Source organism: Oratosquilla oratoria, chromosome 24 (assembly GCF_046742065.1).
Source record: "Oratosquilla oratoria isolate Oo_2021 chromosome 24, ASM4674206v1, whole genome shotgun sequence".
NCBI classification, from domain to species: Eukaryota; Metazoa; Arthropoda; class Malacostraca; order Stomatopoda; family Squillidae; genus Oratosquilla; species Oratosquilla oratoria.
This window is the reverse complement of record NC_134800.1, coordinates 17,552,105-17,622,109: the sequence shown is the minus strand read 5'-3', so window position 1 is coordinate 17,622,109 and position 70,005 is coordinate 17,552,105. Positions and strand designations below refer to the sequence as shown.

General features: G+C 39.0%; 7 protein-coding genes across 7 annotated transcripts; all 7 read left to right on the top strand.

Annotated features, from left to right (window-relative positions):
- Positions 1-18,163: 18,163 nt before the first annotated feature.
- Positions 18,164-19,352, top strand: LOC143038230 (uncharacterized). The gene has a single exon (XM_076207239.1). It carries the CDS (start codon positions 18,226-18,228, stop codon positions 19,117-19,119), a length of 894 nt encoding a protein of 297 aa, XP_076063354.1. The 5' UTR covers positions 18,164-18,225; the 3' UTR covers positions 19,120-19,352.
- A 15,285-nt stretch (positions 19,353-34,637) lies between these two features.
- Positions 34,638-35,780, top strand: LOC143038499 (uncharacterized). The gene has a single exon (XM_076207744.1). The coding sequence runs from the start codon at positions 34,790-34,792 to the stop codon at positions 35,585-35,587; it is 798 nt and encodes a 265-aa protein (XP_076063859.1). The 5' UTR covers positions 34,638-34,789; the 3' UTR covers positions 35,588-35,780.
- An 8,698-nt stretch (positions 35,781-44,478) lies between these two features.
- LOC143038497 (C-type lectin domain family 4 member C-like) lies at positions 44,479-45,377 on the top strand. Its single transcript, XM_076207742.1, has one exon. It carries the CDS (start codon positions 44,930-44,932, stop codon positions 45,221-45,223), a length of 294 nt encoding a protein of 97 aa, XP_076063857.1. The 5' UTR covers positions 44,479-44,929; the 3' UTR covers positions 45,224-45,377.
- Positions 45,378-47,725: 2,348 nt separating this feature from the next.
- LOC143038496 (uncharacterized) lies at positions 47,726-48,800 on the top strand. Its single transcript, XM_076207740.1, has one exon. It carries the CDS (start codon positions 47,838-47,840, stop codon positions 48,594-48,596), a length of 759 nt encoding a protein of 252 aa, XP_076063855.1. The 5' UTR covers positions 47,726-47,837; the 3' UTR covers positions 48,597-48,800.
- Positions 48,801-50,617: 1,817 nt separating this feature from the next.
- Positions 50,618-52,250, top strand: LOC143038228 (uncharacterized). Its single transcript, XM_076207238.1, has one exon. The coding sequence runs from the start codon at positions 51,079-51,081 to the stop codon at positions 51,874-51,876; it is 798 nt and encodes a 265-aa protein (XP_076063353.1). The 5' UTR covers positions 50,618-51,078; the 3' UTR covers positions 51,877-52,250.
- A 7,819-nt stretch (positions 52,251-60,069) lies between these two features.
- Positions 60,070-61,254, top strand: LOC143038498 (uncharacterized). The gene has a single exon (XM_076207743.1). The coding sequence runs from the start codon at positions 60,085-60,087 to the stop codon at positions 61,030-61,032; it is 948 nt and encodes a 315-aa protein (XP_076063858.1). The 5' UTR covers positions 60,070-60,084; the 3' UTR covers positions 61,033-61,254.
- Positions 61,255-67,532: 6,278 nt separating this feature from the next.
- Positions 67,533-68,478, top strand: LOC143038227 (uncharacterized). Its single transcript, XM_076207237.1, has one exon. It carries the CDS (start codon positions 67,578-67,580, stop codon positions 68,331-68,333), a length of 756 nt encoding a protein of 251 aa, XP_076063352.1. The 5' UTR covers positions 67,533-67,577; the 3' UTR covers positions 68,334-68,478.
- The last annotated feature ends 1,527 nt before the right edge of the window (positions 68,479-70,005 follow it).

The following is a 70,005-nucleotide window of genomic DNA, read 5'->3' as shown; positions in this document are numbered from 1 at the left end:
TGCGTGCGTGCGTGTGTGTGAATGTGTGTGTGTGCGTGCGTGCGTGCGTGCGTGCGTGCGTGTGTGTGTGTGTGTGTGTGTGTGTGTGTGTGTGTGTGTGTGTGTGTGTGTGTGTGTGTGTGTGTGTGTGTGTGTGTGTGTGTGTGTGTGTGTTGCACCATTTCGAACTTTGGCTGATTCATGCTCCCACCCTCTGTATCTAGATCACCCCTCTCAAGAGGGGCGCCCCCCCAGTTTGGGAATCACTGCTCTATATCATCATGAAGAATATACATGTATACTTTATTTTTTCATCTTCAAGTGCATTCACGGGTCTCAAGATTATATGAAGGTTAATATATGATTACAGTATATGATAAAGAAACTTTCCATTTTTCTTAGATTAAATGTCGAAGGTCGTTCATCTGAGTTAATCGGGGCATTCTTGATCACAGCCGAACGACAACAAAGCGGTTCGTTTGATGCAAAACTTATCTACTATTTTTCTTCTTTTCCAAAGCCAAGAACCTTGAGTGTTATCACCACATATACTAAATACTCTCATCCACGTTTTCTGTCGTCAAGGGTCTCCTTGAACGGAAAAACCACAGATAACATGATCACAGCGTTAACAGCGTAAAAAATGTACAACACCATTTCTGGGTTTTCCATCGTTTTACTTTTTCCAGCAGTGTATACACATTTACCAAAACTAATGCAACACAAAAACCTTGTATAAAACCTCAGTAACATGCAAACTGCTTTCCTTTACTACTGAATTAGTTAAGGAAATATCTTTCGTCAATATTTTTGCACTCATCCCCATTACTCGTACTAAATAAAAATAATAGCCATTTCTAGGAGTAGTAGCAATCTCTGATTACAATGTATCAATTATTCTCCCCAAATGCTCTGTGAAAAAAAAAAATCACGGAAAAGATCAGACCTTGGATCTTTTAATTTGTGTTTTCTATGTTATATTCGTATTCTAAACACTATAACGACACACTATAGTATCACCACATCAAGAGAGGCTTCAGTCAAAATCGTAAACCACACTGTCGAGGCTGCAAGGTCCTTAAACAAGGTTGCTACGATTCATATGATAGTTCTGAGAGTGTTGGTGCCAATTTTGTAATTGCTCTTTGTATTCTTTCAATTTTTATTATACATTTTTTGTACTTGGTGACCACGTCGTCGCTGCATATTCCAATCTTGGTCTTATCAAAGTGATTAGTATTTTCTTCACCATTTCTTCGTCCAGGTATGTAAATGCCACTTTGATTGTTCTTATTAAATTATAAGTTTCTCCAAACATTTTGTTTATATGTTTCTCAGGTGACATATTATTCATAATAATGACTCCCAGTTCATTCTCATTTTCTACTTTTTTAATTTCTTCCTCTCCCAATCTATATGATCCCACTATTGTTTTTTTGCTTCTTCCAAATTCCATTATACTACACTTCTTAATATTGAATTCCATCTCCCACTTCCTACTCCATTCCCATACTTTATTGAGATCACTCTGTAGCGACTCACTATCTTCTACAGTGTTCACTTTTTTCAACAATTTTGTATCGTCCGCAAAGAAGCTCATATAACTTTCAATTTATTTATCCATATCATTAATATATATAGCAAACATTATTGGGGCCAGAACTGTTCCTTGTGGAACTCCACTAATCACTTCATCCCATTTAGAGTGTCTGTCTCTTATCACCACTCTCGTTTTTCTTTCATGCAAGAAGTCTTCCATCCACTTCAGCAGTTTGCCCTGTATTCCCCCTGCAGTTTCTAATTTCTTTAGCAATTTCTTATGTGGCACCTTATCAAAGGCTTTTTTCAGGTCTAGAAATGCACAATCAGCCCATCCATCTCTTTCTTGTATTATATCTATTAGTCTTGAATAGAAACACATTAAATTTGTGACGCATGATCGTCCTTGTCTAAATCCAAATTGCCTTGGATTTAGTACGTTTTTTTTTCTTCAAATGCTTTACCCATCTAATTTTGACAATTCTTTCACAAATTTTAGCTATCGTACCTGTAAGAGAGACCGATCTATAGTTAGTAGGGTCTTCCTTTGCTTCCCCCCCCCCTTTATATATTGGTACTATATTTGCTCTTTTTCAATCTTCTGGAACTTTTCCTTCTTTCAATGAACTGCTTATTAGACTATGTATTTTGTCTGTCAGTTCATTCCTGTATTTTCTCAAAATCCAGTTTGACATTTCATCTGGCCCATGCGATTTTCTGAAATAGAGATTACTCAAATGATTCATTATTTCATTCCTTGTTACTTCTATCTCTTTCACAGGGGGAACTTTCTCCTCCCATTCGATATCTCTATATTCCTTACATTTATATCCTTCTTAGTCAGGAACATAACTCCACCCCATTGTTTTACCTCTCTGTTTCTAATCTAATAACATATGCACCATGTCCTACACTGTAGGGTGGTAGTGGACATTTCAATTCTGTCTCTACAATTCCCATTATGTCCGGGTCTTTTACCTTCAGATAATCATTCAGTTCGTTCAAGTCTGTTATTAAACCATATATGTTTGTGTAAGATACTTTTAATTTTCTACTACTTCCATCGTGTTTTCTGTTTCCTTTCCGTTTTTCTCTGCTATGAACCATTTCCTCACTTTCAAATCCACTACTCTCCAATAGAATTTCTCTTTTCCTGACTCTGTTCTTTTCTCGTTTTTTTTCCTTAGCTTCTAGTCTTTTTGTTTTCTCATCCTCGCTTTCCTCTTTATTCATTTCTCTTTTTATCCATACCTGTTTATATTGATCACTGTTTGCTAATTTCCCTGTTTTTGCTAAGATATTCTCTGCTGTCGTTTGTGACCTGAATTCGATCTTAATTGGTCTGGTCTTATCTGTATTGTATTTCCTTATTCTATAGATTTCTTCAATTTCTTTCCCTGTTTCTTGTCCATTCTCGTGAACTACTTCTAATATCTTGTTTACATTTTCCTTCTCCTCTTTTACTCTTGTGGTCCTATTTAGATTATGCTTCTCTTCCATCCTTAATATGATTATACATTTTTTTTGTCCGCTAAGTCTCTTACTATATTCTCCTTCTCCCTCATCGCTTTAATAACTGTGTCCTTAGTTTGTTCTTTCATCTGTTGTGTCACTATATCTCTAAATACAATGTTGTTGTTCTCTTGGACTTTTCTCGAACCCTGTGCTTCATGTGCTATGGACTCTTTATTCTCTTTATTCTTCTTTAATTCCTCATTCTCATCTTTTACTTCTTTTAACTGTCTTTTTAATTTTTCTATTTCTTTAGTTAGGTTTTGATTCTCCTTTTTTAGTTCATCCAGTTTAGCAACTCTCTAGGTAACTAGTGTTAATCGATTAAACCTAACCTCCCATGCTTTGTTATTTTTTTTTTTTAGTTTCTCCTCTAGATTTACTAGTTGGGGAGGTTGTCACCTCCTCTCTCATTAAATCCATAAAAACAGTTATCTTCTCTTTCCATTGAACTGCTATTATCTATATTTCTGATTTTGGCCCCTCTTCTTCCTTGTTCTCCCTCGTCTGTGTGTTCTGCAGTCCTTTTGTTTACACTCCTTCTAACATCCGGGGCCCGTTCGTCCCCTTCCCCATTTCCTTCCAGTAATCCCTCTCTTTCTTCTTTTTCTTCACCTTCCCACTACACCACGAGCTTTCCCCTTCCCTACTAATACAACAAAGGTACTCTCTTTATCGATGAAAATTGAATTTTTCCTGGAGTTCCAAACTTCGTTGTCACTTCGACCGACGTGTGTATGTGTGTGTGTGTGTGTGTGTGTGTGTGTGTGTGTGTGTGTTTACTCAATTGTGTTTAAAACATAAGAATGGGGGAGACTGCAAGAGACCATAAGGTAGTTCCATGTCCCTCACCACGTATCATCCCCATCCATAAAGTTATCTAATATTCTTTTAAAACAGCCAATCGTTTTAGCGTTCACTACATGGTTACTAAGCCTATTCCATTCTGTTGGTAAGCCATTTCTTGTATATTTCCTTGTTAAACTTAAATTTGTCCAATCAAAATACATTACTACGAGTCCTATCCTGCCACCTTAATATGATGACCTTACCTCCATCGCCCTTGTTATAGCCCTTAACATGTTGAAATACCTCTATTAGATCAAGCCGTGCGTTTTATCTTTCCAGAGAGTATACAGTAAGTTAAGGCGCCTAAGGCTGTCTTCGTATAGTAAATTTCTAAGACCTTGTATCATTTTGGTCATTTTCCTTTGTACTGATTCTAGTGAATTGATATCCATTCTATAGGACGGGTACCAAATTTGTATCACTCAGTCAAGGATGGGTCTAATTATTGCTAGATTGAGTTTAATGATTACCTCTGCACTTTTGTTTGTAGCCATCCTAACTATTAATCCTTATGCCTTGTTAGCCCTATTCCTGGCACTAATTCACAGTTTACTGGATTTAAAGTCAGGACTCACTAACTTTCCTGAGTCGTTTTCAAATTCTGTTTTCTCTAATATGGCGTTATCTAAGCTATATCTGTTACCTGGGTTGTGTAATCCTACGTTTAATACACTGTACTTTGAAATATTGAACTCCCTTTCCATTTCTCCGCCATGCAAGTAGTTTCTTAAGATCCTTCTGTAGCCTCACAGTATCTTAGCCTGACCTAAAATGGCGTCCTATTTCTAGTGTCGTCTGCAAACTTACCAACATCACTATTAATACCATTTTCCAAGTCATTTATATATATATATTAAACAATAAGAGACCCATTACTCAGCCCTGGGAAACTCCACTAGTAACACTAACCCATTTGGATTTTACACCTTCACTGGTGACCCGTTGTTTTCCGTCATTAATTCATGGTCTAATCCATATAAATATTCTTTTCCTTTCATGTCATTTGTGTAAAAGGGTAAAATATTAGTTACACACGACGTACTTTTGGTGAACCCATGCTGTGAGTCACGAATTAAATTATAATTTTCGATATAGTCCCTGATGCTATGTGTTATTAATGATCCCAGCTTTTTACCAATACCGGACGTCAAATTCATTTGTCTGTGGTTGTGCATAAAAATAATTATCACTTTTTTTGATAGAGGAACGTTTGCTTGACCCTAGAAATAGGCACGAACCCAATGTCAACCGACTTACTAAAATACTTCTGTAAACTGCTGACAGATTTCAAATTTACACTATTTTAACACTTTCGAAAAATGTTCGTTTGGACCCGGAAATTTTGCAACTTTCTATCTGTTTGACTGCATTTTCCTTGATAATACTGATGTTGGTTTACAACTCTTTTTCTCACTAAAGATCGGGATGCATTCTAACTTCTCTTTTGTAAATACTGAAAGAAAATATTTATAAAACGCCTCGCTAATTTTTTCCTCTGCATTTGTTAAGACATCCTCATCGGATTTAGCTGGTTCTATATTTTCATTCATTTTAGTTCAGTAGAGATGAAAGAAACCCTTGGTTTTAAATCCCGCTTCTTTGTCAACCTTAATTTCGTAGTTACTTTACGCTTAGCGTGTGTTCTTTTGAACTAGTCTGGCCATTTCATTATAACTAGTCTTATGATGTGTTTCTCCCCTTCTCATTCTAACATATAGCCATCTTTTTACTCCGATCTCATTTTTCAACCTATTCGTCATACAAAGTATGATCCATTCATGGATGGATCATACTTGGGCTATATCCCTATTTTCCAATCATATTTAGATTTGAATTCATGTATTGATCCAACTTGTGTGTTTGTGTGATAATTTTTTTTAGAATAGATACTTGTGTATCTAAAATACCCGATTTTTGTAAAGCTCAGTTCATAGGACTACGTCAGGAGCTTCAGCTTACAGATTGGGAAGCAAAATTAAGCGAAAGACCTGTAGATCAGATGTGGGAAATATTTCAAAATATACTTACTAAGATGATTCATACTTACATCCCATTTAAGGACAGACGCCCCCCAAATCAGGCTCGTCCAAAATGGCTTGACAAAGAAACTGAAAAAAGTATTGCTAAAAAGAGACAGGCTTATAAGAAATACAAATGCTTAAGTGCACCTAATGACTATCGAAGTTATGTAATAATACAGAGAGATTTAAAAGACAATAAAAAACGAAAACGACAATACAAAATGATTATCGCTGATAAATTCATAGAGAATCCCAAAGAAATATACAGTTGCATTAGAGATAAAAAGGTTATTAGAAATCATATTAGCCCACTATTATCTGCTGACGGTCAACTTGAATATTCAAATGAAGGAATGTGTGATATTTTAAACAACTATTTCAGCTCAGTATTCGTAAACGAAACACCTCAAAGTGAACTCCAAACTGAAACCTGTGAAAAGTCTAGGGAAAACTTACTACGGTAAATAAAAAATAAAAATAAAAAAAAGATTAAAAAGTGTATAGAGAAACTCGAGGTTAATAGAACACCAGGGCCTGACGTTTGGCATCCAAGAATCTTAAAGGAAATGAAAAATGAGATTGTTGTTCCATTAGGAACTATTTTCAATAAGTCTATCATATCCGGAGATGTCCCAAGATAATGGAAGTTAGCTAATGTTACTCCAATATTCAAAAAAGGTGACAAAAAGAAATCTAATAACTATAGGCCTATAAGTTTGACTTCAATCGAAGGAAAAATAATGGAAACTATCAGAGATGCTGTCGAACATAATCTAAAAATAACTGTTTGATAACTGATAGCCAGCATGGATTCAGACGGATACGTTCTTGTGTGACTAACTTATTTGAATTCTAGGACACAGTTATCTTGAATCATGACAAAAGAAACAATATAGATTTAACATATTCAGACTTTCCAAACGCTTTTGATTCCATCCCCCACGAAAGGCTACTTACTAAATTAACTTCATACGGAATAAATGGTAGCCGATAAAGTTGGACTAGTAATTGGTTGAATGATCTAAAACAGAGTTGTTCTGAATGTTAAAACTTCTAGATGGAAAAATGTTACGAGTGGAGTTCCTCAGGGTTCGGTTTTTTGGCCACTTCTATTCATAGTATATATAAATAATATAGACCACGGACTAAAATCTATTGTCTCCAAATTTGCCGACGATACAAAATGTGCGAAATGGCAAATAATCACCTAAACCAAACAGATATTCAAGAATATCTAGATAAACTACAGCAATGGTCTGAAAAATGACTAGTGAAATTTAACACAAGTAAATGCAAGGTAATTCACATAGGTAAAAATAACAGTAAGTACGATTACAAGTTGTCTGGAAATTTGTCAACAATACTGGATAGTGAAAAGGATCACGGTGTAATTATCAGTAACGATCTCAAATCATCTAAGCGGTGTATTTCAGCCTCTGAGAAAGCAAACAAGATTCTATGACTGATTATGCGATCTTTTGATTTCAAAAGTCCATCACTCATCAACAAGCTATATAAATCGTTAGTTCGTCCACATTTGGAAAAGGCTGTTTCTGTATTGTCACCGAATCTCATTAAGGACATTGACAGATTGGAAAAAAGTTCAACGGCAAGCTACAAAACTCATTCCAAATATAAAAAAAATCATACGAAAATCGACTAAAACATATGAATCAGTCTTCCCTAAAAAATCGTAGACTCAGAGGTAATGTGATACAGGTCTTTAATATTCTAAAGGGAACTGACAACATCAAAATTGACAAAATTTTCACATTGAATAAGAATCCGACAATAAATAAGAGTCTCAAACTGTCAGGAAATAAATTTAATTTAGAAGTGGGTAGAGATAACTTCGCCAACCGTGTAGTTAATGAATGGAATAAACTTCCTGCAGAGGCAGTGCAATGTAGTTCAGTTCGAAGCTTTAAGATTCGTTTAGATAAACATCTAAGCAAGATGCTGTAATAACTGCCATTTATTTCATATTATTTGTTTGTTATTATTCGTCTGTTTATTACTATTTGCTTGATTTTCATTTATCAATATTCATCAGTCAATTTATTATTTTTATTTTTGTCGATATTTTGCTATTATAGATTAATTATTACAGATGCAATTCTGATGATGTCCCCTAAAGATAGAATATCAAAACGTATCACATGGTTACATTAGGTGATTTAATATGATTTCATATCTGCTCATCCCCCTATTGCAAGTAGAATAATAGTACATACATACATATACCAAGGCTTTTTCCCCCTTACAAGGGAGGTAGCCAAAAAGGGAAAGGCATAAAAACACTCCCACCCATTTCATCCCTACATACACTCCACACTCCTCCCACCCTCCCTCTCATCTGAGCACCTCCTGGATGACGGGTCATCCCTGCACCCTGCCCACCGCCCTGGGTCAGAAGCAGTGTCGCAAGACACAGCACATCCACAGCAAGGCCGCTTCATTTAATCGGCGACCCCCCCTCTCCGTCCCCCTTTGCATATAAGGAGAGGACGGGGAGAAAACCCTTCGGGCTGCGTCAAAATTTACTCACACATACTACCCCACCCCCCTGCCCATTCCTCCTCATGCAATCACAACATCATCCATATACAACCATTCTCCACTCACCTCTGTCTTCCGTCCTCTCCCTTCCTTCCTCAACAGACATTCCCCTCTTCCCCAAAGCCCCCTTCACCCCATCCATCCACCTCATCCTAGGACGTCCCCTCATGTTCACTCCCTCCACATCGGCCTTCCATACCTCTTTTACTAGTCTTTCTTCACTCATTCTTTCCATGTGTCCAAACCATCCTAATATTCTTTCATCAACCCTATCTCCCAGCTCCTTTTTCACCCCTGTTGTCCTCCTCACCTCCTCATTTCTCACTCTATCCAGCCTAGTAACCCCCACCATACTTCTCAGACACCTCATCTCAAACACATTCAAACTCCTTCTCTCTTCTTCTCTTATGTTCCACGTTTCTGCTCCATACAGTGCTGTTGGCACAATCACTCCTTCATACAGTCTCCTCTTTGCATCCATTCCCAAATGTCTATTCCTCATTACACTCTTTAATCCACCAAGGCATTTACTCGCTTCTCTTAATCTACATTCTACCTCCACCTTCACTCCACCTTTTCCTGCTACACTTGCACCCAAGTATCTAAAACTATCTACTTCCTCCAGTCGCTCTCCCTTAATGTTCACTTCCAGTCTACTGCCACTTTCACCCCTTGTACATCTCATCACCTTACTTTTACCTACATTTATCTTTAGCTTTCTTCTATCACATACTCTCCCAAACTCTGCCACCAGCTTCCTCAATCCCTCTTCTGACCCTGCCACAACAGCTGGCTCACCTCCCACTTTTCTCCATTTTTTTTAACCATCCCCAATCCCTGACCCACTACCCTAGCATTCACCTCTCGCACGACCCCATCCATGTATAAGTTGAACAGCCAGGGCGACATAACGCATCCTTGACGAAGTCCCACCTTTACTTCAAACCACTCACTCTCTCCATTTCTAATCCTGACACAAGCTCTACTACTCTCATAAAAACTCTTGACAGCTCCCAGAAGCTTTCCTTCTATCCCATAAATCTGCATAACCTCCCACAGTGCCTTTCTGTCTACCCTATCATAAGCCTTTTCCAGATCCATAAAAGCCCAAAAAACATCCTTCCCCTTTCCTATAGCTTTCTCACATACCTGTCTTACCACAAAGATCTGATCTACACAACCTCTACCTGTCCTAAATCGACACTGTTCCTCACCAATTACTCCTTCTGTTCCTCTCCTAATCCTCTCAATTAAGATCCTCCCATAAGCTTTCCCTACTACACTTAACAGGCTAATCCCTCTGAAACTACTACATTCACATTTGTCCCCTTTTCCCTTGTAAAGAGGAACTATACAGGCACTTCTCCAGTCCTCCGGTACTCTACCCTCTCTCCAGCAAACATTAAATAACCTCACCAACCAGTCCACCATCACTGAACCTCCCTTTTTCAGACATTCTGCATGGCATCCATCCAGACCAGGTGCCTTACCTGCTTTCATCATCTTTACAACTGCCTTCACCTCATCCTTCCTTATTTCTCCTCCATTCTCCTCACTCATCACTCTCATTTTCTTCGCATTTCCCACTGCAGCTATCTTTCCTTCCCTATCCTCCTTCACATTTAGCAACTCCCTAAAATATTCTGCCCATCTTCCCCTTACTGCCTTCTCTTCCATTATCATCTCTCCATCTGTACCTTTTACCTTTTCTTCTCTACTTGATTCGCCTCCTCTTCCTCTCTTTATTTCTTTCCAAAACATCTTTTTATTACTTTCAAAATTTTCTGTCATACTCCTACCCCATCTCACATCTGCTCTCCTCTTTGCCTCCTTTACCTTTTGCTTTACTTCTCTTTTCTTTGTATATAGAATAATAGTAAGTTTGGAAAATCTTATGAAAAAGCTAAATAAATGTGAGAAGGCTGTGGATTTTAACTCTATGTGCATACGAGAGAACCTGCTCCCTTACCTCTTCAATATATGTATATATATATATATATATATATATATACATATATATATGTATATATATACATACATACATACATACATATATATATATATATTATATATATATATATATATACATATATATATATGTATATATATGTATATATATATATACATATACATATATACATATACACACACACACACACACACACACACACACACACACACACACACACACACACACACACACACACACACACACACACACACACACACACACACACACACTTCAACAAACGGACGGCTTAGAGGACGTTCTGAAGAAAAAAAATGAAATTTCGTGGATCCCAAAGCAAAGGAAGTGCCTATTGTATTTACAGTGTGGGGGGGGGATTGCTCGTGGTGTAGTGGGAAAGTGAGGAAAAAGGAGAAGGGGAGGGATTACTGAGGAAAATGGAAGGAAATGAGGAAGGGGAGGACTTGACCCAGGCAGGCAGGCGACATATAAACAAAAGGGGTCCTGACCAGCTGAGTGACGATGAAAGGTCTAACAAAAATGTAAAGATTAGAAACATATATATGAGTAGCACAATGGAAGGTGAGAATAATAATTTCCATGGGGGGGGGATACCAACCTCCCCCAACTAGCAAGACTCGAAGAAAAACTTGAACAAATGACTGAACATTGGGAGAGTAGGTTTGATAGAATTTCAAAAATGTCTGAAAGGGTTGAAAGATTAGAAACACTAGAGAAAGCAAACAAAAACTTAACTAAGGAAGTAGAAGAACTAAAAAGACAGTTAAAAGAAGTAAAAGAGGAGAATGAAGAATTAAAGAGGAGTAATAAAGAAAACAAAGAGGCCATAGCTAAAGAAGCTAAGAGTTGGAAGACAACCCAAGAAGACAATAAAATGGCATTCACTGACATAATTAAACAGCAAATGAAAGAACAAACTGAAGACTCAGTTATTAAAGTGATAAGACAAAAGGAGAATATAGTAAGAGATTTAGCAGATAAAAAGAAATGCATAATTATATTAGGAATGGAAGAGAAACACAACCCAGATAAAACCTCAAGAATCAAGGAGGAAAATGAAAACGTAAGCCGATTACTAGAATCAGTTCAGGAAGATGAGCCAGAAATAATGAAACAAATCGAAGAGAAATTCAGACTCGGGAAATATAGTACAGACAAGACCAGACCAATTAAGATTAAATTCAGGTCACAAACAACGGCAGAGAATATCTTATCAAAAACAGGGAAACTAGCAACAAGTGAACAATATAAAAAGGTATGGATAAAAAGGGAAATGAATAAAGAGGAAAGAGAGGAGGATAAAATGAAAAGACAACAAGCTAAGGGAAAAAAACGAGAAGAGAACAGAGTCAGAAAAAGAGAAGTTCTATTGGAGAGTAGTGAATATGAAATTAAGGAAATTCGAAATACTAGAGAAAAACAGAAGGGAAACAGCGAATACAATGGAAGTGGCAGAAAACTAAGAGTGTCTTACACAAATATAGTTAGATTAATTATAGGATTGAATGAGCTGAATGATTATCTGAAGGAAAAAGAACCGGACATAATGGGAATTGTAGAAACGAAATTAAAAGGTCCACTACCACCCAATAGTGTAGGACATGATGCATATAATTATTGGATTAGAAACAGAGAGACAAAGCAAGGGGGTGGAGTTATGTTCCTGACTAAGAAGGATATAAACGTGAGGTGTGTCACATATGGAAAGAATACAGTAGAGATGATTATGATCGAAGTGGAAGACAGAGATAAGAAGAGCAGAAAGTTTGTGATAAATTATGTGCCCCCGAAAACAGCCTTGTGGGAAGAGAGTGAACATAAAAATATGTTAGAGGACACAAAGATAACATTAAATAAGATAATGGAAGATGGAGGAAGAATAGTTATGATGGGCGACTTTAATTGCAAAGAAATCTGCTGGGAAGAAATGACAGTAAAGGGTGGAGACGGCTCATGGGGAAACGCTCTACTTGAGATGATTACTGACCATACAATGACACAATGAATACAGGAGAACACTAGGTATAGAAATGAAGAAGAACTATCGAGACTAGACCTAATAATTACATCTGAACCTAGAATAGTGGACAAGATTGAATATAAAACACCAATAAGTAAAAGTGACCACATATTGATTGAACTGGAACTTAATGAAGAAAAATACATGAAAAGAAATGAACAACATAGAAAAGGAAGAATGATGTATGAAAAAACAAACTTTGATAAGATAAGGGAATTCTTTCAAAATGAAAACTGGGAAGAAATATACAAAGAAGAAACAACAGTGGAATAGAAATGGAATGTTTTGAAAAAAAAAAAAATACAAAAAAGGAGTGGAAAAGTATGTCCCAAGACAAAAACAAGAAAAAGAATATGTAAAATGCTGGTACAACAAAAGTTGTAGGGAGTTAAAAGACAAAAGAGACAAAGCTTGGACCAGATGGAGAAAAGACAGAAGGCCTGAAAAATGGAAAATATATACCTGTTATAGAAATGAATATGTACAAACGTGCAGAGAGGAAAAGAGAAAATATGAAAAAGATGTCATAGAAAAGTGTAACGATCGACCAAAACTATTCTACAGATTTGTAAATAACAAATTGAAAAACAAACAAGACTTGGAGAAATTAAGACAAGGAGGAGTTGAATACACAGAGGAAACGGAAATGGCGGAAATTATGAACAAACATTTTAAATCAGTATTTACAAGGGAGAACATACAACCGGAAGAGATCGAATGGAAAGAGAGAGTCCCCCCTATGAAAGAAATAGAAGTAACAAAGAATGAAATATTGAAACACTTGAGTAATCTTGATGTCAGAAAATCGCATGGACCAGATGAAATAGCAAACTGGATTTTGAAAGAGTGCAGGAATGAACTGGCTGACAAAATACATAGCATAATAAGCAGTTCCTTGAAAAAAGGAAAAGTTCCAGAAGATTGGAAAAAAGCAAATACATAACCTATATATAAAGGAGGAAATAAAGAAGACCCTACCAACTATAGACCAGTCTCTCTAACAAGTACAATAGCAAAAATTTGTGAAAGAATTGTCAAAAGTAGATGGGTAAAATATTTAGAAAAAAAAAAAACCGTGCTAAATCCAAGGCAATTTGGATTCAGACAAGGACGATCATGCGTCACCAATTTAATATGTTTCTATTCAAGACTAATAGATATAATACAAGAAAGAGATGGATGGGCTGATTGTGCATTTCTAGACCTAAAAAAAGCTTTTGACAAAGTACCACATAAGAAGTTGCTCAAGAAATTAGAAACTGAAGGAGGAATACAGGGCAAACTGCTTAAATGGATGGAAGACTTTTTGCAAGAAGGAAAAATGAGAGTAGTGATAAGAGACAAATACTCCAATTGGGATGAAGTAATAAGCGGTGTTCCACAAGGAACAGTTCTGGCCCCAATGATGTTTGCTATATATATTAATGAAATAGATGAAGAAGTTGAAAGTTATATGAGCTTCTTTGCAGATGATGCAAAATTATTTAAAAAAGTGAACACGGAAGAAGATTGTGAATCACTACAGAGTGATATAGATAAAGTACAGGAATGGAGTAGGAAGTGGGAGATGGAGTTCAATACTAAAATGTGTAGTATAATGGAATTTGGAAAAAACAAAAACTGAATAACAGGATCATATTTATTGGGAGAAGAAGGAATAAAAAAGTTGAAAATGAGAAGGACTTGGGAGTCATTGTTATGAATAGTATGTCACCTGAGAAACATATAAATAAGATTTTTGATGAAACTTATGATTTAGTATGAACAATCAAAGTGGCATTTACATACCTGGATGAAGAAATGGTGAAGAAAGTACTAATCACTCTGATAAGACCAAGATTGGAATATGCAGCAACGATGTGGTCACCAAGTACAAAAAAAAAAGTATAAAAAGACTTGAAAGAATACAAAGAGCAATTACAAAATTGGCACCAACACTCTCAAAACTATCATATGAAGAGAGACTAGCAAAACTTGAGCTACAGACACTAGAGCAAAGAAGAGAGAGATGAGATTTGATAGCTATTTACAGAATCATGAAAGGCATAGAAATTTTGGATAGAGAGGATCTAATAAAGTGGGATGATAGAAATACAAGAGGACACGGAAAGAAGTCAAGAAAGACGGCTATAGAAGAGATATGAAAAAGAACAGCTTTCCTCACAGAGTAATAGACATTTGGAACAAGTTAGGTGTGAAAGTGGTGTGTGCAAAAACAATACATGAATTTAAGAATAGTTTAGATAAAATGAAGACGGGACACTACGAGCATAGCTCCCCTTCCCGTAAAATACAACTAGGTGAATACAGCTAGGTAGATACACATACACACACACACACACACACACACAAACACACACACACACACACACACACACACACACACACACACACACACACACACACACACACACACACACACACACACACACACACACACACACGTACACACACACACACACACACACACACACACACACACACACACACACACACACACACACACACACACACACACACACACACACACACACACACACACACACACACACACACACACACACACACACACACACACACACACACACACATATATATATCAAGGACTACTATTACACAGGACGTACGCACCCAGATCCCTGAGTCAGCTAGCGGAGGCCATTGCTTTCTTTATAACCTAACATTTTATATTGGACAAATATATAAAAAATAGAAACCTAACATTGTATATAGGCCAAACATATCAACTATTGACTTATTCAGTGCAGCATAAGTTAATACAAACTTTTATAATGAAATAAGAAACTATTTTTAACGCACTGTTATGCTTTGAAATGCCAATTTTAGCCGGACTTAACAGGTATTATTGTATGAGGTTAGTGGACACTGGGGTTGGCGATTTTTTTTTATCTTTAAAAAAAAAAAGATACATTTTTTTCTATTCAAATCAGATTTATTTGATTTAAATAGCTTTTTTTTATAGATTCAAAATATTGTGGGATTGCTATCTGATATGCGATCTGATTGCTAAAGGACATTTGTAGCATATTAATATAAGGAGCAGTGTTATATATACTTGCCACAAGTATAGAAGGAGCGGTATAAGCCTACATGTAATATATACATCACTGTGCAGCCCAGAACAAGTTTCAACAAGATTCTTGTTGAAACTTGTTCTAGGTAAGCAGCTTCTCACTGAGTCAGTTACTGCTTTGGAATCAACCAGGAAAGATGTCTTCTGGACCTGGCAGAGTGGTTCCTTCAGGCAGAAAAAATCATCCTGTCTGGAATATTTTTGAAAAACTACCAACAACTTCTGGCAAAGGGTACCGAGCTAGATATAAAGACTGCAGCCAGGAACTACAGGGCATTGTGTCAAGATTAAAATCTCACAGAGATAAATGCCAAGGTCAGCCACAGCATACGGAAGAAATTTATGACCCAGGTAAATAATTCTATTTTTATTGTGTGTCTTTCTCCCTTTTGATATGCAACTATATACATTTGGTGAACAATGGAGAGCATGTGCAATAAAAATGTAAAGGCCTAAAGAGATGATACTTCAACTTCATTACTTCTAAATTTGGGTAATGACTATATCACTAAATATACTGTATCCACTCAACTTTGGGGCCTAGATGATTGTTATTAATTTCATTCAAGATTGTGTAATATACTTCATAGGTTCCATTGGAATTCAGCCCACATGGAATTCAGCCCAAAGGAATTTAGCCTAACCTAACCCAACTAACCCATTATCTTTAGTGAATTTAAAAGTGGACTGAATCCTGTGTGGGCTGAATTCCAAGCCCACCTATTTTATATCCTGTTGATTATTTCCAAATAATTTAGTGGCTTGTGTGAATATGATCATTATCTAAAAAAATAACTACTGTACTTAAAAGTAGCCTAAATCACACTGTATTCAATTATTTATCTATTCATTTATAAGTTATGCAATATGCTAAATTTTTCTGTTTCCATTTCAGAATCTGTATCAACAGCTTCAATTCCTTCATCATCGGCTCCATTTGAATTATCTACAAACCTGACTCCACCATTAAAAAGGTCACTGTCAGACTCCTCCACAGGCGCCACTTCTGCTAAATAATTTTCATCTAAAAGGAAGTCATCAACATCTCTGGACAGGTTTATCATAAAAACTTCAGCCTCTCAAAAGGAAAATCTCGACAAAGAAGTTGCAAGAATTATATTTGCTACAAATTCACTATTTCGCCTTGTTCAGCATCCTCAGTTTCTCAAGATGGTTCAGAACCTTAGGCCATGTTATATTCCTCCATTCAGAAAAGATACTGCTGATAAGTACTTGGATCTTGTGTATGAAAGGGAATATAAAAAGTGTGCAGATGACCTGAATAATGAAACTGTATGTCTTTCAATTGATGGGTGGTCTAACATCCATAATGAGCCCATAATATGTGTCACTCTAACAACATCCACTGGTCAGACTTATTTAGTTGACACAATAGACACATCAGGTAAACCTCACACTGCTGAATATCCTCTACAACTTGTACAAAATTCGATCAAGAAGGCTGAACAAGATTTTGGTTGTCACATTGGAAGTGTTGTGACAGACAATGCAGCAAATGTCACCAAGATGAGAAAACTCTTGGAGGAATCGAGTGGACCTGAGCATACCGTCCTCACATACGGCTTATACCATTCCTTGTATACTTGTAGCAAGTCTATATAACACTGCTCCTTATATTGATATGCTACAAATGTCCTTTAGCAATCAGATCGCATATCAGATAGCAATCCCACAATATTTAAAATCTATAAAAGAAATCTATCTAAATCAATTGAATCTGATTTAAATAAAAGAAAAATAGATTTTCTATATTTTTTAAAAAGATAGAAAAAATTCGCCAACCCTGGTGTCCACTAACCTCATACAATAATATCTGTTAAGTCCGGCTAAAATTGGCATTTTAAAGCATAACAGTGCGTTAAAAATAGTTTCTTATTTCACTATAAAAGTTTATATCAACTTATACTGCATTGAATAAGTCTATAGTTGATATATTTGTCCTATATACAATGTTAGTTTTCTATTTTTGATATATTTGTCCAATATAAGATAGTAGGTTACAAAGAAAGCAATGGCCTCCTCTAGCGGACCCAGGGATCTGGGTGCGCACGTCCTGTGTAATAGTGGTCCTTGAGATATATATATATATATATATATATATATATATATATATATATATATATTTATTTATATATATATATATATATATATGTGTGTGTGTGTGTGTGTGTGTGTGTGTGTGTGTGTGTGTGTGTGTGCTTGTTTGTTAGTTTGTGTGTGTGTGTGTGTGTGTGTGTGTGTGTGTGTGTGTGTGTGTGTGTGTGTGTGTGTGTGTGTGTGTGTGTGTGTGTGTGTGTGTGTGTGTGTGTGTGTGTGTGTGTGTGTGAGTGTGTCTGGGAACCCAACGCTTTACCTCATACATAAATTAATTATGCTATCGATGATTAAGCAAGTTTTGGCTTGAAACCTTGAATCAGCAAAGGCAAACTCTTATCAAGGTTATAACACATTTGGTAACCTTAATAATGAGTGACAAACCAACACCACTACACATAAAATCATGGTGTCCCCCATCGTCTAAGTCTTATCTTTCATATTGATAAACCTCTTCTTATTTTTTTTTCATCATATGAAGAGTAAACAATTACATCACTCCCTCGTCCTTGTTCATTTTGAATATAAAACCTGCCGAAAACACTGGATGTACAATCAACATAGTTACAGGACTCGAACTGGCAGACAGCGTTCGGCTTCCATACTGAGACAATTCCTTCTAGATGCCCCACCGATACATCACGGTGATCTTCACAGATTCTCGACACCTACTCTTGCTGCCGATATGGCCCTTGTCAAAATTATCTCCGTTCTTTTCGCCCTGACATACTCATCAACGTGCACGGGAAATCCGCTCGTCACGGATGCCGACGTTGCCAGATTATCCGGCCTGCTTGAAGACCTTTCCTCTCAACTGCGGGATCTGCACGACAGAGTAACAACCGACCAGGTCACCATCCGTTCTGTCGAAGCCACAGTGAATCGTCTCGTAAGTGAAAATGCTCAGCTGAAAGCGTCCGTTAGACTACTCGAGGACGCCGTTTCACAGAGGGCCCAACTGGAAACCATAAGCAAACGACTTGCTGCGGTGGAAGCTTCGAACTCTGAAGCCAGAGAGTCCAACACCCTCTGCTCGCTCCCCTTCACGGAGGTGTTCGGTCGATGTGTGTACGCAGATTCTAGCAAGTCTGGAGCGTGGGAGGAAATGCGGCAACATTGCAGAACCATGGATTCCGATCTGGTAATCATCGACTCAGCCGATTTCATGTGGCACTTGATCCGCCACCTCCATGAAACAGGTCAAGACAGGAGCAGCTACTGGGTGGGAGGCCATCGCAAAAGCGCCACGGCGGCCTTCCACTGGGTTGATGGCAGAGCTATGAAGATGGGCACGCCTTTCTGGGGACACTGGAATGCCTTAAAACAGCAGCCCTATGATGGTCTATCTGAGCTACACGTCTGTATGGCCGATAAAGGCTTTTATTTCCTTCATAGCTGCGGTCTTAATCACATGCAGCCACCCATATGTCAGAGAACATGAATTCAGTGAACGACTACATCTTTCTACATTTTGCAGCAGATTGGGTCATAAATGTTTTTACGTCAGCATGTCAAAGCATGCCTTCTACAAAGTTAGTCATCAAAAACTTAAACAACAATAGAGCCGTTTTCTGTACCGGGTAGAGGGTCATCATAGATAACAAATTTGCAATCATTCTTTACAGTTTATTGTACCTGAGGTAGTAAATACTTAACGCTTCCTTGTAACTTGGAGTTTACTCATGATTAATAAATGTGATAACCACTGAAAAATATCTTTGTCTTATTTCTGTCCTTTGTCTACGCTACATCATTTCGATACAAAACCTATCACATACATTCCATAGTTGTGACATCAAACCCATCCCGCTCAACAAGATCTGTTGCTAGACACAATGTCCAATCACTGGCCGGTTGGAGGGTCTTCGGTAGGACTTCAATCATGAAAACGAGAAGCACTCGTTGAGATTCGATATATGAAAAGTGAATGCAAAGTACTCTGAAAGGATTTCTCCAAAATTCACTCCGGTATTTTTCTGTACTCTTGTAAAACCCTGATCGATGACACAAGCTCTCGCTATTTTTTCCTACTTTGTGCTATGTTTCTCCAGTCTTGCCAATCTGTTACCCTTAAATTCTCCAGATCTTTCTTTAAGTTGTCTTACCATCTTTTCCAAGGCCTTTCAGGTTGGTTTCTGTCACCTCTAACACGGTCATCCTTTCTTTAAAGTAAACGCCTCAACGGTATCATGCCTAGCCCATTTCAGTCGTATGGGCTTCGCATCATCCATCACACAGGGCAAAGCAAACATTTCCCTCAGTTCTCAGTTGTCTCCCTCTCTACCGTCCCGTTTCTGGATCAGGGGTCGGGTCTGAAATCCTTCTCAGTACCGCTTTAAAGAAAGAAAAGAAGAAGAAAAATCAGCTTTTGTTTGAGCTCCAATGTTATTACCCACGTTTCCCAACCTTACAATAGGACAAACTTTATATTGGTATTATATAGCTTATATTTGTTCCTTCTGCTCACATTTTTTTTTAAATATTCTTTACAATTTAGAAAAATCTAATGGGCTATATGCCGCAGTTCGAGCTTTAACTTCTCTACTTTTAACAAGTTCATTATGCACTGCCCAAGGTACTTGAATTCTGATACCATTTCATAATCTTCACTATTGATCAGCACTGGTGTTCATTGCTCTCTCACCTATTTTACATGCATCAACTTGCTTCAGTTCACATCTATATGGAATTATTTTTTGCTATTTCTACAAATAACGTTATGCTTCTAATCAAGTAAAGATAATTTTGCTCCTATGACGTCAATGTCATTTGCAGACCTTAAAACTCAAACATTTCTAGCCTTCATGCTTATTCCTTGAGGTCGTTGCGGTAGTTCTCTCAGTAATTTTCTCACAAATCTTAAACAGTGATGGTGACTGAATACACCCCTGTCTTTATCTCGGAAGATTCCGTTTGCTGTTCCCCAACTTTGACTAATGCTGTAGTTCATATCTTGTTTATATTAATCACTTAATTGGGGACATATGAAAACTATTTATGGTCTCCCACAATGCATGTTTATAAACACTCTTCAGTATCTCTCATAGAACGTTTAAGATGTTTAAATAACAATGGAGTCTGAATACATCCCTGTCTTTATTACGAAAGCTTCCATTTACTGTTTCCATTTTCTTTTTTAATTTTGGTGAAATATGAAAGTGGTTTAAAAGCACTGTCTTAAGCTTGCCTAAGATCAAGGGAAGCGTGCCTCATCTTCTGGTATTCCCATTTTTTTCATATATTTGCAGGATGATAGAAAAAAAGACCATTCATTGTTCTCTCAAGATTAAAACCACTTTGGTATTCACTTGAAATTTCTTCTGCTATAGGTCTCAATCCGTTATACAGTATGTTATTCTTACCATTACGAGAACAGAGTGAAAACCCCTGTAATTTTCACATCTCTCTCTCTCTCTCTCTCTCTCTCTTTTAAAAGGGGTTATTATTCCATGTCTCCACGTACATGGTAACTGTTAATTTTCCCATGTTCTCAAACAGTCGGTGTAGTTCTTCTTACGTTCTTTCTCCTTGAGTAATTCTCCTCCTATTTTATTTTTCTTCGGGGACTTGTCGTTTTTCATGGCTTTAATTGCCTTCTCTATTTTTGCTCTTGATGTGCCTGGGTTTTCAGTTATATTCTCATTCACACTATCAAAATGACACGATGCTAAAATGAGGACTGTTAAGAATTTGTTTAAATTGGTTTTTCCTTTACTTTTTCTTTTCTTATTAGTGTGTTTTATTCAAAGCTCTCCTCAAAGTCATCATCCCACTCCCACGCAGTCGGAAGTGAGAGAACTCTGTCAGTTGCGGAAAACAGCTATCATAAATGATTACAATGGAAGAGCATAACTAGGTCGGATGCGAAAGAACGAAATAATAGATAAATAAAGAAATAAATGAATAGAAAAAAATAGATAACGATGAATAATAAACTAACAGATAAATAACAATAGATTAATATTAACTCTACCTCCTGAGATTTGAGACCAATATTTCTTGTCTGATCATTCAGTGTGAAAATTTCGTCACAATTTGATCTTGTCAATTTCCTTTAGAATCTTAAAGACCTGTATCAAATCGCCCCCGAGTCTACGCTTTTTTAGGGAAAAGAGATTAATATTCTTTAGTCGATTTTCATATGATTTATTTCTGAAATTTGGAATCAGTTTTGTGGCTCGCCGTTGTATTTTTCCCAATCTGTCTAAAGCATTAATGAGATTCGGTGACCATGCGGAAAGAGCATATTCCAAATGTGGACGAACTAACGACGAACTAACGACATATGGACTTTTAAAATCAAATGATTGTGCAATCAGTCCTGGAATCTTATTTGCTTTCCCAGAGGCTGAAATACACTGCATAGATGATTTGAAAGCATTCCTGATAATTACGCCGAGATCCTTTTCCCTCTCCATTTTTGTTAATGAATTTCCAAATACCTTGTCATCGTACTGTTATTTTTACCCATGTGCATAACCTTACATTTATTTGTATTAAACATCATTAGCCATTTTTCAGACCATTGCTGTAGATTATCTAAATATTCTTAAATATCTAATTAGTTTAAATGATCATTTGCCATTCCACATATTTTTGGATCATCGACAAATTTGGAAACAATAGATTTAAATCCGTGGTCTATATAATTTATAAATACTATGAATAGAAGCAGCCCAAGAACGGAATCCCGAGGAACTCCACTTGTAACACTTTTTTTCATCTAGAAGTTTTGCCATTTAAAACAACTCTGGTTACGACCATTTAACCATTTATTAGACTGTATCAAAAGCCTTTGCATAATCCAGATATATTAAATCTATATTGTTTCTTTTGTCAAAATTTGAGATGACTGTGTTGTAGAATTCGAGTAGGTTAGTCATACAAGAACGTTTCCGTCTGAATCCATGCTGGCTATTATTTCTTAAGTAATTACTTTCTGAATGGAGTAGATGGTGCCATGGGTAGGTTTTACGAGAATGGCTGAAACAGACGCCGTTTTGGGGATAGAATCAATAAATCAAAATTGCAATATATGAAAAACGAAAGAGTTTTTTGTGTAACTTATTTAGCTATTACTAACTTTGGGAAATACTAACAATTAATTCCAGTAAAATAAGACACTTTCTATTTACAAAGTGACAATTTAAATCCGGAGAGCCCGACACTTGCTCTCTCCTTTTCATGGAGGTGTTCAGTCGATACGTGTACGCGGATTCGAATAAATCTGGAATGTGAGAAGAAACGCGGCATCATTGCAGAACCATGGACTTCAATCTGGTAATAATTAAGTCAGCAGATTTCATGTGGCATCTGATCCGTTACCTCCGCGTAACAGGTCATGACAGTAGTCGCCAAAGGAAGCTGTGTGACCCCGTTATATTATATTTTGCTCTGCTGAGCACATTTTTCTGTGTACCAGGGGGCTCGTCCCCCCACCCCAACGCGCAGGATGGAGTCCTCAACTCCATCCCTGCAAACTAGGAGGACTTCCCCTGACGACCCTAATATCGACCCGGACAAGGCTAGACACGTGTTTCTTCATTCTGACCACACCCGATTAGCTGACCTAAACCCATTTATGCTCAAAAAATGTCTTGAACAATTTACCAATGATATCAACCAAGTTAAGAAACTTAGAAGCGGAGACCTCCAAGTTACCACCAACTCTGGAAGAGCTACACGCGATCTTCTTAAGGCTAGGAAATTCCATTCCTTCGATGTTGTTGCATCCCTCCCTAGGTCACTCAACTCCTGCAGAGGAGTAATCCACTGCAGAGATTTGATGACCATGGAAGAATGTGACATCCTCGAAGAAATGAAATCTGAAGGAATATTAGATGTCAAATTTATAACGCGATTGGACCGAGAAAGGAACATGCGAGTGAACACGCCACTAATAATCCTCACTTTCAACTCGACAACCCTCCCTGACCACGTTAAAATTGGATACATCCATGTCCCAACACGACCATATGTCCCCAATCCTTTGCGCTGCAACAAATGTTTCAAATATGGTCACCTAGCCAAATTCTGCAGCAAACAAACAGTCGTATGCGGTAAATGTGCAGGCGAACATCCTATGGATGCTTGCTCTGCAAAGGTGTTTCAATGTGTTAACTGCCCCTCCAATAACAACCATGCATCCACTTCCCGAGACTGTCCCACTTTCAAATTAGAAAAAGAAATCTGTACAGAGAAAGCAACTTGTGGCATATCCTTTTACGAAGCAAGGAAGCGTGCGATGGAAAGACTAGTTACCCCAACTAGTACTTCCGGAGCAACTTCCTATGCTTCGGCTATCAAAAAAACCTACAGAACCATTGAAACGCAAACTGAGAGCAAGCACTCCAAGGACAAAGAACACCGCCAAAGTAACAGGCAAACTCACTCGCACCTTCCTTCCCCGGCCATCCCAGAGCCTTCCAAACGTGTGCCCACACGTACTGAAGAGGATGTCAGTATGGAGATCTCCGTTTCCCAAAAACGACTTTTAAGTCCTATTACCAGCCCAGACCGTTCATCCGGGGCTAAACACACCTCTCCCACTAAGGTCAAGAAAGGAAGAAACCGAAGCAGATAAAAAAAAAAAAAAAAAAAAAAAAAATCCAGTGGAATTGCCGAGGTGTTAGAAGTAAATTAAATGACTTAATAATTTTTAACTCGCTCAACAACCCCTCAGTTATTTGTCTACAAGAGACTCATCTTAACCCCAGTGTAGAGTTCAAACTGAAGAACTACACCACCTATAGGAAGGACAGGTTGGCGCCTGGAGGGGGGGTCGCAGTTGCAGTCAGCGACTGCCTTCCCCAAGTGGAACTACCACTGGCCACGACCTTGGAAGCAGTCGCTATAAAAACGAAACTGCACAACAAACTCGTAACCATCTGCTCCTGTACCTACCTCCCGACCCTCGTTTTCCACTAGAGGAACTAAACGGGTTGATAGAACAACTACCCCACCACAAACTGATAGTGGGAGATTTCAACTCCCACCATCGCATGTGGGGTAGCAACAAAACCTCTCCACGAGGGGAGCAGATGGAAGAAGTGCTCAACACTAACAACCTGGTCCTCCTAAACACTGGCAGTCCCACTCGAGTAGACAATACTAGGGGTTCATTTTCATGTATAGATTTATCCATATCATCTCCTGCGTTGTCTGACATCACACAATGGCACACGCATGACGACACCATGCTCAGCGATCATTTCCCAGTAATACTAAAAATAGGGGGTGACCACGCTACGGCTCCTCCAGCCTACGGAGACAACTCACCCCCTCCCTGTCCCAAATTCAACATCAAAAAAGCCAACTGGGAAATGTATCGCACAACCACCAACGTCAACATCACAGGGGATAATATGGATGACAAAATATTCAATTTATCAAACTGAATTTTGAATTCAGCTATTAAGCATATACCAAAAACCTCGGTATTTCACAAGCATAGAGTTCCCTGGTGGACATCAGACTGCAGAAAAGCACTTTGCAAGCGGAATAGGGCTTACCGAACTTTTAGACATAACCTTATTGCACCAAACTTTATTACTTAAAAAAAAAAAAACGCAAGCAGAGGCCCGTAGAACAATAAAACAAGCCAAACGAAAGTCTTGGCATGATTACATCTCCACAATAAACGCAAACACTCCTCTATCACAAATCTGGTCAGCCGTCCGTAAAATCGACGGCAAATACACACCAAACATTAAGACCCTAACCATTGGAAACACGTTTGTAGATGCTCCCCTGGACATCGCAAACACAATCGCAGACACATTTACGCAAACAAGCAACACAAATAACTATTCACCAACCTTTTTACAACACAAACAAAGACGGGAAGCAGAACCTCTGATCTTCCATACACAGACACACCACGATTATAACACCCCCTTCCAACTACACGAGCTTCAACAAGCCTTAAGCTCGTGTAGAGGAACCTCTGCTGGCCCAGATGAGATTAGGTATGAGATGCTGCAACATTTGAATTCAATTTCACTGAAAAAATTATTGGAAATATACAACGCAATTTGGATTAGTCAAGAATTCCCAAAAACATGGAGACATGCCCACGTCATACCTATCCTCAAAAAGGGGAAGGACCCAATGAGTCCTTCCTCTTATCGCCCTATAGCGCTTACCAACTGCTTATGCAAAGTATTAGAACGTATGGCCAATAACAGATTAAAATTCATCCTAGAGTCTCAAAATTTAATAGTTCCTGCCCAATGTGGTTTCAGGAAAAATAAAAATAGTCTTGACCATTTGGTCAACTTAGAACAAGATATCCTCTCCTCCTTCGAGAGGAAAGAATATCTTGTTGCTTGTTTTTTAGATTTAGAAAGAGCCTACGACATGGCATGGCGACGTGGTATCCTCGAAAAACTATGCCCTTGGCCTTAGAGGGAATCTCCCTATTTTAATTCAAAATTTTCTAAAAGACCGTACATTTTCGGTCAAAAATCAAAATTTCTTTTCAACAACACGCACACAAGAAAATGGCGTACCACAGGGAAGTGTGTTAAGTCCCACATTATTTATGTTGCTGATAAACGATATTCTACCCGCTCCACCTCGGAACCTTAAATACTCATTATACGCTGACGACGTCGGAATCTGGCATTCCTCACCGAACGCCAAGTTTTCCGGCTCTCGCGTACAACTGGCCCTGGACTCGCTCCAGGACTGGTCTGACAAATGGGGATTTAAGTTTTCGGAATTAAAGTCAACAGTAATTGTATTTTCACGCAGAGCCCAGGCAGAAATAAATCTGCAATTACATGGTAACCCCATTCCAGTACAAAACTCAACCTTTTTCCTTGGCCTGAAACTGGACTCCAGGCTAAACTGGAAGGCCCATGTAAAATACCTAGTTGATGCGTGCAACAAGAGAATTAATTTGCTACGTAAACTAACGGGCACAAATTGGGGAGCAGATAGGAAATCCCTGCTAATGATTTATAAGTCCCTGATTAGATCTAAACTAGACTATGGGTGTCAGATATATGGTTCGGCAACACCAACCACGTTACAACCCCTGAACATCATCCAAAACAAAGGCCTATGAATAGCACTTGGAGCATTACGCTGCACAAGAATCGAGAGGCTGGAGGTTGAAGCAAACGTACCCCCCCTCCACTACAGGCGCGAACTCCTTGCACTCCGATACGTCGCCAAAGTGCTCCGTATCCCTCGACATCCCTGCAAGGAGACCATCAAACAACACGAACACTTCACCAACTCCAGCCTAAATCCCCTTTCCATCAGGATCCGATCCTTGTGTGAGCAGTATTCAGTACCACTGTGGTCAATAGAACAGATGGAAGCCACCCACTTACCACCGTGGAAAAACATCGCCCCGAAGGTCAACATCAATCAAGACCTCAAGAAGAATACGTCTTCCACAGAAGAACTGAGACAGAAGACCCTGGAGACCATCCATAAGTACAATGACCACAGGGCACTATACACTGATGGCTCCAAGTGCGGCCCCAAAACTGGGACAGGGTTATACTGCAACAAAACCCGGATGATGTTCAGATTGCCGGACCATACGAGCATATATATCGCCGAACTCTACGGTATATATCAAGCCTTAGAATATGCTCAATCTGACACACATAGTAATTTCGTCATATTCACAGATTCACTAAGTGCACTTCAGTCAATTAAGTCAGGTAACCATATGGAGAACTTCCTCTTGGGCAAAATCATTAGCACATTGTCGATAACTAACAAGTCCATTACTCTCTCTTGGGTTCCCAGTCACATTGGGATCTTCGGGAATGAGAAAGCGGACACCTTAGCCAAAACTGCCTTAGAAATAGACTCTATTACCGACATACCCCTGGACATAGGAACCTTCAACTCTGTGTTAAGAAAACAATTACACACCCACTGGCAACTCCAGTGGAACAATCTCGACATCTCGCACAAACAAAAGGAACACATAACAGATTGGTCGACATCATACAGAAATAACAGACAGGAGGAAATCGCCATAGCAAGACTGAGGATGAATTCGACCCGCCTCACCCACCTAAACCCATACATTAATGGCGTATTTCCTCCCCAATGCAACACCTGCAACACTATACTATCCATAAGACACATACTCCTACACTGCTCAAGATGCAACACACAGCGCCAAGCGCTTATACAACACTGCAAACTTAAGAAAATTCAGCTAAGCACCACAAATCTTTTGACCGACGACCGTTTACTTATTGACAAATTAGTATTTTATTTGCGCACTACAGGACTATTGTGGAAATTATAATGGTAGATTAAAAAGGATCGCAGGTTCACACCAGGCTTAATGACCTCATTATAGGTCGATAGCCTTAAAGATAAAAAAAAAAAAAGACTCGACCAGGCTTAATAACCTCATTATAGGTCGATAGCCTCAAAGATCCAACAAAGATTCGACAGACAGAATATGTAACCTATTAAAACTCTAACTTCCTTCTATTTCATTCTTTCCTTGCACTGGCCCCTCAAATTCACCCCTACCCCCCTCTTTCCCATCTTATCTATCCTGCCCTTTACTTACTCACTCGACAGACTTGCCTCTAGCTAGCTGCCAGCTTCGCCCCCCCACCCCTCTGGATTGTAATAATCATTGCTTGAACAACCGACGACTCGACGTGCCAGGTTTCAGTCTTACCCGTTCTATATTTTCTACATATCTCATTCCCCATTTATTTCTATTGTGTATTAGGATTAATACTAATATTGCTTTGTTAGTTTATGTTGTCTCTGTTTGATTCTATTTCATACTGGAATATTAAATGGAGGACTCTTTCAGCATACCAATAGTCTGATGCCATGCCTCAAAAACAGAATACACGCAGCCACTCACACCATAACAACACGCCGAAGGGATGCGGAACGAGCCACCAGTGTCTCCATTCAACACCACGACCACTTCCTACCCAGCCGCCACAAGTATCGCCGACGCGGACCCATGGTACGGAGACACAATGTTATCAGTGCTCGGCTCAGACTCGGATATCGACCTGTGTGGCAAATATCCCAGGCGGAAGACATGCCACATTACTCATCATGCAGGCTGTGTAACCGCCCTAAAGCCAACACTCTTGAACATTACTGTCTCCAATGCCCCATTGTGACAGACAGTATTCCACAAAGACAAGACATGATAGCTGTATGTAAATATTTACTTAGTGACGACAACTTAGATACACTCCTAGCTCGCCACCCCCATTTTGGGGGATTTTGATTGTTAGAATCCAACCATACCTCCTTTTGTATCTCTTTACATAATACTATGACTAATATACTATTGTTTGTCGCCCTCAGAAGCAATGAATTTATTAAACGGTGGACCATCTTACCAAGGCAGCCTATACCTACGTCATGGACGTCACGCGCAATGCTCACCCTATCATGCCTTAAAACAAGATACGAGTACACGCAGCCACTCATGCCATGTCAACACACCGAAAGATGCGGAACGGTCTACCGATATCCCCATACGACGACCACCTCCTACCCAACCGCCACAAGTAACGCCGACGCAAGACCATGGTACGAAGGCACAATAATGTCAGTGCTCGGCTCGGACTTGGGAGTCGACCTGTGTGACGGGGCTCCCAGACGGATGATATGCCACGGTGATCACCGTGCGGGCTGTGTAACCGTCCTAACACAAACACCCTTGGTATTATTGTCTCCAGTGACCCATAGTGACAGACAATATTCCCCGGAGACGGGGCATGATGATTATATGTAAACACTTACATAGTACCACTATCCCGCCATCACCATTTCGGGGGATCCTGAATGATTATTGTATTATGTCTCTCCATTTAAAGAATGTGTGTAATATATGACATGTCCTGTAACACAATGCTGTGATAGATGTACTATTGTTTGCCGCCCACGGGCGTAATAAATTTATTAAAACCAAATAGTCTGATGCGTTTCTACATCCCCATTCTAACTTTGTTGTGGCTTGGGCACTCGGTAAGCCCTTACAGTTAACAAGTATCTTTCTAGCCTGAGTCATAACACTTGGAATGCAATCGCTCATCATCAACGTTCAACTCACTATAAGTCTGTTGTCGTAGCCAGAGATGTTTGAGGAAGCGTCAAACAACGCATCTAGTGCTTTTACCTGCGCCAAGGAAATGGCTATAGATGGCAGTTTTGTAGACATTGCTTATATTATATGAGAAAGGATGTTTAATGCATATGATTATGCAGTGTTACCTGTAAAAAAGATGTATTACAGCAAATGAATATTCATGCAAATGAAATACAATAGTAGTTAACTGTACTTGGTAGTGTTACCCCTTGGGATCCCCGTGTGTCAGAAACAATATGACGTCACCAACCTCTGGTAAAAAAAAAAAAAGAAAAAAAAAAAAAAAAAAAAAAAAAAAAAAAAAAAAAAAAAAAAAAAAAAAAAAAAAAAAAAAAAAAAAAAAAAAAAAAAAAAAAAAGAGAAAAAAAAAAGTGAGGTTACGTCCTATATTTGTTTGTTATGTGACTGCACTTTATTGGTGTAAATATATTTCATATTATATTTTTTTCCTATTTCATACATATCTTTCTATTGTTTTTTGATGTGCCTTATCAGATTTATGTGTACATTTTAGAAATACAGGTGGTCAACCTTCGATCGACGACTTCTGAACTAGGTTCCAACAAGGTAGTTCCTCAGCAGTGGGCTTCTTCCAAAGAATTCTCTATTTCTCACATATTAGTCGTACCACTTCTTGTAACTAAACAAATCGTCGCAGAAGACTATCAAGACTCCAGAATCTAGCTTATCACGCCTCAAATAATTCGAGAGCCAGCGAACTATACTGCATTTTTTGTGTTAGGATAAGGGACATTCGTGTTTTAGTACAGTTGTTATAACATTGAGAGGAAGCTTTAGAAACAAAAGTTTTTTTATTTTATCACTCTCAGACTAAATTTGAATAAAAGTTTGAAAACATACATTGCGTTTCATTTGAATACCTTGTCTCGAATATTGACGCATCAAGACCAAAATAGATATCTTTATCATTGGGGAGATAAATTAAGATCACCACTGTCCGTAATAGCTGGTCCCTCTGCCTTTCATCTCCACGGCGCGGCGTCTTAATACCACCTTCAGATCTCCCTTTTAATGCATTTGATCCTACTGACATGATAACCTTCCCAATCAACAAGATCTACGCGTAGCCTGTGGAAATGCAATTGCACATAACGGACAATCACTTGTGTCTGAGCAAGTTTCAGAATTCTGTAAATCAGAAGCACTCAACAGATACATTTGAGATATCAGGAGGGGTACGAACACAAAGTATTTGGAAGTATTGTCTTGATGAATTGTATAAATAAAAGAAGGGAGCATTGAATTATGGTTTTGGACGTGTTTGAAATGTTCCCTGTTTTTACTCATAGAATTTTAGAGTATTCAAGCTGTGCTACTGAATAATGTTTGATAATACTAGTCAGGATCACAAAATGGATAATTAACTCAATTATTTAAAACCTCATTTAACCCAAGAAATCTACCTATGATCTCTTATCCTGTTGCCCCATATTATTACTAGTCTTTTTTTTTTATATATATAAGATGTTCGATCGCGTCAACAAATACGTAGAGAAGACCGATGGTTTCTGTTCACATTGGGTGCTGAAGACGTCTTATCACTGGTAGTGTAGTAAGCCCAAAAACCATTAGACGATTGCCCTGGTTATGCCTTCATGGTCTGTAAGGATGTGGAAAAGCATTCGATACTGTCTGGTACGAGGGTTTAAGTACAAATTATACAACTACTTCGACTTGACATACCGTTCACACTTTTGTTCTGCAATATCAACATAAACCATAACTACACAAGTAAACACAAAACAGCTAAGATCTTTAATCGTAATTCTGTAGATTTGTTTGTGGTCTACGTTGGGTTTGAAGGCGTTGAGACAAACGAAATTATGGTTTGCTTCCTTTAATCTTTCCGTCTAAACTGGTCTACATCTCGAATCATTCCACGACGAAAACTCTGGCGGTTGCCAATGGTACTGTTTGTACATACAAGAGGTGGCTGTTGCCAAATTAAAAAGTTATGTATAATTCATTCTCTACTATCTACTGCTTACTCTACCTCTACAATGTTCAATACAAGAACAGACTATGGACACTTGAAGTTGGTAATGTCGCTTGCAAGTGTGGACATCTAAGGGACTGAATATTTCCTTCAATCATCTTGCAACGATTCAAAACATTTGCCGGGGCATACGCATAGAAGCAGAGAAGATGTATTCAAACTTACGACTAGAAACGCAAGAGTATCTACTTTCTCTGAAGCAATACCATCGGAACAAACGCGAAAACAATTCTTGGAATCAACAAGAGAAATATCAAAGTAGAGGGTCTTGACAATGTGCTCCGAAGCACATTGGATATCACCCTGACTTAGACTACATAATTTCGCATTCAGGAATGGAGAGCTAAGGCGACGTTAGGCAGGTTAAAACGCTTCAAATGTATAACACAGCAAACGTGGGCTTTATCCAGGACTCACCAGGTAGAAAAATAGGGTTCATCTCCAGGATCGAACCTAATGACATCTAAAAAAACAACTTCTCTCGGGAGGATTGGAACGTTGGCCTCTCACACAGCAGAAGTCAGATATCAACTGATTCCTCATTGAGAACACGAGCATACACACGCACACACACGCACACACACACACACACACACACACACACACACACACACACACACACACACACACACACACACACACACACACACACACACACACACACACACACACACACACACACACACACACACACACACACACACACACACACACACACACACACACACACACACACACACACACACACACACAAGCAAACAAAGAAACTGAAATAAAGCATACCCAATAATACCCAGTAGTGGACAACTTGGAGTAGATTTCTATCTTTGTTCGAATTGTTACTGTCCCACACGAAAAACTCGATTTACATGGGAAATGAGATAATCTGGTAAACTGGATTAGAAACTGCTTGAACATTCATAAACAGTGCGCTATTCTGAATTGATTTGTTTTTACCCAGAAATATATGCAGTTCATCATGGTTCAGTTCTATGGCCACTTTTGCTTTTTACATCCATCACACTGACGGTGATGATACTAAGCTATGTACAATAGCAAATGATCGCTAGAATCAATTAGACATTTAAAGATATTTGGAGAAAGTAATGAAATTGATTTGAAGCGTGATGTTATTATACAAGTAAAGGAATAATTAGTATATATACACATTATTAGAAATAATAAACAAAATAAATAATAAAAAGAACTTTAGCGTAATTATTATTAATGACCTTAAAAGATATAAGCATGGTATTTCTTCCTCGGAGAAAGCACACAGGAAACTGGGGTTGGTAAGGTTCATTTCTGGCTTCAAATGTCTCGCTGATATCAGCCAATTATAAAGGTCTTTGATCCGTCCATACTTGAAATGCACTATTTGTGTATTATCCTGAAATCTCACTAAAGATATTGATACATTGGAAAGAGTGCAGCGGGATATCACAAAACTCAAATCTAATATAAGAAACAAAGCATAAGAAAACCGCTTATAACATTTAACTTAGTCGCTCAGAAAATAAAGAGGAGACGGAAATGATTCAAGTCTTTAAGGTTTGGAAGAGAATTACCAACACCAAAAGATAAATTACATCCTCTGTATATAATAACAGGATTGTAATTAATGATCTGAATGTGTCAGGACGTAAATTCAAATTCGAAGTAGAGAGAAACAAATTTGCCACCTGCTTCCTCAGAAAGCTTCTAGTTGTGGGAACTGAATATAATGCAGTTCAAAGTTTTAAAATTCTTTTGGATGAAAATCAAAGCATTTTATTTTTCATCCGACTACGTTATAGATCGATAGGTCCTCGCCATATTCATTATCTTTGATGGTAATGAGACTCCACTAATTACAATTATAAACAAAGATATTATCCCTAAGTTCTCGCTCTTCCATTCTCTAAATATAGATTACACGAGCAATACCAGAAGGATGACCAAGAACTCAGCTACGATACTAAAGAAGGAAGATAGAATTCTGCGTCCGTATGGAGACCGACGGTTCCCTTACTTTTCCTAGCAATACATCTCAGCGATCCTCGAAGGTCTTCGACAGCTCTCACTCTTGTGGCCGGCATAATTCTTGCCAAAATTATCTTTGTTCTTCTCAACCTGATATACTCATCAACGTGCACAGGGAATCCACTCGTCAATGATTCCAAAGTTGCAAGATAATCCATCCTGATTTGAGGAACTTGCCTTTCTGCAGGGGGGATCTGCACGACATAGCAACAACATGAACAACGACTCACTGCTGTGAAAGCCTTGAACTCGTCTCAAGATATTACATTCAGCGTCCAAATGCTTATCTGGGTAGGCGGTAACGGATAGTGACATCACCTGCTTGCTTCCAGACAGTGAGTTGTTTGGTCAATCTTCGCCTTCATTTTTTTTTTTTTTTTTTTTTTTTGTGAATCAGTGGAGGGAAGACATAATCCGTGAAGCCAACTTCTTATCTGTAATTTCGATTATAACACGTCTGATCTGATAATCTTATTGATAAGAAAGACATGGCGAGATCAACCAAAATTATGTAGGTGTTGGGATTGGTGTTCAGTAAGATTTTGCTATGGTCATTACTTGAGGATTCGCCCCAAATTAAAATCACCCTAGCATTACACAAAAATCTGCTTTAACTGTGCCTCCTCACGCACAACAGAACAAACTCGGAACTCTGATTCCTTGCTCCTCACCACTTCAACTAAAACCTTATCTTTCGCGTAGATAAGCCTTCAACAACATCTTTATCATAATAAGTATAGACCACCACATCACTCCCTCGTCCTCGCTCCCTCTCCACCTCCTCACTATATAAAGGAAGCTAACGACGCCGGATGGACAATCAACAAGTCGGCTACGGCAGTAGAATCAACAGACAAAATCTAGCCTCCGTACAGAGACTCGTTTCACCTCCTGCTTCTCCCTCCAATACACCTGGGTGATCCCAACAAACCTTTGTCACCTCTCACTCCAGCTGCCGGCATGACTCTTGCCAAAATTTTCTTCGTTCTTCTCACCCTGATGAACCTATCATCGTATACTGCAAATCCGCTTGCCACGGAGACAGACGGTACCAGATTTTCTGGTTTGCTTGAGGACCTTGGCTCGAGACAAGAGGATCTGCACGACAGAGTATCAACCAGCCAGGTCACCATCCGGTCTGTAGAAGCCACAGTCAATCGTCTCGTCAGTGAAAATGCTCAGCTGAAAGCGTCCGTCAATCTCCTTGAGGAAACCGTTTCACAAAAAGCCCAACTGGACGATATAAGCAAACGACTAGCCGCGGTTGAAGCTTCGAGCGCTGAACCCAGACAACCCGATGCTGCGTCCAAGTGTGTTTCTCGCGAAGTGATGACGGCTAAGGACACCACCTGCTCTCATCCCTTCACGGAGGTGTTTGGTCGATGTGTGTTCGCAGATTCGACCAAGTCTGGAGGGTGGGAGGAAGTGCGGCAACACTGCAGAACCATGGATGCCGATCTTGCAGTCATCGACTCGGCAGACTTTCTCTGGCATCTCATCCGTCATCTCCAGGAAACGGGTCAAGACAGGAGCAGCTACTGGGTGGGAGGCCATCGCAAAAGCGGCACCTCGGCCTACCACTGGGTCGATGGCAGCCCTATGAAGATGGGCACGCCTTTCTGGGGATACTGGAACGACTTCAAATCCCAGCAGCCCTATGATAATACAATCGAGCTATACATATGCATGTATGATAAAGGCCTATACTTCCTCCATAGCTGTGGCCATAATATGCCACCTATCTGTCAGGGGAAGTGAGGTCAGTCAATAAACAAATAATTTGATCTTTGTAACTGATTCTATCACGCTAACAATCTGAGACAACAGTCTAGAGACTATGTCTGTACCGAGTAGAGTCGTTATCTTGGATAGCAGTTTTGTAATCACTCTTTCTTTATTGACATATCACATGACTTGAGGAAGTAAATAATAAATAACCGTTCGTCGTGACTATGTGGCTTTTCATTCAGGAATTTATCCACACCAAATAAAGGCAATGAACACAGGAAATATATCTTTGCTTTAATTCTGTCTTTCGTTTCCAGAGTGTATTAATATTACTCTCAGTGCTTCCTTTTATTCAACTTGACACTTTCCTTATCCTACTGACGTCATAGCCACCAAGTTTTCTTCGTGCCCTATGGGGTTGCAGCTGGACATGCCGAACAATCACTTGTGTCTGCGTTAGTTTCGACATTCTGAAGATCAGAAGTACTCAATTTTTGAGATATCAGGAGGGGTATGATTACAGTGTTTTGGAAATATTGTTTTGATGAAAAGTATGAGTGAAATAAAAGCGTATTGAGTGGTAAGTTTGGACGTGTCTTTAATGTTTCCTGTTTAAAGACTTGTTACGGTCTTTAGAATATTCAAAATGTGCTACTGAATAATTGATGATAATACTAGCCAAGGTGACAAATTTGATGCTCCTCCTTTCAATTACACAAAACCTCCTGTAACCCAGGAAACCCACCTGTGGCCTCTTATCCTCTTGTCACATATCATTACTAGAGCTTTATGATAAGATGCTCGATCATGTCCTCTGCCATTGTGTCAACAGACACGTAGAGAAGAACGATGTCCTTTAGAAACTGTCAGTTTGTTTTCCGTTCACATCGGGGTGATGAAGACGTTTTCTCACTAATAGTGTAGCGAGCCCAAAGACCGCTAGACGATCGTCGCGGAAACCTGTAACTACATAAGTAAACATCAAAGAATGAAGAGAACTTTACACGTGATGCAAAACATACTTGCCTGGACGTAGACATAGCAGCGGAAGAGATGTATCAAAACTTACGAGCAGAAATGCAGAAAGCAAAACCAACAGTACAAGTACGAATATATTTCTTCAAATAAACAAGAGGAACATCTAAGTAAAAGGTCTTGACAATGTCCTTGCGAAGCACATTGGACAGCACGCTGACCTAGACTACACACTTTCGCATTCAGGGATGGAGAGTTAAAGCTGCGCTCGGCAGGCTATAAAACGTGGGATTTATCCAGGATTCGCAAGGGAATGGGATTCATTTCCTCGATCGAACCCAATGACATTTAGAAAAACAACCTCTCTGGAGAGGTTTGTAACGTTGGCCTCTCACACGCGATAAGTTAGATCAATTGAGTGTTCGTTGTAAACACACACACACACACACACACACACACACACACACACACACACACACACACACACACACACACACACACACACACACACACACACACACACACACACACGCGCACACACACACACACACACACACACACACACACACACACACACACACACACACACACACACACACACACACACACACACACACACATACACACACGCACACACAGACACGTACACATACATGTACACATGGTACATGTCTTTATTCAAAAGTTAGAAAATAGCCGCATTTTGAGAATGAGCTAATAAAAATCTTATATTTGAAGTAATTCGTAGATAAATATTTCTAACGCGTTCACAAATCAATGTGAAGCACTTACAAAGGATTACAAAGGCGGAGCATGCCGACAGGAGACCTTTTGATCCATATCTAGGTCGGATGCAAAAAAAAAAAAAAAAAAAAAAAATCATATTAATAATAAATTAAAACTATAATAATGTAAAAATAACAAATAAAATACATAAATAAATGCATAGGTATAGTTGAATAACAAACAAAAAGGTAAATAGTAAATGATTATAAATTGACATATAACTAATAATAAATGAGAATCAGACAGACAAATTATAACAAAACAAAAACAAATAATATAACATAAATTATAATCATTACAGCATCTTACTTAGGTATTTATCTAAATGATTCTTAAAGCTTCGAACTGAACTACATTGCACTACCTGTGCAGGAAGTTTATTCCATTCATTAACTACACGGTTGGCAAAGTTGTTTCTACCTACTTCCAAATTGAATCTATTTCCGGACAGTTTGAGACCATTGTTTCTTGTCTGATTCTCATTCAATGTGAAAATTTGGTCACTTTTGATGTTGTCAATTCCCTTTAAAATCTTAAAGACCTGTATCAAGTCACCTCTGAGTCTACGCTTTTTCAGGGAAAACAGATTCATGTGCTTAAGTCGATTTTCGTATGATTTATTTTTGATATTTGGAATAAGTTTTGTGGCTCGCCGTTGTACTTTTTCCAGTCTGTCAATGTCTTTAATGAGATTCAGTGACCATACGGAAACAGCATATTCCAAATGTGGACGAACTAACGATTTATATAGCTTGTTAATGAGTGATGGACTTTTGAAATCAAAAGATCGCGCAATCAATCCTAGAATCTTATTTGCTTTCTCAGAGGCTGAAATACACTGCTTGGATGATTTGAGGTCGTTACTGATAATTACGCCGAGATCTTTTTCACTATCCACTTTTGTTAACGAATTTCCAAATAACTTGCAATCGTACTTACTGTTATTTTTACCTATGTGCATTACCTTGCATTTACTTGTGTTAAATTTCATTAGCCACTTTTCAGACCATTGCTGTAATTGATCTAAATCTTCTTGAATATCTAATTGGTTTGAGTGATCATTTGCCACTCCGCACAGTTTTGTATCATCAGCAAATTTGGAAACAGTAGATTTTAGTCCATTGTCTATATCATTTATATATACTATGAATAGAAGTGGCCCAAGAACGGGACCCTGAGGAACTCCACTTGCAACATTTTTCCATCCAGAAGTTTTTCCATTTAAAACAACTCTCTGTTTTCGACCTTTCAACCAATTACTAGTCCAACCTAATAGGCTACCACTTATTCCATGCAAAGCTAATTTAGTAAGTAGTCTTTCGTGTGGGACGGTATCAAAAGCTTTTGCAAAGTCTAGATATATTAAATCTATATTGTTTCTTTTGTCATAATTCGAGATAACTGTGTTGTAGAATTCGAGTAAGTTAGTCACGCAAGAACGTTTCCGTCTGAAACCATGCTGGCTATCATTTATCAAACGGTTACTTTCTAAATGATATTCGATATCATCTCTGATGATAGTTTCCATTATTTTTCCTACGATTGAAGTCAAACTTATAGGCCTATAGTTATTTGGTTTCTTTTTGTCACCTTTTTTGAATATGGGAGTAACGTTAGCTAGCTTCCATTCTCTTGGGACATCTCCGGATATGATGGATTTCTTGAAAATAATTTCTAATGGAACAACAATCTCATTTTTCATTTCCATTAAGATTCTTGGATGCCAACCGTCAGGCCCTGGTGTTTTATTAACTTTGAGTTTGTCTATACAATCATAAACACCAACTGTATTGGGGATAATACTGGTTTTGAATAGAATAAAAGGAAGCCTACCTCAAACAGAAAAAAAAAAAAATCCAAGGAACTACCTCGCATCACATGGCTATCATCTTCAACAGTCATAATTGTGCATTATCATGACGTCTAGCCTCCAGGAACGATATTCTTATATGCTCCCCAGACAACACCAACAATCATGTCAGATCACAATATGTACAATAATGAGTTAATATAGGCATACCCAATATCAGTAAGGAATCATTTGAACATTTCTCAAACGTTATACTGTGTTTTCTATATAAGATGAAAAATATGAAGATGCACTCTTTCAAAGACAATCCTAACAAAAAGTTATAATAAATAGATTTATGTTCTTCGTGATGTTATATAAACATCCTTATCGAACTGATAAGCTGTTTGTTATCTGTCCTGAACGCAGGCATTAAACGCTTGCTTTGTACATGATCCAACTACGTCCTGTTTGATTACTCGACCTTTGGCTTGGTATCTCGAAATTGATTTTCTCTTTCCTCCTCCGTGGGAAGACATTATCAGCGACGGAGACTTTTTATCTAGACCCTGTCACATCTTATGACGTCATTGATTAGGAAAACATGACGATACAGAACGAAATCACTGTTGTGACCTGTGTTGAATTATATATTTTACTGCTCGTAGAAGAGCCATTGACCTTAAACCAGCAACCTCCAAAAGCTTCACTCACTCCACATAACTCTTTCTCAGACAGAACAGAAGAAAATCCGTAATCAAACCACCCACAGTGGTCTCCATCGTCATGTTCCTTATCTCTGATCCGGACATTGGTCTCTTCATTGTGGCATTTATAGACCACCCCGCCGTCCTCCCTCCCTCTCTCCTCTGAGTATAAAAGACGCTAGCGGCACCAGACGGACAACCAACAGTTCGGGCATGGTAACAGACACTCTTTTCCTCTTGCCTGATACATCTCAGTTATCCTCGTAGATCCTCGACACCTACTGTTGCTGCCGGAATGGACCTTGCCAAAATACTCTTAGTTCTTCTCGCCTTCACGCACCCATCAATGTCCACTGGAAATCCGCCTGTTACGGATGCCGACGTTGCCAGATTATCCGGTCTGCTTGAGGACCTTGCATCTCGCTACGGGGATGTGAACGACAAAGTAACAACCAACCAGATCACCATCCGGTTTGTCGAAGCCACATTGAATCGTCTTGTCAGCGACAATGCTAAGCTCAAAGCGTCCGTCAGTCTCCTGGAGGAAGCCGCATCTCAAAAAGCCCAACTGCAAGACATAAGCCAACGACTCGCTGCCATGGAAGCCTCCAACTTTAAACCCAGAGATCTCGACATCCCCTGCTCTCTCCCCTTCACGGAAGTGTTCGGTCGATGCGTGTACGCGGATTCGAGTAAATCTGGAACGTGGGAAGAAATGCGCCAACATTGCAGAACCATGGACTCCGATTTAGTCATCATTAAGTCAGCAGATTTCATGTGGCATTTGATCCGTCACCTACGCGAAATTGGTCAAGACAGAAGCGACTACTGGGTGGGAGGCCATCGCAAAAGCAACGCAGCGCCCTTTCAATGGGTGGATGGCAGCCCTATGAAGATTGGCACGCCTTTCTGGGGATATTTCAACGACTACAAAAATCAGCAGCCCTATGACGGTCGAAACGAGCTATACGTGTGTATGTATGGCACAGGCCTCTATTTCTTCCACAGCTGCCATCTTAATCATAAACAACCGCCCATCTGCCAGAGAAGGTGAAGTCAATGACTACAAACAGTCGGTGTTCATCGACGTTCATCTTGTCAGAATTCTGTTGTCCGAGTCAGTTATTCCAAGAAGTCACAAACAATACGTACAGTGCTGCTATTTACATCAAGGTGATGGCTATATGCAGCAGATTTGTAGATATTTCATATAGTACTATTAAGAAGAGATGCTTAATAATTACGATTAGTTGGTGTCATCTTATGGACACATCATATATCACATCAAAAGAATATACATGTAAATGGAAGGAAAGTAATGAATTGTATTTTGTAATGTCACATACCATGGGTATGCCCGAACGTATGAAACGACATGGCGTCACCAGCCTCTGCATAAAAAGATGACATTTCGTCCTTAACATTTGCTTATTATGTGACTATTCTTGATCATATTGGTACAAACTTATATTTCATATTACAATTTTTTCCTATTTCATCCATATGTTTCTATTGCTTTCTGATGTGCCTTATCAAAATTATATGTACGTGTGAAAACTATGCGTGGTATTTTGATCGACGACGAGTTCTGAAATAGGTTCCAACATAGTTCCTCGTCTGTGGGCTTCTTCCGAAAATTTCTCTATTTCAGACATATTAGTCACACTTCTTGTAAGTAATCAGATCGTCGCCGAAGATTAGCAAAGTTCCAGAATCTAGCATATCAAGCCTCAAATCATTCTAGAACCAGCGAAGACGAATAAAACAACATCGCATCTAAACTCCGAAATTCCACATCTTTGTTTCTTATCTATACCGAACTCGAAGTGAAAATAGGCACACACGCAAGCTATCTATAAAAGGTCCTTAACCCTTCCAATAGAGTACTAAGAGCTTCAAGTTTTCATTAATAAGACAGAAAATTATTTTCAGTGATTAAAATCCTTTTAAACATTCTTCGCATGAAAAAATATTGTCAAACAGTGCGCTTGCTAAGTCTTCTAATATTAATTTGCATATTGATTATATCACATAACTTACTGTATGTACTTGAATATCAAGTCAGACAGTATCATAAGTGATATTGCAGATATCAACTATATTACATTTAAGATGGTGATTATTTTTCTGTGTTTGGTTGGAAAATGTTCATGTTTTAGTACAGGTATTACAACATTGAGAGAGAAGATTAAGAAGCAAAAAATTTTTTTTTCTTTCATCACTCTCAGTCTAAATCTAAATAAAAATCCGAAAACATACCTTCTGTTTCATTTGAATATCTACTGTCGAATATTCCTGCATCAAGACCAAAATGAATATCTTTATCATTTATCTTTATCATCTGGTCCCTCATACAAGAATGTATCCAAAATCAATTGACGAAAAAAACTAATTTTTGTCCCTCGTCTCCGCGACACCTGTATCCGAGTGATCACACTTTTTCCACAATTGGTATCATAGCCATCCCACTTAAGAAGATGTGCTCGTGCACTCAGAAGATGGACGTGACTAATCACTGGTCAGTTGTAGTATATTCGCTATGACCAGATTTATAAAGAGAGGTATGTCCTTGTGGAAATAAACAAAGAAACAAACATGCACAAACAAGCAAACAAACAAATAGAAATAAAAACATACCAAATGACACTCAGGAGTGAACAACTTGGATAGATTTCTATCTTCGTTCGAATTGTTACTCACTCACACGAAAGACTACTATCTAAACTTGGTTAACATAGGAAATTAATTAACTTAGTAAACTGGGTTAGAAACTGCTTGAACAATCATAAACAGCGAGTTATTATGAATTGATTTGTTTTTACCCGGAAATATATGTCAGGTGCAATCCTCATGATTCTGTTCTATGGCCAGTTTTGCTCATACTATATTTGAATGACACTGACGGTGGGGATAAGTTTCCACAATTGCTGATGATACTAAGCTATGTGTAATAGCAAATGAACGCTAGAATTAATTGGATATATATTTGGACAAACTAACGAAATTGATATCAAATATAATGTTATGTATATAAGCAAAAGAATATTTAGTATACATACACATTATTTGAAAATATATCAACAAAAGAAACAATAAAAAGAACTTTGGTGTAAATATCGCTAATGACTATGAAATACATAAGCATTGTATTTCTTCCTCGGAGAAAACACAGGACACTGGGGTTGAAAGCGTCCATTTTTGACTTAAAATGTCTCGTTAATATCAGCCAATTATAGAGATCATTGATCCGTTCATACTTGAAATATGTTGTTTGTGTAGGATCCTCAGATCTTACTAAAGATACTGATGGATTAGAAAGATTGCAACGGGAATCCACAAAACTTAGATTGAATATATGAAACAAAGCACAGCAAAACTGCTTAAATGTTTAACTTAGTTTTTCAGAGAATAAAGAGGAGACGGAGGTGGTACAAGTCTTTATGGTTTGGAAGAGAATTTCCAACATCAAAAGATAGAATATTTCCTCTGTATACCGTAACAGGATTACAATTGATGGTCTAAAGCTGTCAGGATGTAAATTTAGATTCGAAATAGGTAGAAACAAATTTGCCACCTGCTTCCTCAGTAAGCTGCCAATTGTACGTTATAGATCGATAGGTCTTCGCCCTAATTATTATCTTTGATCGTAATAATGCTCCACTAATTACAATTGTAAACAAAGATATTATCACTAAGTTCTCGCTCTTTCCTTCTCTGAATACAAATTACACGAGCAATATCGTAAGGATGACCAGCAAATCAGCTACGATACTAAAGAAGGAAAATGGAAGTCTGCGTCCATATCGAGACCGACGGTTCCCTTGCTTTTCCTAGCGATACATCTCGGCGATCCTCGAAGGTCTTCGACAGCTCTCACTCATGTGGCCAGCATAATTCTTGCCAAAATTATCTTTGTTCTTGTCATCCTGATATACCCATCAACGTTCAGCGGAAATCCTCTCGTTCATGATGCCAGATTTGTAAGTTTATCTATCCTGAATGAGGACCTTGCCTCTCTGGAGGGGAGATCTGCACGAAATAGCAACAACCAACCAGGTCACCATTTAGTCTATTTTCAACGAAAATACTAAACCGATTGTATCCGTCATCCTCCCGAGTAAAAACATTAACAAACAACTTACAGCGGTCAAAGCCTTGAACCGACTTAAGGAATTACATCCAGCGTCCATGTCTATATCTGGGTACGCTGTAACGGACAGTGACATCACCTGTTTGCTTCCATACACAGAGGTGCTTGGTTAATTTTCGCCTTTATTTTTTTTTTCTGTGAGTCAGTGGAAGGAAAAGACATAATCTGTGACCCCAACTTCTTATCTGCAATTTTGATTATAACACATCTGATGACTTTGTTGATAAGAAAGGCATGGCGAGACAGACCAAGATTATGTAAATGTTGGGATTGGTGTTCAGTAAGAAGTTGTGCTATGGTCGCTACTTGGTCATTAGCCCCAAATTAGCATCACCCAAGCGTTACAGAAAAATCTGTTTTAATCGTTCCACCTCACGTACAAGAGAACACTCTCGGAACTCGCATCCGTTGCTCATGACCACTTCAACTAAACCCTTATCTTTTGCGTAGATAAGCCTTCAACAACATCTTTATCACATCAAGTAAAGATCACCACATCACTCCCTCGTCCTCGCTCCCTCCCCACCTCCTCTGAATATAAATGATGTCAACGACGCCGTATGGACAAGCACAAACTCGGTGGTCATAACAAATCCTTGTCACCTCTCACTCTAGCTGCCGGCATGACTCTTGCCAAAAGTCTCTTCGTTCTTCTCACCCTGATGAACCTATCTTCGAATACTGTAAATCCACTTGCCACGGAGACAGACGGTGCCAGATGTTCTGGTTTGCTTGAGGATCTTGCCTAAAGACAGGAGGATCTGCACGACAGAGTATCAACCAGCCAGGTGCCCATCGGGTCTGCAGAAGCCACAGTAAACCGTCTCGTCAGTGAAAATGCTCAGCTGAAAGCGTCCGTCAGTCTCCTCGAGGAAACCGTTTCACAAAAAGCCCAACTGGACGATATAAGCTAACGGCTTGTTGCGGTGGAAGCTTCGAGCGCTGAGCCCAGACAGCCCGAAGGGATGACGGCTAAAGACACCGCCTGCTCTTTTCCCTTCACGGAGGTGTTTGGTCGATGTGTGTTCGCAGATTCGACCAAGTCTGGGATGTGGGAGGAAGTGCGGGAACACTGCAGAATCATGAATGCCGATCTTGCAGTCATAGATTCTACAGACTTTCTCTGGCACCTCATCCGTCATCTCCAGGAAACGAATCAAGATAGGAGCAGCTACTGGGTGGGAGGCCATCGCAAAAGCGGCACCTTGGCCTTCCAGTGGGTTGATGGCAGTCCTATGAAGATGGGCACGCCTCTCTAGGGATATTGGAACGACTTCAAACACCAGGAGCCCTATAATAATGAATCCGAGCTACACATATGTATGTATGATATAGGCCTATACTTCCTCCATGGCTGTAGCCTTAGTATGCCACCTATCTGTCAGAGGAAGTGAGGTCAGATAAAGGCTCCGTCCTCATATGGTGGTTAACTCGTCAGTCTTGTCGGCAACTACTACTTTCATGAAAGTTTGATTATTCCAAAATGTTGGAAAACACAAGGCATATGTTAAAGGAAATACTGAAAGGAGGAAATTTAGTAATTATGGGTGACTTTAACTGTATTATATATGTATATATATATATATATATATATACAGTATATACATATATATATACATATATGTATATATATATATATATATATGCTGGGAGGAGATGATAGTGAAGGATGGAGAGAACCTCTGGGGAAGCAAACTCCTCGACATGACCATTAAATACATAATGACTCAATGGGTAAAAGAGAATACCCGATATAGAAATATTGAAGAACCGTCGAGATTAGATTTAATATCTATGTAAGAGACTGAAGTTGTGGATAAAATTGAATACAAAACACCAATTGGGAAGAGTGACTATATACTAGAGCTCGATCTAAAAGAGGAATTATATCTGGGAAGAAACGAGACACATAGAAATGGAAGACTGATGTATAACAAAACGGATTTTGGAAAACTCAGAAAATTCTTTAAAAAGATTAGTTGGAAAAACTTCTTTAATGAAGAAACAAAAGAGGAAGAGAAATGGACGATATTAAAAGAAAATTATAACGAAGGAATAGATAAATACGTATCAAAACAAAACAGGAAAAGGTGTTCATTAAATGCTGGTACAACAAAAAATGTAGCGAGGCAAAAGATAAAAGAGACCAAGCTTGGAAAAGATGGAAAAAACGGGAAAGTGAAAAATATATAATAAACTAAGAAACGAATATATGAAAATACGCAGGGAAGAAGAAAAACAAAAACAAAAAAAAAGATATAATAGACAAATGTAAAGATCAATCTAAATCATTCTATAGATATGTAAATGGTAAACTAAAAAATAAACAGGAAATAGTGACAAGCAGATAAACAAAATAGTCGGAGAAACCTACAATTTACTAAGATCAATATATGTGGTTTTTGATTACTTGGATAAGGTAATGGTAAATGAAATACTAGTCACACTGACAAGACCACGATTGGAGAATGCTAAATACTATGGACTCCCAGTGCAAAGAAGAATATAAGGAAAATAAAAAGAATCCTAATAGCAACGACAAAGATGGCCCCAATACTTTCAAAATTAATATACAAGTAAAGATTGTCTAAACTGGAACTACCAACCCTGGAACAAAGAATAGAAAGAGGCTATCTATTAGCAGTTTACAGAATCATAAAGGGAATGGATGTCCTTGACAGAAAAGACTTATTAAAGTGGGATAAAAGAAAAAGGGAGAACGTGAAAAGAAACTCAAAAAGGGTAGTCATAGAAGAGATCTGAAGAAGAAAAAAACGGTTTTCCACACAGAATGATGGATGTCTGGAACAAACTGGACGAAACAATAGTGTGTGCAAACACCATACAATAATTTAAGAACAAACTAGATGTTGCGAGATACAAAGATGGGTCACTACGAGTATAGCTCCCTTTCCCGTGTAATAGAACTAGGTAAATACAACTAAGTGAACACACACACACACACACACACATACACACACACACGCACACACACACACACACACACACACACACACACACACACACACACACACACACACACACACACACACACACACACACACACACACACAAACAAACACACACACACACACACACACACACACACACACACACACACACACACACACACACACACACACACACACACACACACACACAAATTGGAAAATACTCGCACTCTGAGAATGAGACAGGTAATAAATAGATTGACTTTCATCCTGATAATATATCATATAAACAACCTTGTCTCACTGAAAAAAGGTTTCTTATCTGTTTTGAACGCAAGGACTACAACGCTTGCTTTAAACGTGTGCTATGTACGTCGTGTTTGATTACATAAGTATTGGCTTGGTATCTCGAACTTGATTTTTTTCTTCCCTCCTCCGTGGGAAGACATTATCTGTGACGGAGACTTCTTATCTAGAACCATGTCACATCCAATGACGTCATTGATGAAGAAAAAATGACGAGATCAAAATCATACCAGTGTTGTGATCTGTGTTGACTTTTAGATTTCATTCTTAAAGGAGAGCCATTCACCCCCAAACCAGCACTTTCCAACCGCTGCACTTACTTCACATAACTCTTTCTCAGATATAACAGAAGAAAATCAGTAATAGTATCACTCCCAGTGGTCTCCCTCGTCATGCTCCTTATCTCTGATCCGGATAAGACTCCATTGGTCTCTTCATGATGTCATTTGTAGACCACCCCCTCGTCCTCCTTCCCTCTCTCCTTTGAGTATAAAAGACGCTAGCGGCACCAGACGGACAATCAACTGCTCGGGTACGGTAACAGACACTCTTTTCCTCTTGCCCGATACATCTTGGTTATCCTCGTAGATCCTCGACACCTACTGTTGCTGCCGGTATGGACCTTGTCAAAATTCTCTCCGTTCTTCTCGCCCTCATGCACCCATCAATGTCCACCGGAAATCCGCCTGTCACGGATGCCGACGTTGCCAGATTATCCGGTCTGCTTGAGGACCTTGCCTCTCGCTACGGGGATATGAACGACAAAGTAACGACCAACCAGGCCACCATCCGATTTGTCGAAGCCACATTGAATCGTCTCGTCAGCGACAATGCTCAGCTCAAAGCGACCGTCAATTTCCTCGAAGAAGCCGTATCACAAAAAGCACAACTGCAAGACATAAGCCAACGACTCGCTGCGATGGAAGCCTCCAACTTGAAACCCGGAGATCCCGACACTCCCTGCTCTTTCCCTTTCACGGAGGTGTTCGGTCGATGTGTGTACGCGGATTCGAGTAAATCTGGAACGTGGGAAGAAATGCGCCAACATTGCAGAACCATGGACTCCGATTTAGTCATCATTAAGTCAGCAGATTTCATGTGGCATTTGATCCGTCATCTACGCGAAGTTGGTCAAGACAGGAGCAGCTACTGGGTGGGAGGCCATCGCAAAAGTGACACAGCGACCTTTCAATGGGTGGATGGCAGCCCTATGAAGATGGGGACGCCTTTCTGGGGACACTGGAACGACTACAAAAATCAGCAGCCCTATGACGGTCGAAACGAACTACACATCTGTATGTATGACAAAGGTTTCTATTTCTTCCACAGCTGCAACCCTTCTTATAAGCGGCCACCCATCTGCCACAGAAGGTGAAGTCAATGTCTACAAGCAGTCGGCGTTTATCGACGTTCATCACAAATCTGTTGTCAAAGTCAGAGTTATTCTAAGAAGTTTCAAATAACACGTATAGTGCTGCTATCTGCATCAAGGAGATGCCTATAGATAGTAGATTTGTAGATATTCCTTATAGTTTGAAATATTACAGGACCTATGATAGAATATACTTAATAATTACGATTAGTTGGTGTCATTTTATGGACAAATTATATATTACATCAAGAGAATGTACATGTAAATGAAAGGAAAATAACTAATTGTATTTTGCAATGTCATATACAATGTGCATGACTGAACGTATAAAACGACATGGTGTCACCAGCATCTGCATTAGAAAAAAAAAAAAAATGAGATTACGTCCTTAACATTTACTTATGTTTTAGTACAGGTGTTATAGCATTGAGAGAGAAGCTTAAGAAGCAAACAGGTTTTTTTTCTTCTATCACTCTCAGTCTAAACATAAATTAAAATCCGAAAAAAACCCTTCCGTTTCATTTGAACATCTGCTCTCGAATGTTCCTGCACGAAGGCCAAAATGAATATCTTTATCATTTATCTTTATCATCTGGTCCCTCATACAAGAATTTATCCAAAAACAATTGATGAAAAAACTCATTTTTGTCCCTCGTCTCCGCAACACCTGAGGTACTGCATAAATTCCAGTATCCACTTGTATTCGAGTGATCACACTTTTTCCACAATTGGTATCATAGCCATCCCACTTAAGAAGGTGTGCTCGTGCACTCAGAAGATGGACATTGCTAATCACTGGTCAGGCGTAGTATATTATTATGACCAAATTTAAAAAAGAGAGGAATATCCTCGTGGAAACAAACAAAGAAGCAAACACGCACGCACACAAGCAAACAAACAAACAAATAGAAATGAAAACATATCCAATGATACCCAGGAGTGAACAACTTGGATAGATTTTTATCTTCGTTCGAATTGTTACTGTCCCACACAAAAGACTACTCTCTCAAATCGATTTACATAGGAAATGAGGTAATCTGGTAAACTGGATTAGTAACTGCTTGAACAATCATAAACAGGAACATAAACGGAAATATATTTCAGGCGCGGTTCCTCATGATTCAGTTCAATCGCCACTTTTGCTTCTGAAGTCCATGCCACTGACGGTGATGATACTAAGCTATGTGCAATAGCAAATGATCGCTAGAATCAATTGGATATTTAAGGATATTTGGAGAAAGTAATGAGATTGATCTGAAGCGTAATGTTATGTATACAAGTAAAAGAATATTTAGTATATATACACACTATTTGAAAAAAGATAAACAAGATAGATGATAAAAAAAAAACTTTGGTTTAATTAATTATCATTAATGACCATAAAAATATAATCATTGTATTTCCTCCTCGGAGAAAACACGCAGGACGCTGATATTGGCAAAGTTGATTTCTGACTTAAAATGTCTCGCTAATGTTAACCAATTATAGAGAACATTGATTCGTCCATACTTGAAATATGTTATTTGTGTATTATCCTGAGATCTCACTACAGATATTAATAGATTGGAAAGAGTGCAGCGGTAAACAACAAAACTAAAACTGAATATAAGAAACAAAGCATAGGAAAACCGCTTAAAAGGTTTAAATTTATAAAGAGGAGACGGAAGTGATACAAGTCTTTAAGGTTTGGAAGGAAATTACCAACCTGAAAGTAGTCTCTTGTCGACGAAAATTCCAAGCTGATTATATTTGTCATCCTCCCTAGCAAAAACAAACGACACTGCGGTGAAAGCCTTGAACTGGACTCAAGGAATTAAATTCAGCGTCCAAGTGTATATCTGGGTACGCGGAAACAGTGACATCGCGTACTTGCTTCCAAACACGGAGGTGCTTGGTCAATCTTCGCCTCAGTTTTTTTTTTTTTTTTTTTTACGAGTCAGTGGAAGGAAAACACATAATCTGTGTTACCAACCGTATATCTGCAATTTTAATTATATCACAACTGATGACCTTATTGATAAGAAAGACATGGCAAGACAGACCGAAATCGATTGGTGTTCAGTACAGAAGTTACTATGATCGTTACTTGGGCATTTGTCTCAAATTATCATCACCCAAGCATTACACAAAAATCTGCATTACCGTTACTTCTCACGCACAACAAAACAAACACGAAACTTTGATCCCTTGCTACTTACCACTTCAACTAAACCCTTATCTTTCGAGTAGATAAGCCTTCAACATCTTTATCAGAACAATTATAGACCACCACATCACTCCCTTGTCCTCGTTCCCTTCCAACCTCTTCTGAATATAAAGGAAGCCAACGACGCCGTATGGACAATCAGCAACTCGGTTTCGGCAGTAGAATCAACAGACAAACTATAGCATCTGTGTACAGAGACTCGCTTCACCTCCAGCTTCTCCCTCGACTCATCTTGGTGGTCACAACAAATCCTTGTCACATCTCACTCTAGCTACCGGCATGACTCTTGCCAAAATTCTCTTCGTTCTTCTTCACCTGATAAACCTATCATCGTATACTGCAAATCCGCTTGCCACGGAGACAGATGGTGTCAGATCTTCTGGTTTGCTTCAGGACCTTGCCTCGAGACAGGAAGACCTGCACGACAGAGTATCAACCAGCCAGGTGACCATCCGGTCATTAGAAGCCACAGTAAATCGTCTTGTCAGTGAAAATGCTCAGCTGAAAGCGTCCGTCAGTCTCCTTGAGGAAACCGTTTCACAAAAAGCCCAACTGGACGATATAAGGAAACGACTCGCCGCGGTGGAAGCTTCGAGCGCTGAACCCAGACAACCCGATGCTGCGTCCAAGTGTGTTTCTCGCGAAGTGATGACGGCTAAGGACACCACCTGCTCTCATCCCTTCACGGAGGTGTTTGGTCGATGTGTGTTCGCAGATTCGACCAAGTCTGGAGGGTGGGAGGAAGTGCGGCAACACTGCAGAACCATGGATGCCGATCTTGCAGTCATCGACTCGGCAGACTTTCTCTGGCATCTCATCCGTCATCTCCAGGAAACGGGTCAAGACAGGAGCAGCTACTGGGTGGGAGGCCATCGCAAAAGCGGCACCTCGGCCTACCGGTGGGTCGATGGCAGCCCTATGAAGATGGGCACGCCTTTCTGGGGATATTGGAACGACTTCAAAGGCCAGCAGCCCTATGACGGTGTATCCGAGCTACACATATGCATGAGTCATAGAGGCCTATACTTCCTCCATAGCTGTAGCGGTACTAACCCACCTATCTGTCAGAGGAAGTGAGGTCAGTCAATAAACATATTCCTTGATCTTTGTAACTGATTCTATCACGCTAACAATCTGAGACAACAGTCTAGAGACTGTCTGTAGGGAGTAGAGTCGTTATCTTGGATAGCACTTTTGCAATCACTCTTTACATATTGACATATCACGTGACTTGAGGAAGTAAATGATATACAACCGTTCGTCGTGACTATGTGGCTTTTCATTCAGGAATTTATCCACACCAAATAAAGGCAATAAACACAGGAAATATATCTTTGTTTTAATTCTGACTTTCGTTTCCAGAGTGTATTAATATTACTCTCAGTGCTTCCTTTTATTCAACTTAACACTTTCCTTTTCCTACTGACGTCATAGCCACCGAGTTTTCTTCGTGCCCCATTGGGTTGCAGCTGGATATGCCGAACAATCACTTGTGTCTGCGTTAGTTTCGACATTCTGTAGATCAGAAGTACTCAAAATTTGAGATATCAGGAGGGGTATGATTACAGTGTTTTGCAAATATTGTTTTGATGAAAAGTATGAATGAAAGAAAAGCATATTGAGTGGTAGGTTTGGACGTATTTTTAATGTTTCCTGTTTAAAGACCTGTTTCTGTCTTTAGAATATTCAAAATGTGCTACAGAATAATTGATGATGATACTAGCCAAGGTGACAAATTTGATGCTCCTTTCAATTACACAAAACCTCCTGTAACCCAGGAAACCCACCTGTGGCCTCTTATCCTCTTGTCCCATATCATTACTAGAGCTTTTTGATAAGATATTCGATCATGTCCTCTGCCAATGTGTTAACAGATACGTAGAGAAGAACGATGTCCTCTAGAGACTGTCAGTTTGTTTTACGTTCACATCGGGGTGATGAAGACGTTTTCTCACTGATAGTGTAGTGAGCCCAAAGACCGCTAGACGATCGTCGCGGAAACCTGTAACTACATAAGTAAACATCAAAGAATGAAGAGAACTTTACACGTGATGCAAAACATACTTGCCTGGACGTACACATAGCAGCGGAAGAGATGTATCAAAACTTACGAGCAGAAATGCAGAAAGCAAAACCAACAGTACAAGTACGAAAATATTTCTTCAAATAAATAACAGGAACATCTAAGTAAAAGGTCTTGACAATGTCCTTGCGAAGCACATTGGACAGCACGCTGACCTAGACTACACACTTTCGCATTCAGGGATGGAGAGTTAAAGCTACGTTCGGCAGGCTATAAAACGTGGGATTTATCCAGGATTCGCAAGGGAATGGGATTCATTTCCTCGATCGAACCCAATGACATTTAGAAAAACAACACACACACACACACACACACACACGCACACGTACACATACATGCACACATGGTACATGTCTTTATTCAAAAGCTAGAAAATAGCCGCATTATGACAATGAGCTAATGAAAACTTTATATGTGAAGTAATTCGTAGATAAATATTTCTACCACATTCACAAATCAATGTGAAGCACTTAAACTGAGATACAATCATAAACACCAACTGTATTGGGGATAATACTGGTTTTGAATAGAATAAAAGGAAGCCTACCTCAAACAGAAAAAAAAAAAATCCAAGGAAATACCTCGCATCACATGGCTATCATCTTCAACAGTCATAATTGTGCATTATCATGACGTCTAGCCTCCAGGAACGATATTCTTATATGCTCCCCAGACAACACCAACAATCATGTCAGATCACAATAGGTACAATAATGAGTCAATATACCCAATATCAGTAAGGAATCATTTGAACATTTCTCAAACGTTATATTGTGTTTTCTATATAAGATGAAAAATATGAAGATGCACTCTTTCAAAGACAATCCTATCAAATAGTTATAATAAATAGATTGACTTTCTTCCTGATGTTATATGAACATTCTTATCGAACTAATAAACTGTTTGTTATCTGTCCTGAACCCAGGCATTAAACGCTTGCTTGGTTTTACATGATCCAACAACGTCCTGTTTGATTACTCGACCTTTGACTTGATATTTCGAAATTGATTTTTTCTTTCCTCCTCCGTGGGAAGACATTATCAGTGACGGAGACTTTTTATCTAGACCCTGTCACATCTTATGACGTCATTGATTAGGAAAACATGACGCTACAAAACGAAATCAATGTTGTGATTTGTGTTGAATTATATATTCTACTGCTCGTAGAAGAGCCATTCACCTTAAACCAGCAACCTCCAACCGCTTCACTCACTCCACATAACTCTTTCTCAGACAGAACAGAAGAAAATCCTTAGTCAAACCACCCACAGTGGTCTCCATCGTCATGTTCCTTATCTCTGATCCGGACATTGGTCTCTTCATTGTGGCATTTATAGACCACCCCCTCGTCCTCCCTCCCTCTCTCCTCTGAGTATAAAAGACGCTAGCGGCACCAGACGGACAACCAACAGTTTGGGCATGGTAACAGACACTCTTTTCCTCTTGCCTGATGCATCTCAGTTATCCTCGTAGATCCTCGACACCTACTGTTGCTGCCGGAATGGACCTTGCCAAAATACTCTTAGTTCTTCTCGCCTTCACGCACCCATCAATGTCCACTGGAAATCCGCCTGTCACGGACGCCGACGTTGCCAGACTATCCGGTCTGCTTGAAGACCTTGCCTCTCGCTACGGGGATGTGAACGACAAAGTAACAGCCAACCAGGTCACCATCCGGTCTCTCGAAGCCACATTGAATCGTCTCGTCAGCGACAATGCTCAGTTCAAAGCGTCCGTCAGTCTCCTGGAGGAAGCCGCATCTCAAAAAGCCCAACTGCAAGACATAAGCCAACGACTCGCTGCCATGGAAGCCTCTAACTTTAAACCCAAAGAGCCCGATACCCCCTGTTCGCTCCCCTTCACGGAAGTGTTCGGTCGATGCGTGTACGCGGATTCGAGTAAATCTGGAACGTGGGAAGACGTGCGTCAACATTGCAGAACCATGGACTCTGATCTGGTAATAATTCAGTCAGCAGATTTCATGTGGCATTTGATCCGTCACCTACAAGAAACTGGTCGAGACAGGGGTGGCTACTGGGTGGGAGGCTACCGCAAAAGCGACACAGCGACCTTCCAGTGGGTGGATGGCAGCGCTATGAAGATGGGCACGCCTTTCTGGGGATACATGAACGACTATAAAAATCAGCAACCCTATGATGGTTATAACGAGATATACGTTTGTATATTTGATAGAGGCCACTTTTTCTTTCACAGCTGCGGAAATGTTGATAACATGCGACCTATCTGCCAGAGAAAGTAAAATCAGTGAATGATTATGTTCTACTCGGGTTTGCACCAGATTTCATCAAGGTGCTTGAAATTCAGCTTGTTGTCATCAATGTTCATCTGTCAGTTATCTGCACCAAGGAGATGGCTATAGATGGCAGTTTTGTACACATTCAATATATTCTGATGTATCTCAAGACTTGAGGCAAGAAATACTAAACCCTTTATGATTAACTAATCACTCATATAAGAATATATCCAGAAGCAATAAATTAAATCATCACCAGAAAAAAGATTATTGTCTAATTTCAGTCCTTCGTCTTCGCGACACCTGGGGTGCTGCATTTGTTCCAATATCTACTTGTATTCGAGTGATCACAGTTTTTCCACTACTGGTATCATAGCCATTCCACTTAAGAAGATATGCTCGTGCACTCAGAAGCTGGGCATGGCTTATCACTGGTCGGTCGATCTATGTTCACAAAGACTAAAATTATTAAGAGAGGAATATCCTTATGAAAAAAACAAAAACACAAACAAACAGAAATAAAGCATACCCAATGATACTCAGTATTGGACAACCTGGATAGATTTCTATATTCGAAAGGCTACTATTTAAACTCGATTTACATAGGAAATGAGGTAATCTGGTAAAGTGGGTTAGAAACTGCTTGATCAATCATAAATAGTGAATTTTTCTGAATCCATTTGTTTTTAGCCGGAAATATATTTCAGGTGCAATTCCTCATGGTTCTGTTCTATGGCCACTTTTTCTCATATAATATATGCATGACACTGACGGTAAGCTTAAGTTTTCACATTCACTGATGATACTAAGCTATGTGCAATGGCAAATGGATGCTAGAATCAATTGGATATTTAAGGGTAGTTGGACAAACTAATGATATTGATCTGAAAACGTAATGTTATGTATACAAGTAAAAGAATATTTAGTACACACTATTTGAAAAAAGATCAAGATAAATAACACTGGGGAACACTCATTTTGTTGCATTTAAAAAAAGACTTTTCTATAGTCAACTTGAGTGTGCTGATTTCAAATCTGAAGTCGGGTTTTGTCTGCAAGCTACAGATTTTATGCAATTTGACATTTCTATTTATTTTTTAAATTTTCGTTGATATAGGAAATTGCAATATCAGCCACAATTCTTTTGTTCACTTGAATCTTAAAACAGTATGAAAGCCATTTCTGTACATTTATTAAGGCAAAAGAAACAGAACATTAACAGAACATCTATCCCAAAGTTAGATTAGCATCCTTCAGAACATCACCACAGCTGATGGAAGCTTATCAATTTCTTTGTGTATTTTTTTCAGGCAGGAATTTGTGTTTGTAACTTTTGCGTTTGTACATTTCATCTGGGCAATTTCGTTTAATGCTCCAGCAGTAGTCAGCCATCATACTTTTGTCCCAGCGCCCTTGGTAGCGTTCTTCCATGATCTTTAGGTCTTGGTGGAATTGTTCTCCTTGTTCGTCACTCACAGCCCCCAGGTTGTCAGGGAACTGATCAAGGTGGCTGTTCAAAAAATGAAGCTTGATGCTCATGTTGCACCCGAGATCACGAAAAGCGAGGAGCATTCTGTTCACAAGTTCACTGTAGTTCTCCGCCTTATTGTTTCCAAGGAAGTTCTGAACGACTGCCACAAAGGATAACCATGCTGCCCTTTCTAAAGCGGTCATCTTAGCAACAAACTGATCATCACGAATTAGGGTTCGAATCTGTGGGCCATCAAACACGCCTGCTTTGATCTTCTCAAATGATAACCCTGGTAAAGCTGTGATGATGTGTTGGAAACATTCACCTTCGGTTTCCAGTGCCTTGACAAATTGTTTCATCAAACCTAATTTGATGTGAAGAGGAGGAAAGATGATCTTATCTCTGTTTACAATTGGGTCTTGTATGATATTTGGCATGCCTGCTTCAAGGGTGTCACGAATAGGCCAGTCCTTCTGGACCCAATGTCTGTCTCGTGCTCGGCTGTCCCACATACAGAGGAAACATGGAAACTTGGTGAAACCTTTCTGTTGTCCAAGAAGAAAGTTGACCATCTTTAAGTCTACACAAATTATCCAATTGTGCTCATGATACTTTAATAAGTCCATGACCATTCTCATATCATCATAGTCTTCCCGCAAATGCACTGAGTGACCGACAGGTACTGCTCCATAAACATTGCCATTATGTAAAAGAACACACTTTAGACTGCGTTTTGAACTGTCTAAAAAGAGTCTCCATTCAGCAGGACTATAGTAAGGTACACCCAGTTCTTTGAGAAGCCCTGAGATGTCATGGCAGTAAACAAACTGTCTTTTGAAAAGAAGGTCACAAAAAGCTGGTCACGCTTTCTGAAATATGATACTTTAACAGAGTGATCAACAAGATTTCTGCCTTGTAATCTTGATGCCAAAAGCTCTGCTGCTTTCTTTGAAAGACCTAAATCCCGCACTAAATCATTCAGTTCAGCCTGGGGAAGAGGCTTAGGGACGGGGAAAGGTTCAGTGTCTGAAGAACAGTCCTCCGATTGTGAACACTTTTCTGACAATTCACTGTCACAACTGTCTTGCTGGCTTGTATCATGTCCAATGTCTTTATCGTCCAATGAAGGCAAGCCTTTGAAAACTGAAACAGGTACTTCTTCAGAGTGCGGAACAGGCCGAATAGCTGAGGGAATGTTTGGATACGTAATCTTATGTCGGTTTTTCTTCCCAACACCCGTTGTGTTTTCCATGCAGAAATAACAGTCAGTTACATGGTTGGTGGGTTCGCGCCTATCATTGGAACTCCAAAAGGCAGACCTTTGCGTTTTCCTTTGGTCCAGTCTCGAAGCATTTCCTGACAATTGTGGCACACAACATGAGGAGCCCATTGCTTGTCTTGATCACCAAGATGAACTTCAAAATATGCCTTGTAGGCACGCTTGACGAACGAGGATATGTTACGTCTCTAACGATTGAGTGTGTAGCATCCACATATGTAGCAGAAGGCATCAGGCTTGTTTCTGCAATGATGTCTCATTCTGGAAGCCATGTTTGAACTGAAACAAAAGAAGAATGATCAAAATATTAGAAGCTATCTATATATATGGACGTTAAAATGCTTATACATGGTTTACGCAAGTTCACATATGTACAATTTCATTAACCTCAAATTGCATACAAACTAGAGCTTGTAGAGAAAAACTAATTTCAGATTTGAAATCAGGGCCTAAAAATCTTTCAAAATCCGTTAAAATATCCAATGCAACTCAAAGTTACTGAAAAAGTGTTCCCCTGTGTAATTGATACAATTTTGATTTGATTATCATTAATGACCACAAAAGGCGAGCATTCTCTTTCTTCCTCGGACACTGAGGTAGGTAACGTTTATTTCTGACTTAAGATGTCTCGCTAATATCAGCCAATTATAGAGATCATTGATCCGTCCATATTTGAAATATGTTATTTGTGTATGATCCTCAGATCTCACTAAAGATACTGATGGATTGGAAAGAGTGCAGCGGGAAACAACAAAACTCAAATTGAATTCAAGAAAGAAAGTATAGGAAAACCGCTTAAAGGGTTTAACTTAATTGCTCAGAGAATAAAAAGGAGACGGAAGTGATAAGTCTTTAAGATTCGGAAGGGAACTACCAACATCAAAGGAAAAAAAAATTCCTCTGTATGTAGTAACAGGATTACAATTAATGGTCTAAATTTGTGAGGACGTAAATTTGGACTAGAAATAGGTAGAACAGTTTTTGACACCTGCTTCCTCACTTAGCTTCCAGTTGTGGGAATTGACTGTAATACAGTTCAAAGCTTTAAAATTCACTTGGGTGAAAATCAAAGCATTTCATATTTCATCCGACTAAGTTATAGATCGATAGGTCCTCGCTATATTCATTATCTTTGATCGTAATAAGACTCCACGAATTATAATTATAAACAAAGATATTATCCCTAAGTTCTTGCTCTTTCCTTCTCTGAATATAAATTACACGAGCAATATCGAAAGGACCATCAAGAACTCAGCTAAGACACTAAATAAGGAAGACAGAATTCTGCGCCCATATCGAAGCCGGCGGTTCCCTAGCTTTTCCTACCGTTACATCTTAGAGATCCTCGAAGGTCTTTGACGCCTCTCACTCCTGTGGCCGGCATAATTCTTGTCAAAATTGTCTTTGTTCTTCTCACCGTGATACACCCATCAACGTGCACCGGGAATCCATTCGCAAGTGATACCAAGTTGCCAGTTTATCCATCCTGAATGAGGACCTTGCCTTTCTGCAGGGCGGATCTGCGCGACATAGTAACAACCAACCAGGTCACCATCTAGTCTATTGTCGACGAAAATGCCAAGCTGATTGTATCGGTCATCCTTCCTTGCAGAAACAAACAACTCTGCGGTGAAAGCCTTGAACTCGGCTCAAGGAATTAAATTCAGCGTCCAGGTGTATATCTGGGTGCGCGGAAACAGTCACATGACCTACTTGCTTCCAAACACGATGGTGCTTGGTCAATCTTCACCTTATTTTTAATTTATTATCTTTTTTTATGAGTCAGTGGAAGGAAAAGTCGTAATCTATGTTACCAACCGTTTATCTGCAATTTCAATTATATCACATCTGATGACCTTATTGATAAGAAAGACATGGCAAGACAGGCCGAAATTATGTAAGTGTTTGGAATGGCCCTAAGTTAGAAGTTGCTATGATCGCTACTTGGGCATTTGCCTCAAATTAGCATGACTCAAGCATTACACAAAAATCTGCTTTAACCTTTCCTTCTCACGCACAACCGAACAAACTCGGAACTCGGATCCCTTGCTCATTACCATTTCATCTAAACCCTTATCTTTCGCGTAGATAAGCCTTCAATAACATCTTTATCACAACAAGTATAGACCACCACATCACTCCCTCGTCCTCGTTCCCTCCCCACCTCTTCTGAGTATAAAGGGAGCCAACGACGCCGTATGGACAATCAGAAACTCGGCTACGCCAGTAGAATCGGGAGACAAAATCTAGTATCCGTGTACAAAGACTCACTTCACCTCCTGCGTCTCCCTCCGATACATCTCGGTGGTCACAACAAATCCTTGTCGCCTCTCACTGTAGCTGCCGGCATGACTCTTGCCAAAATTCTCTTCGTTCTTCTCACCATGATGAACCTATCATCGTATACTGCAAATCCGCTTGCCACGGAGACAGACGGTGCCAGATGTTCTGGTTTGCTTGAGGACCTTGCCTCGAGACAGGAGGATCTGCACGACAGAGTATCAACCAGTCAGGTGACCATCCGGTCTGTAGAAGACACAGTAAATCGTCTTGTCAGTGAAAATGCTCAGCTGAAAGCGTCTGTCAGTCTCCTCGAGGAAACCGTTTCACAAAAAGCCCAACTGGACGATATAAGCAAACGACTCGCTGCGGTGGAAGCTTCGAGCGCTGAACCCAGACAGCCTGATTCCGCGTCCAAGTGTGTTTCTGGCGAAGTGATAAAAGCTAAGGACACCGTTTGCTCTCATCCCTTCACGGAGGTGTTTGGTCGATGTGTGTTCGCAGACTCGACCAAGTCTGGAGGGTGGGAGGAAGTGCGGCAACACTGCAGAACCATGGATGCCGATCTTGCAGTCATCGACTCGGCAGACTTTCTCTGGCATCTCATCCGTCATCTCCAGGAAACGGGTCAAGACAGGAGCAGCTACTGGGTGGGAGGCCATCGCAAAAGCGGCACCTCAGCCTACCACTGGGTCGATGGCAGCCCTATGAAGATGGGCACGCCTTTCTGGGGATATTGGAACGACTTCAAAGGCCAGCAGCCCTATGACAGTGTATCCGAGCTATACATATGCATGTATGATAAAGGCCTATACTTCCTCCATAGCTGTGGCCATAATATGCCACCTATCTGTCAGAGGAAGTGAGGTCAGTCAGTAACCACATTCCTTTGCTCTTTGTACCTGATTGCGTCAAAGTTGAATTGCTCTCGCTAGGTAGCCCGATGTACTTAATTTTGCATTCATTCTTTATATACTGACATATCACATAACCTGAGGAAGTAAGTAATAATCAAACGTTCCTCGTGACTCTGTGGCTTCTCATTCAGGAGTTTATCCACACCAAATAAAGGCAATGAACACAGGAAATATATCTCTGCTTTATTCCTGTCTTTCGTCTCCAGAGCGTATTAATATTACTCCCAGTGTTTTTTTTTTTTTTTTCTAATTCAGCACTTCCATTATTCTACTGACGTCATAGCCACCTCAATTAACAAGTCGAAGGACCGCAAGACGATCGGCCTGGAAAGTCCATGATGGTCTATAAAGGTGTGGAAAAAACATTTATCATTGTCTGGTACGAGGGTTTAATTAGAAATGATACTACTACTTTGACTTGACCATATCGTTCTCACTTTTGTTCTACAACAACTTGGACGAGAAGACAAAAACAATGAAGAGTAGCAGAACCACCTGTCCCGACCTTTCGTACCTAAGAATGGAGTGCTCCAGGGTTGTACTCCTGTCCCAACTCTGTACAGTCTATACTCAAATGTCCTTCCAGAGCCGGCATGCCCACGCAGGAAGGCACTAACCTTCCATACGCGGAAAACAGTAAATACATAAGTAAACACAAAACAATTAAGAAAACTTTACATGGGATGAATAACATACTTGCCTGGACGTACGAATAGAAGCGGAAGAGATGTATAAAAACTTACGAGTATAAATGCAGAAAGCAAAACCAACAGTACAAATGCGAAAACACTTCTTCAAATAAACAACAGGAACATCTAAGTAAAGGGTATTGACAATATGATGCAAAGCACATTGACAGCACCCTAACCTAGACTACACATTTATGGATGGAGAGCTAAGGCTACGTTCGCCAAGCTAAAGCGTTTCGAAAAGAACATCACAGACTATATAACGTGGGCTTTATCCAGGACCCGCCAGCTACAAATGGGGTTTGTCTTCTGAATTGAACCTAACGACATCTACAAAAATAACTTCTCTGGAGAAGTTTGGAACGTTGGCCTCTAACATTCGAGAAGTTAGATGAACCGAGTCCTCGTTCCGAACACACACACACACACACACACACACACACACACACACACACACACACACACACACACACACACACACACACACACACACACACACACACACACACACACACACACACACAGTAGATAAAAAAGTGTATAGTAGTATATGGTATTAAAGAAAAACACATTGTAGCTAGGTACTTAAGAGAAAAAGAGGAGAGACATATAGCATAAGAAATTGTGAAAGAGATACAAGAGGGGCAACAGATGAAAAAAGAAATGGAAGTGCATAAAATTGGACTATAGTCTAAGGAAAGAAATGGACCTCTAGAAATTAAACTAAGGTCTTAAATGATGGCGGAAGTAGTATTAACAAAAACAGTAAAGTTGGAAAAGGTGAAAAATACAAAGATATTATTTAAAAAAAAAGAAATGAGCGTTGAGGAAAAGGAGAGAGAAAAGTCACTAAAAAGACACACATGCAAAAAAAAAAAAAAAAAAAAAAAAAAAAAAAGAGAGAGAGAGAGAGAGAGAGAGAGAGAGAGAGAGAGAGAGAGAGAGAGAGAGAGAGAGAGAGAGAGAGAGAGAGAGAGTGAGAGAGAGAGAGAGAGAGAGAGAGAGAGATGGAATAACAGAGACCGAAAATATTTTTTTCTTTAAGATAGAGTGATGGACTTGAGCCTGAGAAAATGGTATATATATATATATTGTTACGGGCGGGCTGGTATGTGAAGAGACGTTACGTATAACGTCTAAGTGCTTAAGAACCAGCTCACTTCTAGAAGCCACTGTAGGACTGAACTATCTGGTCAGGGCCTAGATAATTCGTAAGACTAGAAGTAAAGGTAACAAAGAAGATTCCAGGAAAGGAATATTAAACTAGCGATAAAACTAGTAAACGAAATTATTAATATGGAAAATATTTACAGGCAATCAACACAAAAGAGAATGGGCAGTAGGGTCAATGGGACCGTTACATGATTATAAGAATATGGAAATTATCGTTCAAATAAGAAACACAAGATACGTATACAATATGGTACTATCTAAGTACAAAGAGATCAGGAACATGCATCAGAATAAGTAATAAGTACAAATATAAGTAAAGTAATGCAATGTATATCAGACACGTAATGTAGGCAAAAAGGGTGATCACTTCACACCAATCGTCTCATGAGTCTAAACTTCCAGTTTTTATCAAGAGATAAGATATGCGAGAAAATGACGAGGAGTGAGCGATTTCCACCGCTTATATACCATTGGACCGGAAGCGGGATACTTCCGGGTGAGTGTTCGGGAGAGCGAAAGGAGGGGAGGAGGGTAAGTTAACACACGTCAACATGGGTAGTTTTAGGACCCTCGACTCGCTTGAACAATCTATTTATTTAGTAACTGTCAAATCTGTGCGCTCCGAACTATTCAGGATATCGCTTGTCTGTTTGTTCTACAAGAGTGCGCACCTCTCTCCGCACGTAGGCAAGATTACATATAGTGGACGGGCGTTACTGCTTAACATTGTTACAATACATACATAGACAAGAAATATGAACATAGTTATGTAATACAAAGGAACACAATTCTATAACATAATTACACATATGACGTAATATATAATATTACGTTACAATATATATATATATATATACATATATATATATATATATATATATATATATATATATGTATATATATATATATATATATATATATATATATATAAGGAAACATAGGAAACAGAAAAGGAGGAGAAAGTAAAACAAAAAGTAACGTATGGTAACATAGATGATCTGATTTCAGAACTAAACAAATTAAACGATTGTCTGGCGCAAGAAAAATCAGATATAATGGGAATTGGGAAGACGAAATTAAAAGGTCCAATACCACCGTATAGTGTTGGACAAGGTTTATATAATCACTGGATAGAAATAGAGGGGGAAAACATGGTGGGGGAGTAAATTTTTTTTACTAAGAAAGGCTTAAATGTAATAAAGGTTACAGAAGAAAATAATGTGGAATTTACTATGATATAAGTTGAAAATAGTGACATGAAAAGTAGAACATTCATTTATGTGCCCCGAAAACACATTCTTGGAAAGAGTTTGACTATTCCAAAATGTTGGAAGACGCAAGGCATATGTTAAATGAAATGCTGAAAGGAGAAAACTGAGTATTTATGGGTGACTTTAACTCTAAAGAAATATGTTGGGAGGAGATGATAGTGAAAGGTGGAGAGGACCTTTGAGGAAGCAAACTCCTGGACATGACCATTGAATATATAATGACTCAATGGGTAAAAGAGAATACCCGATGTAGAAATATTAAAGAACTGTCGAGACTAGATTTAATATTTATGTAAGAGGCTGCGTTGTGGATAAAAATGAATACAGAACACCAATTGGGAAGAGTGACCACCTACTACTTGAGCTCGAACTAAAAGAGGAAATATATCTGGGAAGAAATGAGACACACAGAAAGGGAAGACTGATATATAACAAAACGGTTTTTGGGAAACTCGAAAAATTCTTTCCAAGAGCTAGTTGGGAAAACTTCTTTAATGAAGTAATGAAAGAGGAAGAGAAATGGACGATATCAAAAGAAAATTATAATGAAGGAATAGATAAATACGTATCAAAACAAAAACACAAAGAGACGTACATTAAATGCTGGTACAACAAAAATTTAGCGAGGCAAAAGATAAAAGAGATAAAGCTTTGAAAAGATGAAGGAAAAAAAAAAACCGGGAAAGTGGCATATATATATATATATATATATATATATATATATATATATATATATATATACATAAATATATATATATATATATATATATATGTATATATATATACAGTATATATATATGTATATATATATATATACAGTATATATACTGTATATGTATATATGTATATATATATATATATATATATATATCAAACTAAGAAATCAATATATGAAAATACGCAGGGAATAAAAAAGAAACCATGAAAAAGATATAATAGACAAATGTAAAAATCAACTTAAATTATTCTATAGATGTGTAAATTGTAAACTAGAAAATAAACATGAAATAATGAAACTACGTCAAGGAAATATAGAATATACAGAAGATATAGAAATGGCTGAAACTATGAACAAACATTTCAAATCTGTACTCACAAAAGAAAATATACATAATTGGGATGAGGGAAGGGGAGAAAGATCCCTTCCAATGAAAGAAATAATTGTGGCAGAAAGAAATAAGGGACCAAATAGTGAACCTTGATGTCAGAAAATCACACGGCAAACTGTATACTAAAAGAATGTATAGATGAACTAATGGACAAAATATGTAAGATAATGAATTGTTCACCCAAAGAAGGAAAGGTACGGCAAGACTGGAAAAATACAAAAATCGTGCTAATATATAAAGGGGGAGACAAGAAAGACCCAACAAACTATAGACCAGTCTCTCCTACAAGAGCAAAAGCTAGAATTTGAGAAAAAGTCATCAAAAGTAGATGGACTAAACATGTGGAGGAGAGTAATATACTAAATTCGAAACAATTCGGTTTTAGACAGAGAAGGTCATATGCTCCAATGATATTTGGTATATACGAGTATGTAAATGACATGGATGAAGATCTAGAATGTTACAGGAACTTCTTTGCAGACGACGCAAAACTACAAAAGAAAGTAGATACGGAAAAAGATTGTGAATTGCTAAAGAGAGACCTAGACAAGCCTTGGGAATAAAGTCCAAAGTGTGAAGTAAACTTCAACATTAAGAAATATAGTATAATGGAATTTGGAAAAAAAAAGTAAAAAAAAAAAAAAAAAAAAAATCAGGAGAATATAACATCGGTGCAAAGGAAGTAAAAAAAGTTAGTCCCGAAAAGGACCTAGGAGTAATTGTCTCGAAAGACATGTCCCCAGTCAAGCAGATAAACAAAATAGTCGGAGAAACCTACAATTTACTAAGATCAATAAATGTGGCTTTTGGTTACCTGGATAAGGTAATGGCAAATTAAATACTAGTCACACTGACATGACCACGATTGGAGTACGCTGCGACACTATGGACTCCCAGTGCAAATAAGAAAATAAGGAAAATAAAAAGAATCCAAAGAGCAACGACACAGATGGCCCCAATACTCTCAAAATTGATATACAATCAAAGATTGTCTAAACTAGAACTACCAATACTGGAACAAAGAATAGAAAGAGGCCATCTATTGGCCATTCACAGAATTATAAAGGGAATTGATGTCCTTGACAGAAAAGACTTATTAAAGTGGGATAAAAGAAAACAAGAGAACATGAAAAGAAACTCAAAAAGGGTAGTCATAGAAGGGATCGGAAGAAGAAGAAAAAAAAAATTAGTTTTCCACACAGAGTGATGGAGGTCTGGAACAAATTGGACGAAACAATAGTGTGTGCAAACACCATACAATAATCTAAAAACAAACTAGATGTTGCGAGATACAAAGATGGGTCACTACGAGTATAGCTCCCTTTCCCGTATAATAGAACTAGGTAAATTCAACTAAGTGAACACACACACACACACACACACACACACACACACACACACACACACACACACACACACACACACACACACACACACACACGCACGCACACACACACACGCACACACACACACACACACACACACACACACACACACACACACACACACACACACACACACACACACACACACACACACACACACACACACACACACACACACACACACACACACACACACACGCACACGTTTTTATTTTAAAGAATTGGAAAATACTCGCACTCCGAGAATGAGACAGGTAATAGATAGACAACCTTGTCTCACTGAAAAAAGGTTTCTTATCTGTTTTGAACGCAAGGACTACAACGCTTGCTTTATGCGTGTACTATTTACGTCGTGTTTGATTACGTAAGCATCGGCTTGGTATCTCGAACTTGATTTTTATCTTCCCTCGTCCGTGGGAAGACATTATCTATGACGGAAATTCTTATCTAGAACCATATAACATCTAATGACGTCATTGATGAAGAAAAAATGACGAGATCAAAATCATACCAGTGTTGTGATCTGTGTTGACTTTTAGATTTCATTCTTAAGGGAGAGCCATTGACCCCCAAACCAGCACTTACTTCACATAACTCTTTCTCAGACAGAACAGAACAAAATCAGTAATACTATCACTCCCAGTAGTCTCCCTCGTCATGTTCCTTATCTCTGATCCGGATAAGACTCTATTGGTCTCTTCATGATGTCATTTGTAGACCACCCCCTCGTCCTCCCTCCCTCTCTCCTCTGAGCATAAAAGACGCTAGCGGGACCAGACGAACAACCAACTGCTCGGGTATGGTAACAGACACTCTTTTCCTCTTGGTTATCCTCGTTGATCCTCGACACCTACTGTTGCTGCCGGTATGGACCTTGTCAAAATTCTCTCCGTTCTTATCGCCCTCATGCACCCATCAATGTCCACCGGAAGTCCGCCTGTTACGGATGCCGACGTTGCCAGATTATCCGGTCTGCTTGAGGACCTTGCCTCTCGCTACGGGGATGTGAACGACAAAGTAACAACCAACCAGGTCACCATCCGGTCTGTCGAAGCCACATTGAATCGTCTCGTCAGCGACAATGCCCAGCTCAAAGCGTCCGTCAGTCTCCTCGAAGAAGCCGTATCACAAAAAGCCCAACTGCAAAACATAAGCCAACGACTCTCTGCCATGGAAGCCTCCAACTTGAAACCCGGAAAGCCCGACTACCCCTGCTCTCTCCCCTTCGCGGAAGTGTTCGGTCGATGTGTGTACGCGGATTCGAGTAAATCTGGAACGTGGGAAGACATGCGTCAACATTGCAGAACCATGGACTCTGATTTGGTAATAATTCAGTCAGCAGATTTTATGTGGCATTTGATCCGTCACCTACGCGGAACTGGTCGAGACAAAACCAGCTACTGGGTGGGAGGCCATCACAACACCAGCACAGCGCAATTCCAATGGGTGGATGGCAGCCCTATGAAGATGGACACACCTTTCTGGGGATTTGAAAACGACTTCAAAAACCAGCAGCCCTATGATGGTCATAACCAGCTACACGTCTGTATCTCTGATAAAGGCCTGTATTTCTTCCACAGCTGCAGCAATTCTAATAAGTTTCCTATATGCCAAAGAAAGTGAATTCAGTGAATGTCTATATTTTACTCCGCTTTGCTCCAGATTTCGTCAAAGTTCCTTGCCATGCAGTTGGTCATCATCAACGTTCATCTGTCTTGTCATCCCGCTACAAGTCTTTTGTCAAAGACAGAGAGTTATCCGAGGGAACTTAAAACAACATATCTAGCGTAGTTGTCTGCACCAAGGAGGTGGCTATAGATGGCAGTTTTGTACACATTCAATATATTCTGATGTATCTCAAGACTTGAGGCAATAAATGCTAAACCCTTTATGATTAACTAGTCACTCACATAAGAGTATATCCAGTATCAATAAATTAAATCACAGGAAAAACATTGTCTAATTTCTGTCCTTCGTCTCCGCGACATCTGAAGTGCAGCATTAGTTCCAATATCCACTTGTATTCGAGTGATCACACTTTACCACAGTTGGTATCATAGCCATCCAACACAAAATGTGCTCGTCCACTTAGAAGACGGACATGGATAATCACTGGTCAGTCGTGATATGTTCACTATTGCCAAAATTATTAATAGAGGGATATCCTTGTGGACACACACACACACACACACACACACACACACACACACACACACACACACACACACACACACACACACACACACACACACACACACACACACACACACATACACACACACACACACACACACACACACACACACACACACACACACACACACACACACACACACACACACACACACACACACACACACACACACACAACCAGAAATAGAGCATACCCAATTATACCCAGGAGTGGACATCTTGGTTAGATTTCTATCTTCGTTCTATCTTTGTTCGAATTGTTACTGTCCCACACGAAAAACTCGATTTACATGGGAAATGAGATAATCCGGTAAACTGGATTAGAAACTGCTTGAACATTCATAAACAGTGCGCTATTCTGAATTGATTTGTTTTTACCCGGAAATATATTTCAGATCCAGTTCATCATGGTTCAGTTCTATGGCCACTTTTGCTTCTTACGTCCATGACACTGACGGTGATGACACTAAGCTATGTGTAATAGCAAATGATCGCTAGAATTAACTGAATATTTAAGGATATTTGGAGGAAGTAATGAGATTGATCTGCAGCGTAATGTTATGTATACAAGTAAAAGAATATTTAGTATATATACACATCATCAAAAATAATAAACAAAAGAGATAATAAAAAAAAACTTTGGTGTAATTATCATTAATGACCTTAACATTGTATTTCTTCCTCGGAGAAAACACACAGGAAACTGGGGTTGGTAACATTCATTTTTTATTTAAAATGTCTCGCTCATATCATCCAATTATAGAGATCATTGATCCGTCCATACTTGAAATATGTTATTTGTGTATTATCCTATGATCTCACTAAAGATATTGATAGATTGGAAAGAGTGCAGTGGGAAACCACAAAACTCAATTCTAATATAAGAAACAAGGCACAAGAAAAGCGCTAAAAACATTTAACTTAGTCACTCAAAGAATAAAGAGGAGACGAAAGTCTTTAAGGTTTGGAAGAAAATTACCAACACCAAAAAAGAAAACATATCCTCTGTATATAGTAACAGGATTACAATCAATGGTCTAAAGCTGTCAGGACGTAAATTTAGGTTCGAAATAAGTAGGAACAATTCTGCCACCTACTACTT

Coding starts and splice junctions, on each gene's coding strand:
- LOC143038497 (XM_076207742.1), top strand. CDS start 44,930: ATGACGGCTAAAGACACCGCCTGCTCTTTTCCCTTCACGGAGGTGTTT.
- LOC143038227 (XM_076207237.1), top strand. CDS start 67,578: ATGGACCTTGTCAAAATTCTCTCCGTTCTTATCGCCCTCATGCACCCA.
- LOC143038498 (XM_076207743.1), top strand. CDS start 60,085: ATGGACAATCAGAAACTCGGCTACGCCAGTAGAATCGGGAGACAAAAT.
- LOC143038499 (XM_076207744.1), top strand. CDS start 34,790: ATGACTCTTGCCAAAATTTTCTTCGTTCTTCTCACCCTGATGAACCTA.
- LOC143038496 (XM_076207740.1), top strand. CDS start 47,838: ATGGACCTTGTCAAAATTCTCTCCGTTCTTCTCGCCCTCATGCACCCA.
- LOC143038230 (XM_076207239.1), top strand. CDS start 18,226: ATGTACAATCAACATAGTTACAGGACTCGAACTGGCAGACAGCGTTCG.
- LOC143038228 (XM_076207238.1), top strand. CDS start 51,079: ATGACTCTTGCCAAAATTCTCTTCGTTCTTCTTCACCTGATAAACCTA.